At 40.6% G+C, this 60948-nt stretch overlaps 1 protein-coding gene across 1 annotated transcript; it reads left to right on the plus strand.

The window, feature by feature from the left end:
- Positions 1–24076: 24076 nt before the first annotated feature.
- Positions 24077–60663, plus strand: SUSD5 (sushi domain containing 5; the record flags this gene model as incomplete). The annotated part of the gene is made up of 5 exons (XM_080611466.1): positions 24077–24170; positions 32307–32484; positions 43348–43466; positions 50092–50280; positions 59381–60663. The coding sequence occupies 5 exons, from the start codon at positions 24077–24079 to the stop codon at positions 60661–60663; spliced, it is 1863 nt and encodes a 620-aa protein (XP_080467592.1).
- Positions 60664–60948: the final 285 nt, after the last annotated feature.

The following is a 60948-nucleotide window of genomic DNA, read 5'->3' on the forward strand; positions in this document are numbered from 1 at the left end:
CTCAATTCCATATTGGTGAATCTTTGAAGCAGAGAATTACTTTATATAAACAAAGAGTGAAGATTCAACCACATAAAGTCTTTGAACTTCAGCAGAGTCACTGAAAGAATGGGTTGGCAGTGCTTGACAATTATTATCTATGTGTGAGGGTTTGATAAGCCATGGCACCAGTCCTGTAAGTGCATATATGGTTGGTTATCCTCACCCACTGGCGTAGCTCAGTAAGAACAAAATCAGAGAGCTGCTATAGAAATTCCTCCATAACCAGCTCCAAAATTCTCTATGTGTACTTCTTCTAACATGGTACATTTGAAGTGTTTTCTCAGAGCATGCTTTCATTTGCCATGCAGAAGGATCTCTGCTCAGGTGCTTTTAATTTAATTCCAATTTAAGTAAGCATTGAAAATTCTAGTTTAAGTAAGAAGTGTTGAAATTTCTGTTAGATTTACCCTTGTTTGGGAAAACTAGTTTGGTAACAGTTTGGAGAGTTGACATGTTCCTGACAAGGACATAGTACATATGTTCAACTGCTGTTGCATATATCTATCAACAGTACACAGATATAGACTAGTTTTCCATGCAGCACAGACTTGCAGGAGTTTGACCATGTATGGCTTCCCCAGTAGCTTAGTATATATTTGGCTTAGAGCTGTGCTCAAAAAAGTGAAGTCAAAATTAGAGGAATAAAAAGTCATTGTAGTAAGATTTGTGTGGTTGCAAATAAAACTTAGGTTCACAAATGGAGTGGCTTTTATTGCATGTCCTAATCTGTGTCAAAATAGATGTCAATAGAACTTACTGTTTAATACTTTCTTGAATTTGTTCCCATTTGTTGCATTCATGTGAAAACAGATTAGCATGACACAAGCAGTGATGGAATAGGATACCCTTTACAAAGTGCAATAAAATCCTTTGCTCGTACACTGTGCTGCTGTGCTTTTTGCTTTTTTCCTTTTCATTTACAGACATTTGTATGCCACTCACTAAAAGATACAAATGTGAACTCTTACAGATATTTTGCGAAGATTTTTGTCTGAGCTTTGTGTTTTGGGGTAAAATATAGATATTTATTTGCATAAAAGTACCAGAGAGATGTTTCTTTATTGTTACACTCATATTCCTGGTAAAGTTTAGTAGACCTACTTTGAGTTTCAATTAAGTGTGTGGTAGCATCCAACAATTCTGCAGTTTGAAAATGAAGTTTGTTAAACCTGTTCTATACTGTACATTGTGCCTGGGAATTTTCTTATAATATTACTTTGCAACTGTGAAATACAAACATTTTAATGTAGTTAAGTTTTGGTCACTTAAGCTGAGAATTATTGCATCTGTGCTGTCTTAGCAGGTAGAAACCTGAGTGGAGTTTTATTGGCTAAAAGCAGAAGAGAAGATAAATACTAGAATTTTACATGGAGAATAAAAATGGTTGTGGTCAAATGTCTTGGTAGCATTTCTGCTTTCTCTAAACTTAGAATACTTGCTGTTGCTGTAACTGAGCAGATATTTCATGCCTCTGCCACTTCCATTATCATATATTTTCTTATCATGTATTTCTTAAATGTAAAAAATGTGTTTGATCCTTTGAAAAAGTAAACATTGTGAAACATTGGACTTTGATTTGACTTAAACGCAAAGAGATTCTTCTCATCTGGCTCACCAACAAAAGGCTGGAGCACAGTAGGGAACCTGGACAGAAATATTATAGATATCTATTTTATACAGCCTTCTGGTTCCTTTAGACTCATTGCTCCTTTCAGTGATGGCTCCTTCCCAAATTATCACTTTGAACCGGCCACCTGACGCTTTTGATTTATTTGTATTCAGTTGCTTGAGAGCATAATATTGGACACAGCTGAATTTAAGGCATCTAAATTAGCAGCTTAAATTAGAAGCACAGGTTCCCTTAATAATGACCTGTGAGAAGTTAAGAATCTACCTGTTCCATATTGACTGCATATGGAACCTGAAATTAGATACCTCAAGATGTAAACACAGTTATATGTACCAAGTGAGGCATAAATATTAATGTTATAAGGATGTTCTTTGGTGCTTAGTGTAAGATCTTAGGGAAAATTTTGATTTTCATGGACTCTTCAGAAGATACATTTCCACTGAAGATGGCCCATGTTCAAACAATATACAGCTGGTCAGAGGCAGTGTTAGAACTAGAAAGCAGGAGTTACAGAGCATGGTATACACTTGGAATGCAAATCATGGGTTGCCTGAATGTCCTTCCAAAATTAAATGAATGTTTGCAACCTAAACTCAAATCCTAATCCTACAGACTCCCATTCCTAGGTAAAGTACTTGCTACTTTGATTTCACTATTAATGGTAGCAAGCACTGCTTTGGATAGCAAGTGTTTGCAGATGAATCGCTAGGTTGCCTTCTATGGAATAAAAATGAGGACAATAATTTTGATGCAGGTTGAAACAACTGCTAAACCTATTACTAATGGTTGATTGGAAATGCTGTAACATATCCAAAAAAATGTGCAGTAACATAGAAAAGCATGCAAAGACAAGGCCAAGACCATATTTCTAAAGAATTTCCATAATCTCTGCATTTTTATGTAGGAAATATATTTAAAATATGGAATACGTGAGATCTAAAAACAACTATCAGTTTGGTCTGGTGACAAAATCATGATGGCAACCCTTCAACTCCCTGTTGTAATAAGCACTTTAGTGAAGAGAATAATAGATTTTGAGTGAATCATACTTATTTCAGATTGGATATGTTATAAAGACAATACATGGATCCATGCAGAACATATTTTTGTGTCTTTTCATCATCAAGAAAATAAAGGCACATCAGAAAAAAATCCGTAACTTTAACAGCTTCTTTCCTTGACAGTCACAGAACTAAATTAATCTCCACTGTAATTCTACTGACATCAATGAAATTAGTGCAAGAATTCATACTGTGAATTTCACTTAGGTTTTTTCTTTTAATTATACCTTATATGGAAAATAGAAACAGCCAAGAAATTCCAAGGGATTTCTAGAAGTTGTCAGTGAAATGCTGTCTGCTTTCATAGAGGTTATCCATTGCAATACCTACTACTTTGGTACATGTATTATGATGCTGTTTTAATTTTCTGGAGGACAAGCTCTTTGCAGGAAGAAAGATTGGCCAGAATGAAAAGTATACACGCAGTGTACCTCAAATAGAGCAACTCTTTCAAAGATACAGAATGAGACAATTACTTTCAATAGCTTAGGGGCAAGGTCCCTATTTCATTAAGTCCATTGGAAAGATGACACTGACATCAGTGCGTCAAGCTTTGGCATGGTTTAAGATTTCCTCAGAAGTCCATGAACACTCAGTACTAAGCAGTAGAAAAGCTTGTACCTTGTGAATGGAGAGGCTCTGATGTCTAAAATAGCTGCTCTGGGTCCCATCACTTGGACCATATGATCTCCCATGACAATAAGGCTGCCTTCTCCCATGTCAGAAGGCAGACAGAAGTCCTCCAGGTTATTCTTTAAAGAGCCTGAACATCACCTGCCACTAGAGGAAGCGATTTACAAGTTGCATCCATGGACAACATACATGTTGGGTGTCAGGTCTCACATTCTCACAGCTAGTCAATTCAAGTGTAACATCTCCTTTCTTATGTTAATGTATTATTGAAGGTCACTTGTTGGAGGTGCCTTACCTCCTATATTGTTCCTCTACAGGAATATTACCAGCTCTTGTGTATTTTCCTGCCCATGGCAGGAGGATTGGTATTAGATGATCTTCAAGGTCCCTTCCAACCCAAACCATTCTATGATTCAATGACTTTTTGCATCCATTCTGTATGTTTTCTGCAGCAGGATGGCCTTACATGTTTTCTCTCCCTGTCAGTCACAGTCTGGCTAAGACTGTAGGCAGAAAAGAGTCAGGAAATGAGCAGGCTTAGGATCTCTGAAACTATTGGGAGAAAAGTCAGAGTTTGGAGGAGAGTGAGGATGGATGAAAAACAAATGTTACACAGAGGAGTGGTGACAGCTGGATGAAGCAAGTTTCAAGCAGAAAGAGTTATTGTTTAAAATGTGACACTGATGCTAAGCTATTACTACTACTACATACTGTGACTTTATGTAGAGGTTATCTACGCTTCTATTCTGTTCTGAGAAAAAGATCCAATCCTGAAGTGATGGCAAACAAGGTAATCTTACGCAAGGAAGGTAGAGAAAGCTTTTTACATGCCAATTAAATTACTTTGCTTGCAGATTCTCCTTTTGTAACATTCTGCAGCATTACCCCTTGCTGACGTTTTCTCTCCGATTTTACATGGTTGCACTGAGGTTATCCATGGTCATCCCCTTGGTGTATTCCTGGCATTCACTGACTACTGCAGCACTATGGGGTTGATGTATGGATTTGGGAGATAGGATGCTGGAAATGAAAACATCAAATGGAAATAGCAGAAGCCTCTACATTTCTCAAGAGTCAGCCCTGTAGAGCTCAACAGTAGGAAGGTAGCCATGATTTTAGATGAGCCTTAAAATCTTCCAGACTGCAACCCAGAATTCATCTGAGTGCAGAATGTCAGAAAGGGTTAAACCCAACACAAAAGAGGTAACTAAAGTTGTCTTTTCCAGCAGATGTTTTTCTGAACAGTACACATAATGATTTAGAATTACAGAACCACAGAATAATTCAGCTTGGAGGGGATCTCGGGCAGTCATCCTGTCTGACTTGCTGCTCAGAGTAAAATTGGCTCTGAGATTAGAGCAGGTGGCTCAGGGCTTTAGCCAGTTTGATCTTGAAAACCTCCAAGGACGGAGATGGCACAGTCTGTCTGGGCAACATATTCCACTGCCTGATTATCCTAATAGAGGATAAAGAGAAAAAAGTTTTCCTAATATCCAGTAAAAACATCTCGTGCCTGTTGTTTCTTGTCCTTCCATCATGCACCACTGTCTGATAAGCCTGGCTCCATCTTCTCAGCAGCCTCCCAAGAGGCACTGGCAGGCTTCTGTTAGGTTCACCCAAAGTCTTCTCTTCTTCAGGCTGAACAAGCTGTGGTCCCTCAGCCTCTCTCCACAGGCCTCCCTAACCATCTTGGTGGCCCTTCACCAAGCTCACTCCAGTTCAGCTTGTACTGGGATCCAAAACCATGCAGTATTCCAGATCTGGTCTAATGACTACTGAGCAGAGGGAGAGAATAACTTCTCTGGAACTACTGGCTGTGTTACTGTTAATACAACCCAGGATGCAGTTAGCTACCCTTGCTGTCAGGGCAGATGTTTTTTGCTGCTGGCTAATGCTTTGGCTTCCTGACCCCCAGGACCATCAGAGTCCCTTCCAGAGAGCTGTGCCCCAGAGAAGGGAAATGCCACTTTGTTCTGGCTTAACCTCTTCTACTGACATGGTCCTGAAGCCTGAAGGTTCCAGTGGTCCTGCAGATGAAGGAAACAAAGAGGGTTTCTTCCCACAAAGCGTAGGGTAGTCTAGGGCTGCACTTATTACCAGATGAGCTGCAGCCTTTGTAATGGATGCAGCAGAAGTACACACTTTGGATGTGTTTGGTCTACAAACAAGGTGTCTGTGTTCCCTTTGTAATGAATGGAGGCAGGCTCCTTGTTCAGTGAGGCCAGATGGAGGCAGTGACTTAATTTCCCTCAGCAATCACTTTGCTCCCATCATTTGCTCTTGCTCAGCTGAGGAAAAGCCTGAGAATCTTAATTTCACACCCTCATGGAACATGAAATTGCTACCAAACAAACATTATCAGCTCCAGTTGCTTTATCAATCTATACTTTTGTAGATATATTTTTGTCTTTGCTTGTTTTTTTACCCTTTCTAGATGAAAACGACACTTGACAGCAAGATGACCATTGCACACTACAGAAATGAACCAGGAAATTATGTTAAGAAGCAAGGCATTTGAGTGAGCCTATTTGTAGAGAATAAGGCTTCACGTGGGTGGAATGTGCCTGTTGCAAAGGTTCTGCGGTAAAATTTACTGGAGCATAACACTGGGGGTTTGAAAGACACAGATAAGCCAAACCAACATACATGTTTGCACTGTTTAGAGATGCATTTTCAACACGGGGTGGTAAACCAACCTCATTTCAAAGCAGTCCAATTCTCCAGGCGCTGTGTATATCAGCAGGAAATTGAAGCCCATACTCAGAGCAAGGCCAGAAGAGAAACTAGTGCAGTTTGACAGACAACACAGCACAGGACTAGGGTCATGACAGGAGGTGACGAAGGAGGAAAAGCTGGAAGAAAGTCAATGTAATTAAAGATCACAGAAAGAAAAGCAGTGCAATTTTGCCTTTAGATCCCGTATTAAAATTTTTCACCTCCTAAAACCATATTTTTCAGTAATATTGCATTGAAAACAGTAAGTTACTGGGGTGATAAAATATTATTTCCTTTATTCAAGCTATTTCCTGACAAAAATAAGGTGTTTTCTGTCAATTTTGTAGTAACCAAAGAGTAAGTCAGCTCTGGACTGGCACTTGACCTTGTCTGATGTCAGGTTGTGTCACACTTCAGCTCAAAAACAAGCGTGGTCAGAATCCAATGTAACTGTAATCTATTTAATTGAATTTCACCAATTTAGGTGGACACAATTTGGAATAGTGTATTGGCATCACAGCAGCTGTTTAACTGCAGTGTTATTAAATTCTGTAGTCATTCAGTATGCCACAGCTTTATACCACACATTCATATTCTCAGAGATACCATGAAATTTAACAGTTAATTTCACTGTAGCCTGAAATAGTGCAGACAGTCCAAACTTCTGCTACAAATTACACATGGAATTACCTAAACTTGTCATTCAAAAACCTCTTTAAACATCTACAAACCCAACAGTTGTATCCAGTCTGTGCCCAGTCCGGAGGCACGTGTATTTGCCCACAAGATTGCGTGGTAGCACCTGTACATGAACATTTGCACTGGAAGTTTTAAAACAGGAGAAACTGCAAAGATGTTGAGACCTCTGAAGTCTGGAAACAAGGCTGGTAGGTAGCTGAGTAAGTACTGACTTGTGTGTCAACCCTCTGACTTCTCCAGCGTGTTTGGTTTTATGGTTTATCATTGGTGTTTCAGTAGCAGTGATTTGTAGTTAATTCCAAACTGCAACCGAACATCCATGCACACAAAGAGAGTTTATTTTGCAGTGGTAAATAAAAGGTGAACAGTTACTTCACGCTGGTAATTATGTGGCACAGTAAGCCTAGGAAGAGAAAATGTTGACTTCCTAGCACCAGTATTTTCTTTCTCTCTTTCACTCTTTCTAATCTCCCAAATGTTTTTTTTAATGACACATCTTACGTGCATGTAGTGCTTTTCATCCAGAACAATGCCAAAGTGCCATACAGGCTCTGTATTGTACTACTGAAGCTTCACAACAAATGCATTTTTCTGTATTAGCGCTCTGTAAGAAAAAAAAGGACCCAGTGTACATGACAAAATACATCAAGAAGATGAAAGCATGCATATTCACATATAACTTGTTAGATCGAGATGGAAGACTGATGCAGAACCTCCAATATTGTCTGTATCAGTTTTCCTTTTAATAGTTCAAGTATTTTAATGGCATATTAGTTAAGGCTTCATGATCTATAGAATAATCAGTAGATATTCCAGGCTTCTTTATGTTATGGGAGAGAACAAAGCAGGAAACATAAAACGTACTATAAAAAAACCCTGAAAAATGTATTTCTGAATTTAATCTTACTGCATAAATTGAGTTTTCGTTTCCATTTCACTTGTTTGGTTTTTGATAAATAGATGTCTACAACTATCCTCCTTGTTCTTTAACAGGGGGAAAAAATAAGAGATTTTTCTCAATTGTTTTGCAAGTGTAACTATTAACTGAATCCTATTTGGTTTGCATTTAACATCCAAAACATTGTAGTAACAGGTACTTTGCAGTATTTTAAAAGCATATGGTTTTACATATAAGTAAGGCTTGTATTTTAAATGTTACCTATATTTTCTCATGATTAGTTATGAACTTTGCCCTCGATAAGTCCTCTGGGATATAACCCAGCTGAACTTTGCAGCTATTTATTGTCTCTAGGGCAGTTTAAATAACAATTCTGCGTAACAGTCTCTCAGTTTGAGGGAGTTTCAGTTCTAACTTTGACCTTAGCATTTCAGCAAGGTCTAAGCCAGGTTGATTATCCATCTCCATAATTACACTATTAAAAATGCAACTCTATATTCTTGTAATTATGAAACTCTTCCTCCTTTGCCTGAATCTTAAATAGCAGAGCTTTTCGTAGGAACTTTGCTTTGGTAGGAATCACTGAATAGACTTACCTTTTCCGAAACTGTGGGGACCTTGAAGTGTAGTGTCTCTGCACCTTCTGTTTCAGCATACAACAACAAAAACAGTGCATATTTTATCTCAGTTTCCTCTTTGGAAGGATGTCTGAGCTCTGTGTCTGTGCATCACATCTAATAGTTCTTGCATACCTCGTGTCTCTCCGTGCGCCATTGAGTGCCCATGTGCATCAGTCATTGCACAAATAACACGTTTCCACACGCTCACCGAGAAACATCATAGATTTAAACAGGATCTTTACAACAGCCCTATCATGCTGGAATGAATTTTCCCAGCAATGTGCATTGCTAGGCAAAACTCTGCACTCCTTACCCATAGTGGTAGCTCTACTGACATAAACACAAGGTCAGGCATTCAGCATTGTTTCCTCCTCCCCCATGAGCAGGAGCAGTCAGTGATGTACAATTGAATTCCCTGTCACAAATGTGACAGAAGTGGACCTCCTGTAACAATCTCTGCCTTGTGGTTTTGGTTATTTGCTCTAAATTCTCGTGACCTTTGCAAGGGTAAGAAGGTGCTCTACCAGGACACAATGGTAGCCATCACCGTCGTCCTGCTTTGTGGTTTGCCTGGAAATTGCCTGCAGTTTAGAAAAGCTTTCCTTTTAATTTAGTGCATATGTGAAATAAATTATACTATGGAATGGTGCTGTCAAATATTTATTTAGTATCTCAGTACTTGGACTCACTTGCCAATCAGATAAAATTAGGTTTGAATTCTTTGATACTGACATCATTTTCCTAACTTACAAATTCACTCTCAGACACAGAAGTAACGAATGTTTGCATTGGCCTGTTGTGAATAGCAGCGATGTTTAGGAATTTTAATGTACACTTTAGTGTTTTCATACTGTCACTGTGAATCAGTGCTTAATTTTAGCTAGAGACAGCTTTGTCCTTAAACTACTCCTTGTGTTTTCCTATTTTCTAATTCAACCTGAGTGTTAACATTGGCTCCTTTTAGATGATTTGCATAAAGTTTCAAAGGCATAGGATTTCCCAGGACATTACTAAGCAGCAACAGTGGCTGCAAAGCCAAGTTGTATATTGCTGGGTCAACAAGATTGGCTTTTAACAATCAAATAGAAAACATAATTGAGAATAATGAGTAGTATTTTGAGAAATGTTTTACTGTATGCATTACTGTGCCAACATCTGTCTACACAATACTGATTATTATCTCTCATAAAAATAGCATATGAACTTGTGAAGTTTATGAAAACAAGGGCTGCTCTAAAACGGGCTGAAGTCAGTGGGACTAGTTTAAAAATAGCTTTTCTTCTCTGATACTTGCTTCATACAGTATGATAAGAAGTTTTGTTGTGCTTTAAGCACTTAGCTGAAAATTTTGCACACAGTTAAGTTAACCATGTAGTATACAGAAGTAGCATCTTAACTGGGTTCATTTGGCATTGGTAGAGGTTGATCAAAATCCAAAAACTAAGCACAGACAAAAATATGGTTGTGCTGAATTTGCTTGCTGAAGTGTAGTAAATCCAAACAGCATATAGAATCATAGAATCATAGAATAGTTAGGGTTGGAAAGGACCTTGAGATCATCCAGTTCCTGCCCCCCTGCCATGGGCAGGGACACCTCACACTAAACCATGTCAGCCAAGGCTCTGTCCAACTTGGACTTAAACACAGCCAGGGATGGAGCATTCACAGCTTCCCTGGGCAACCCATTCCAGTGCCTCACCACCCTTGCAGTAAAGAATTTCTTCCTTAGATCCAATCTAAACTTCCCCTGTTTAAGTTTTAACCCATTACCCCTTGTCCTATCACTACAGTCCCTAATGAACAGTCCATCCCCAGCATCCTTATAGGCCCCCTTCAGATACTGGAAGGCTGCTACGAGGTCTCCACACAGCCTTCTCTTCTCCAGGCTGAACAGCCCCAACTTTCTCAGCCTGTCTTCATACGGGAGGTGCTCCAGCCCCTGATCATCCTCGTGGCCCTCCTCTGGACTTGTTCCAACAGTTCCATGTCCTTTCTATGTTGAGGACACCAGAACTGCACACAATGCTCCAAGTGAGGTCTCATGAGAGCAGAGTAGAGGGGCAGGATCACCTCCTTCGACCTGCTGGTCACGCTCCTTTTGATGCAGCCCAGGATACGGTTGGCTTTCTGGGCTGCGAGTGCACACTGAAGCCGGCTCATGTTCAGTCTCTCATCAACCAACACTCCCAAGTCCTCCACAGGGCTGCTCTGAATCTCTTCTCTGCCCAACCTGTAGCTGTGCCTATAGCTCTAAAATAAATAGCTCTATTAACATTGCATCCCCATTGTGTATTTACCTGTTTTCTCTGTGTTGCAAGACTGAGAGTTTTATCACTGTCAATTTTCAGTCAGATAATACAGCATATTTGATAAGTTTTGCTTGGCCAACATGAAAAAAAGAAAACCGTGCATGAAATTGGTGGGGAGCAACTCATTTTGAGTCTCCAGTTTTTCAGGTCTGTGGTTGAATTTTGTTCCTTAAAGTCTTGCATGTGTGGCTGCCTTACTGATGCCTATATCACTAGTGAGGGATCACCAAAGTTCTTGAGAGCACTGGTGGGAATGTTGCTGAAGCCATTAGTGGCCAACAGTAGAAACACAGAAAGGTGAGAATGTCTCTGTGTGTCTGTCAGGAGAAAAGAAATTGACTGCCAAGGATAAAACTTGAAGAATTAGGTTAGTTGGGCAGTTAAGAGGGGAAAAAGGTCACCTTCTTAAGCATTGTAATATTATAGGAAGTGGCATTACAACAAAACTGTAACTCTAGTGGCTATTTTACTCTTCATTGATTAAAAGCCCTAACTGTGCTTTGATGAGGACTGCTTCTGTTTCACTGAGCCACACCAGCTTTTCACTAGAAGTTATAATGGAAACAGCAATTGGATATAACCATATGCAGTCTAACCTGGTAATATCAAGCCCTGCTTCTGTGAGACCATTTACATCTGCAGTCAGTGAGACTAGTCTTACTGACATCATATAGAACAGCCTGTTAGGGGACTATCCAAGAACAGAGTGAGCTCAGGCTGAAGAAATCCCAAAGGGTACTTTTGTACTCAGTATCTCTCAGTCATAACCAAGTACGCAGCTTCTCTATTTTTCACATCGTGTTATGCACAACCAGCCCATACAGAGTATCACTTCCACCATTTACAGTGAAGAAGGCCAAGAAAACAAGGCAGAGGAACTGAGGATCTGAAATTGTGGGGTGTGGATGGTCAGCAGAGCTTTTTCTTGTGGTTCATTGAATAAAACATTTTAGAACTATAATGTGGTAGATTAAGCCACTGGTACCGGAAAGGAATGGGGTCTGCAAGCAGATATTTTCCTTACAAAGTGCTGGAGCACCATCAGAGTTCAACTAATTGAGCCAGACAGCTTGTTAGACTGTCTTATAAAAGCTGGATGTCTGGCTAGATAGCTTTTGGCACTTTGAAGAATGGAAAGGCAGATTTATGAACTGGACAAATGAGCATTACAGTCAGGAATTTTTCAAACAGTTTGGCTGTATCTGAGACCCCCTAAATGCACCATTCAGCCTCAGATATTGTTGCTGATTTTAAGCACCTTATCTTCCTGTGCATTTCACCTAAAGAGGCAGGATAAGTTTACAGTCCATTTTATCCCTGCTTACCCAGTGACATGAAAGCTTCAAAATGACAAGAAGATTCAGGAGGGAGATAGGTGTGCCTGCACATAGAGGAGGAACAGGGTGATGTTAACATGCAGAAAGAGCTTGATGCACTTCTGGAAGGGTGAACTGAATCTGTGTTCTCCTAGTATCGCTGAGACTTCAGAAATATTCAGCTTCCTCACAACATACATATGTTCATAGCGGGCATGCATCGCTATGATACACCCATAAATCTCTCGTGTTAGGCTCAGTTTGGACAGGAATTGCTGAATCCTTTCCATGGCTTACTCTCAGGAATTAAGCCCTAACTCACCGTGTCCTGAACTACACTGTTGATTAGTCTCCATATCCTCGCCACCAGCAAACAGCCAACAGCAGCACTGCCAAGGTTTCTGCACTTGTTTCTGTCTCTTCTGTGTTGAACGTCATTCCAGTTCAGATCCATCAAAATATCCAGTGCAGAAACTGAAACATTGTGGGCAGAAGAATACACAAATCAGAGTTTCTTGGAAAAACCCAGTCTCTGTAATTGTAAATAGCTGGTTTTCTTCATTGTATGCTATTTCCTGTATGCATTTCACTATTTCTGATTTCTGAGCTTTAGATCAGCTTAGAGTGGAATGGATGGATTCATGCCTGAAAATGATTGAAAAATCAGGTAGAAGCTGCACAGAGAGGAGCATGTTGCGTGTTTTCCAGCATGTTAATCAGACAAAAAATACCATGACACCTACCAGGGTGCCCGACACCTGAGCTACGCAAACAGAAGGAAACAACGAAGAACAGGGAACACTTGCAATTTTTTGATGCCGCTGCTCCCTCTCCTAACAAAACAAAATAGAAGATGAGAGTTAAACACTTTTTTGTACATCACAATTTGGAGAAGTTTCTCATTTAAGCTAGGCCGTTTCCGACACATCGTTCAGGCTGTTAAAAGCAAATCAAAGCAAATTGGAGGGAACCAAATCCCCTCCAGACCCAGGAGGAAGAGGGTGTTTTGGTTTAGCATGTGCCCTTCTCACCCTCAGGAACCTGAGAACAAATCATGTTCACCGCTTGCCTGCATTATCACAGTATCGCTCATTTTTGTCATCATTTGCTGTCTGTGGCCACACAAGGATATGTGCCCTAGAAATGAGGCAGAAGAACATGTTGGTTTCGGAGCCAAAATCAGACCCCATCCTCATTTAGGAATTGAGAAGGGAGGAAGCACAGCATTCACAAAATTCCTCTATTCATTGTTTCAGTCACTGCTGCTTCTTTTCCCCGCTTTTAGGGTGCACACTGCTGGTTTGTAGGCGATAGGTTTCAACAGTCAGTCTTTAGAAATCCTGCACTAATAAATAGGTAAGAGTAGAAGAGGAAGCAAACGTATGGAGGAAGCTCAGACTGAGTTTTGGCAAATCCTACACTTGATCTGTGTTGCAGTGTTGCCAGTGCTAAGTGTTCCAAATTCATATGTGATGAGGGTGGCTTAAAAATAATCAATTTGGAGTTGCTTTTTATTTGCCTTCTGGCTTAAAAAGAATCAATCTGAGGTTCCTTTTATTTGCCTTTGGTTTCTGAGCCTTCAGGGTATGCTCAGATAATGTTTTCTCAGAAACCATGTGTGCTAGAAAGCTGCTTTCTCTTTTCCAACTAAAAATTGCTATTTCTAAAGTCAAGCCCCAGCCCTATGCTAAGGCTTCACGTACCAAACAGCATCAGATCTGCAATAAGCTTACTAGAGTCGCAATCCTTCATCTTGTTCCCTTCATCTTTGGTTTTATTTTTCATAGGTAAGGGTGAAACGACAGAAGTAAGAAAGTGAACAAATTGATACGACTAAAAACATGAGAAGTTTTTAGTTAGGAGTTAGGGTAGGAGGGGTAGCGACTTAATAGATGAAATAGAAAACCAAGGAAAACAAGGGTGGAAAGAGAGATGAAGTGGGAGGCTGGCAGTGTTCACAGACACAGCAAAAGAAAGAGAGAAAGCAAAGCAAACAAAGAGGAAACATCATTCTGTGTATACCTACCCTTTTAGTGCAGCAGCTGCTCTGGGGCTCTGGAAGCTATCAGCACTATAAATAGCTCTGTATCTGTAATTAATGATTTGAAGCTGTGCCAGTATTTAACCAAGGATTAGCCCTGCCTAAGCAAATGGTCAGCAGCACGTGGACCCTTGGAGACTAGGTGTTCTCAAGCTTTGAAATGCTGCACGCTCATGTTGTTCTGCATATACGTGTCTTCCGGAGAGCCAAGTTAACTTGAAATTCAGAGATCTTTGAGTGTTGGGTTGGAGGAACACTCTTTTAAGTTCTTAGGTCTGAAGTGAAACCTGCAAAATTTGTTTCCTTTAGCAGGTATATATCTCTGCTGAGGGCTGTCACTGTCTACTCTTCTATAGCCTGACTATATGTGATGTCTGGCTTTCAGAAGGCTTGAAGGAGTAGTTCAGCAAAACACACTAAATTCTGGCTTTCTTCAAAGTAGAAAGTTCTCATTTTTAGAATTTCTTCTGTATATTTTTTTGCTTGTGTGTCTCTTGTGGCATTCCTATCCCTATCATTTGATGTGGAATTGTCTTTTCATTCGTCTCTCTTTTATTAGACTTTTAGATGTTTTTCTCTCTGCCCCCAAAATCCAAGTTGTCCTACTCAATGTACATTGAACTGCCTCCCATCTCCTTTCAAATCTGTCAGTGAATTTGCAAGATTTCTGGCTATAACATTCATCTACTCTTTCTTACAGCTTGTGAAATAGATGCATCATGTTTAGTTCCCTGTTTAGCCACTCTGTGCATCCTGTGTCCCTATGGAACAAAGAGCCGCCAGTAAGTTATGTACATAGGTCAGGAGACTGGATTTACCTCTGCTATACTTAGTTGGTGAGTCATATTTAATCTAGGGTAAACATCAAGAATTTTTATCCCCCCGATTTCAAATGCAAAGCCCAAAATAAGAGGTTTCTTATACACTCTACCTGGATGGAAGGATTCTCACTGAGGGCTGAACAAGAAACCAGAGAAGTCTAAGGAGAACCATAGAAGCAGCGATATTGTGACTTGGATGGAAAGCCAAGAATGTTCTTGTGGTACAACCCTGACTAATAAAGAATGTTGAAACACTAAAACAATAAACCTCTCTCTATTGCATTCAGAGGCACAGAATATTTGGACTTGCATTCATCTGCAAAGCTCTCATGCATTCACCTCTCCTTCCTGAAGACTGTTTGTCTTATTAGTAAGTATATGTTCCACAAGAGCAACACACAAACTGAAAGACACCACAAACAACCAGCCAGATAAAGAGAAAAGATGGACTGGTAAATACTCTATAATCATAGACCAAACCAGAATGAGCAGGTCTTATTTTAGGCACTATCCATTGGTCAGTAAATACATTGCTGATTTCAAATCAGCTTTTAATAAAGTAGCTTGGTCAGCAATGCCTCAGCTACTGAAATCAGATAATATTTATTGTACTATTAAATACTGGGTTATTTATTCAAATATTGTATCAGTTACCTTCAAAAATGACCTTCCTAATCCATAACTTTTTTCTCTGCAAATACTGAGCTCTAACTCTAGCCTCATTTCATGTTTTAGAGCATCTTTATCAGACATTTACTGAAACATATCACATGCTCATAAGATGCACAGAAAAAAGTTCTCCAAGTAGGACGCTTTAGCTACAAATCTAATTGTGGAGGTATCAGCATATGATGAGGTCTGCAACGTTAGATCCGTGCCTGGAAATCACCTATTGCCAGGTCCTGAGCTGCAGAAATAAAGGAGCAAGGAAAATGCTTCTCTTTCTTTCTCTCCCTGCCTCTGTCTCATAGACCCACACGAGCACACCCATGTGTGCGTGTGCATGCACGCATGCACGTACACACAAAAAGCTTCTGTTTTGATTCAGTTCTACCAGCCTCTTTGTGCAGTTACAAACTGCAGATGTTCCGAACTCCAGGGCACGGTTCGGTTTCATTTGCAAATGAAATATATGATTTATATATTCAAAATAAAATGAGTCATCTCCTCAATAGCAATATTCAACCCCTGGACTGGCCCAGGCATCCAGAGTTACTACAGATTTACTTATAGAGCTAAAATGATCAATTCTTTGAGGACACACAGTGTTGGTTTTTCTTTTCCCAAAGGAGGGAGAATACTTCTTTTCTTTTTGGAATAAATATTTTAATATAAAAATATCCTGGCTACTTCCACTGCTAAGAGTGTGTGTTTTCATGTCAGTTTAAAATTAACGTAACAACATACATGTATTTTTTAGCCACTAATAGCCCACTACTATTTTTGTCGTGAGCAATAAAACATGATGGTTGCAATGTCAGTAGCCTTACATTTGTGGATACACCAATTACAATACTTCACATTGTTCAACTCAAACCTGTTTGCACGAGCTGACCAGTTCAAGGGGCTGACTCCTAGACTGTTAAAACCAGTTACTGAGTTTGGTACACAAATTATGTTGTTGCCCAAACCCACTTGTCGCTATGGCTTGTAGGGCACACTTTAACAGCTGTTTAAGTGTTAATCAGCTCCTGACAACTGGACTTACTGTAAGGATGGAACTTTAGATGTTGTGGATGGTATCTGGCCAGTGATTATGGTTTGAATGTTGTGTATCCACTTTCCCTGACACAAACTGGAGCGTTGCATTGAGAGGGAGAAGATGCAAGATGGTGTTCCCAAAGTGTAACCTAGCCACTGTAAAACTGGTGGCAGGTAGGTCTGCTGTTGTAAGTTGCTTAGGTATTTGATCTTCTTTGAAACAAGTTCTCAGTATCATCATACAGCCCAACACAACTGCCCCCTGCTCACACCATCACCTTGCAGAGGACCCTGACATTGGCTTTGAGTCAACCGCACTTTTCTTGGCCCTGTGTCTGTCCAGCAAATCTGGCTCTACTTCTTCAACCTTCTTCCTGCTGGAAGAGCTGAGTGTCCGCATAAGTCTCACAAGCTGAAGAGTTTGAGAGAAGATGCAGAAGAGATTGAGAAAAAACTGATAAACGTCTTTCCTGAAAAGATGGGAAGCCACAGTGGGCAGGGATGTGGGGGGGGATTGAAAAACAGGAATTAGGTTGCCCCAGGCAAAGACCTGAAGAGCTTGATCTTTTTCTTGTATTCTCCTCTCCAGGCATCAGTGCCCCAGACTCCCACAGTGGTTTGGTACCATCTGCATCCACATCAGCTTTTCCGATCTACTCTCTGTCATGCTAATTCCTTAAGGATCTTTGAATAAAGCCCTAGCATATCACTCAGCAGCTTTCACAGTTGGGCCTCTTTCACACCTCTCTCCAAGATACGCAGATACTTGAGGAGAGTGGAACTGAGCATCTTGGAGCTAAGATGCCAAGCATGCCATTACTAAGGTCACTCTAACTTCTTAGTAAGACAATAGAGCATATGAGAAAGGCAAACACTGAAGCAGCTTTGAGGCTTTCTGGTCACAGATGCTCATTCATACTTGGGAAGGAAATACCTTTCCACTCTCCCCGTTTTCCCTTCCTCCAGTTAGCACACTTAGCTTTCACAGCTGGACCTCTTCCATACCTCTCTGCAAGATATGCAGGTATTTGAGGAGAGTGGAACTGAGCATCTTAGCTCCCAGATGCTGATTTTGCTATATCATCATGTCTGTTTACTGTGACAGCCTGCCATAAAAACCTTTACTTTAGCAGTGCCCTGTGCTCTGTCTGGCTCAGCCTTTGTTCCACCTTGACCTTGAACTACAGGCACTGAGATAAAGGACTTCCTCAGTTGTGATTTGCTCTTGGTCACATTCCCAGCAGCCGAGAACCTGTGGAGTGGATCAGAGCCACATATGCATGCAATAAACTTCAGTTGACCCAGTTGGTATTGTGAAATGCTGGGGTTTAGGTGAGCTGTATTTCAGAGGCTGTGCACGAAAATGTCAAGCAAATAGAGTCAATATGTAGATTTTTGGCCGTTTAGCATCTGACCACTCAGCTTTTAAACATCAGCTGGGCTGTATCCAAAGCCATGGGTCTGTAACACAGCACTAGAGGGCAGAGCTAACAGCTAATGAGAAATTAAGGGTGCCTTAGGGACCAGGGAACATACATTATAATGGAGTTAAACAAACTTTTAGGAGGCTGAGACACAAAAGTCAAAATATGAGGTGACTGGTAAAATAAATGGCACATTAATAGCAATGCTGGAAGCATGACAAACACTACAGACGTGGCCTTGCGTACTTCCCACAGCCCTGCTTGGGAGCATTTGCAGCTCTGAGAGATGCCACTTCTAGCCTTCTGCACACCTCCTTCTCCCGTATTTGCAAGGGAGAACTAGACCTGTGCCTTTGGAAAGCAAAGCTGAGCTGCTGGAGCACAATTCTGCCACAGGAAGACAGCTCCATGCCAAGTGCCACAGACGTGGCAGCTTATGAATTTGCTGGAGCCAAACTCTTCCTGCCATGGGTGCTCTGGCCCTGTAGTATTCCTGGGTTTCGGTGCAATGGGACTCACGAGTGTCTGGAGGGACTGAAGATGGAAGTGGATAGAGAAGGTCTTGGGATCTGTGATAAATGCTGGAGTTCAGCTGTTGCTTGTTGGCCCATGTTGACCCTGTGTGTCCAGTGAAGTATATCTCAGAGCAATGCCTGCAGTGTGGCACGGCACTGATGCAGGTATGGGTGTTTGTGTAGACACTGCTTCAGAGGAGATTCCAAGCATCAGTGAGATCTGTAGAAAGGGACTGTCTTTCCTCTGGTTGATGCCCAGGGAGAAGATGAGTCACAGCCCCAGCCTGAGGCAGACAGCAGGTACCAACTAAGGAGATGCAGGTAACCTTGAACTTAATTTAACTGCTCTCTCGCATCTAACTGAAGATGGTGGCTGGTGAAGGTTAGAGGGTGTGAGAAAAGGAGGGCAAAACTGGAACAGGAGTGGCTTGTCTGAAGGCTGAAGGTGGGAATCGAGGCAAGGTATTAGATTCTGTCTGTACCCAGACTTTTACAGATGCCCACAGGGACCAAAGAGAAACCCTATCGCAAAACTGGAGCACTTTTTTACACTGCTACATAATTTTCACCCATTAAACTGCTGCAAGCTTGCAGGAAAAGAAGAAAGAAAAAGTTATTGCTTTCCCCCTGGTCAGATAGATAACACCGACCAAAGCCAGGCAGACATTTGGTTTACCTCTGTTGGTCAGGAGAAAGAAGGGAGTTAATTTTGTGCATCACTCATACTGTGGCTGCTGTTGCATGCCCAGCAACCTTCATGCTTTTCTTGAGACTGCTCCGTCATCAAGAAATGAAGTGTGATTTTCACACTGATTTATATGATTTTACAATGATTTATAGGAGTTGTGGCCTGTCCTATGACAACACCTGACCCACCTAACGTGATGCCAGTGTAAGAATCGCCCTTTCTCAGGGTCAGCAGTGCTGGGACACAGGTCCCTGTGTTAGACACACCACCCACAATGTGGCCAATATGCCTTTTCCTTTATTTCCCCTGTCAGCTCCCTGAATTACTTCCAGGTAGTGCTGCACGTTTCTCCCTTTTCCTTTAATGAGGTGCAAACACTCTGTATAAATAAAAGAGAACGTTCCCTGCAGCGAGTCGGCTGTTGCAGGCTGCCAGACACTGAAAAATGTTTGTCTCTCTTCCTGTTGCTTAATAATTCCCTCTTTACAAACAAAGAAATCTTTCTCTCCCTCTTTTTTGCTTTCCCTTCTCCAGTTGGCTTTTGGGGGTTAGAAGCTTGGATACAGCTGCAGAATAAGTTTGGATCCCAGTGTACAGTAGGTGTACTATCCCTGAACACAATAGGTGTACAGTACTACCCAGGGTTCCTGCCTGCCTTTCAGTCACACAGTCTCCATACTCTTTAGGAGATGTCAGTCATTGCTGTGCTTGTATGTAAATGCTGTATTGTCTATTAGGTATTTCAGATTCCTTTACGTGGTGCTTCGCCAGCCAAACCATAATTCTTTGTGTCCTCTTTGTAGCAGCAGCTCAAGTCATAGACTTCAGGAAAGCTGTCATCCCCCATAATAATGACATGGCACTACAAAGGTATCTATAAAGCAACTTAGGTTCATTTACTAAGAGTATATCAGAATGGCATGTAAAGTTGGTTACAGTTATCTCCATCTATATATGACGGGAGTCTGAAGAGGTTGTGCAGAAGCATTAGCAAGCTGTAGAACCTAAATTCTCTTGGTTTTCCACAGTTCTCAACACTTTATCTAGGGAGAGCCATCATCAGCATGTCTGGCCTGTAGGAAATCAACTATTTCATGACATTTACATGTATCAACAGCTATCTAAAAGCTTGGATATGATAACTCATACCTGAGTATGGATCACCACAAAGGGTTTTGGAGGTATCCAGTAGAGCCATCATTTTGTGCAGCCTCTGCAGCAGAGCGTATGGCACATAGCTGTATGCCTCAGTTATTTCTGTGTTTATCTCTTTTCTACTTCTTTTGGAGACAGTGCTTCAGAAGTTCCAGACTATATGATAAATTCTAATAATCACGCTGGTTACAGCAATTTAATCGCCACCTTCATCACATATTAATGTAGGTCTCTTTAAAAAACAACTAAGATTTAGGACAAGAATTAAACCTAAAGCCTGTATTTCATTTAAATTTAATTTCTTTAAGCTAAATTATGCAGACTGTCATCATATGAAGCTATTGCATTATGCAGAGAAACAAACAACATTTCATGCTTTAGTGACAGAGAGGTACCTTTTACTGAACAGATTTATTTCTATTGTGCTTTATTCTGATATGAAAAGTGACCTTTCCTATCACTTTCCAGCATTCCCCAAAGATCAGATTCTTTGCCAGCTGCAGTACTTTAACAAATCTGCCATCGTCTTCCCTGCTTTGCTTGAGATTGCAAATGTTTCTGAGCGTGTCTGTTTGCTCAAGGCCTTAGGCTCCTAGGCCCCTATCTTGCAAAGGCTTAAGATCATGTGTTAGAATTTGCACAATTGGAGCCCTTGCATCTATAATGTTTATAGTATGTGAATTTTTAATGGCAGAAAGTTAATATGCCTCATAGTAGATATGAAGAGACCAAATACAATAATCTCTATTGTAAATACACATTGCTGTTTTCAAATGTGTCTTTGTTTGCTTGTGTTTCCTTTACGTGTTTTATTTAGTACTGAAAAATTCACTCTAACATGAATGACATATTCCAGATGTAAACGTATATAGATGGTCTTCAGGTACTAGATGCCTCATTACTGTGCGCTTCACAGCACTTGAGTGCTTTGTGTGTGTGCATTCATATGTGTATGTACATACTTTATGGCCTGCTGCCTTCACGTGTTTTACTCCCTATGTAAAAGTTTGCACATAGTGAAGCACTGTTCTATAAAATATCACTGCTGGCACATTCACTACTCCCAGGGAAGGCACAATCTAGGAGCTGTGTAAAGATGCACGTACAATCCATCTTTTGTAATGTGTCATAATACATTGGACATCGTACACTGAATAGTTTGACCAGTGTGCTACTGTTGTGCTGTGAATGCCAGAGGTTCTGAGCGAAAGGTTATGTCTGTTTCTAACCATCTTAATTTCCAAATCTCATTTTGAGCTTTTGGTTCCAAGAAGCACAAAACCTAAAGGCAGGATTTTTGCCTGATTAATCTTGATTTCAAGAAAAAACAATGTGTACATCATTTCCATACAAAACATAACCAGCTTTAGGTAAACCTTCCAAAATGCATTAGGAGCAGGGATTTTTGCTGATAGAAATATTAGATTGGAAGGACAACTGTTTGGCAGTGAGGTACTTACCTTCCAGGGGTTAATAACTGTTAAGTGTCCTTACCTTACAGACTTATTCTATGGTTGAGATGGGATAACAAGAAGAAGCCAGATTATTCTATGACCTGTTCATGCCTTCAACAAGGAAAAGATCCCGTGGCCTCCTGGAATTCTGTAAAATCAGTAAGATGTTCTACTCAAGAATACAAGCCGAGATTTTCCAAGACAGAAGCCAGAGTGGCAACATGCCTTTTACATATATCAACACAAGGAAATGATCCAATTATAGCAAAACTAATCCAACAGACCTTTGGAATTTTAGGTGGAAGTCAGGAAGATGCTGTCCTTTCCTCCAGCTGCTTTGTCCAAGCTCATGAGGACAGCGAGGGGCCAACAAAGTCGTCAGCCCTGTGACAAGTGTCAAGGAAACCTGGAGCTATTGCTGTGGTCACATCAAGTCTCTGTTAATGTCTGTGTGTCTTGTGGTAATTACTCAGTTTCACAGCATCTCTTCGCTGTCTAAGTGTGTAGATTCATCGTCTTCTCTCATCTTTTTGTGTCCACAGCTTGTTAAGGTAGGGGTAGAACTACTGGTATATTGGGGGTTAAAACTGTGTTTTACACCGTTAGATATGCCACCAGTGAAAGAAACACAGATTAAAAGAATGCCACCATTTTCCCTTGCCTTTTCTGTCATGTTGCATGTTAATTTCTGTTGTACAGAGCATGCAGTTTCCCTTGGAATGAAATGTGCTTACATGGTTACATCAACTGTCTCATGTTAAGGATGGAGTCAGCAAGAAACTGCCCATCCTTCTAATCTGGGAGGTGTTCCTTATCAGTCAGGCTGGCAAGGCAACGTAAAGAAACCTGCTCCATCCCTGTTCTCTGGCAAAACAGAAAATTCAAAGCTACCACTCTGAAAGCTCTCAGCATGTACAGTGGGGATAAACACAGGGGAGAAGGCTGTGATCCTTTGAAAGCCAACAGGATCAGAGCATTATCTGCCCAAATTAGTCAAACAGGTATTTTTAAAGCTGCTGGTATTAAGGTGTTACTTGCTTCCTTCAGCATCAGAAACAGAAGTTCCTGAGCTTCAGTCATTTCAGTCAGATTGAAACCAACACTGGGCAGGTCCATTCTTATCAGAAGATGCCTGCAGCTGCCTACCAGCACCTTGTCGTGCACAGTGAGGTGGGTCAGGTCCTCACTCCTGTTCTGGTGGCTCAGGGTTTCGAGCAGATTTAGCATTTTTATTCCTTTTTTTTTTTATCCCCAGCTTCAAATTTCGAAGGGAAAAAATGTTAAGAAGCTGAAATAAAAGCAGAAATGGATGGGAACATGCAAACAGCATTTCTGGGTCCTGCTCCGTTCCAACAGCAACACAAAACTATTCCGTTTATTTATTCAGCGAAATAAACCCTGGCATCACTACCAATATGTTTCCTCTTATTGTGGGGGTTTGTTTTGAGCTGCGTTGGGACAAATATAGGATGAATGAGAACAAGGGACAGATGTCAGTGCTGTTAAGTGCTAGTGGGAGCTGGAAACTCCCTTCATCAGCTGCTTTCAGAGTTCAGACTTGACCAGCACCATTCAGCTTGTCCAGGAGTGTTGACAGAGACCAACTGACAGACTCCCACTTCAACCTTCAGTTCCTTATGCCCATCCCGAACCTGGGATCTGAAACAGCAGGATTAACCCATCCCAATCCTGATCCTCAGGGAGGCTCAGCCACCACGGTCCTGTGCCGTTTGTCCCCTTTACCTGAAGACTTGCTGCAGCAGCCCTGACCTACAGCCCTCAGCAGCACCACTGCCTGATTTCATATTGCAGAAGAGAAAACACTCCCCACATCGGAACATCCCTCCAGAGAGGCACAGCTAAACCCACAAACTCACCACGTACCAGCATCAGCTACCTAGCTGCCCTTCTCCTCTCAGCCAGGGGTTTCTTCTACTCCTTGTCCTTCCCCCCCTGCCCCTCTTCACTCCCTCTTGGCTTTTACATTGCTTACACCGTGCTCCATTAGGTATTCACTAACAGGGCAATGTGACTTTTCACACCAGCTCTTTGCATGCACTGCCCTGCAGACTAGGCTGGATAAAGCCTCTCCCCAAACCCGGCTGGCTGGACATCATCCCCCCCCCCCCCCTTCCCCTCCCCTTCACATCAGCCAAGCCAAGGATTCCTCTCTCCCTCCCTCTTTCTTTTTCCACCCCTCCCGCCTTCAGTGCAAACCCAAGATGCAGGCTCCTGCCGAGGGAAAGTGCTCCTTGGAATCATCACCGCGGACCCCGCTGCGAAAGTGCAGAGGAAGAGAGAGGAAAAGCTTTGGCAGCCAACCTCCTGCAGCTGAGGGCTTCGCAAGCAGGGCAATGGCTTCAGGCTCTCAGAGGTTCTCTCTCACCTTTCTCCAGGGCGTGGGATCTGCCTTCTTCATCCTTCAGATCATCTCTGTTCAGGCTGATGGTGAGTTCCCTGTTCAGTGTGGGCTGGGATTGCTGTGGCTAGAATGAGAGCTATCTGTTGAAATGTGTTATTGCATAAAAAAACCCCAAACCAACAAACCCAAACTTCTTTTTTTTTTCATAAGAAACTTAAATACACGCCCAAGTTTGGGTTAGGAAATGTCTGATTCAGAGTGTTTCGAGACTCTGCAAATACCCTGGGGTTAAGCAGAGAAAGGAAATAAGATCCCAGAAGGATAAGATTATTTTATTACAACAAAACGACAGGAGAGTGAACTTTTCCAGAGGAAATAATAATGGGGCAAAGCCAGAACACAAATTAGAAGACTCAGCTATGTTTTAGGAGAGCTCTATAATGAAAAGTATTTTTTCCCCAAAGCACTTCCCCATCTGCCCGCTTCAGATGCCCCCCAACATCGATTTATACAGGCAGGTACTTGAGGAGGGAAAACAAGAAGTCAAGGGCTTTTGTAACCTATTCTGCTTAGTACCACACACACTGAAGGTGACTGCTCACCTTTCTGCACAAGTTTCATCTGCACTTCACTGCTGAGGGATGTGATCAGGACATGGATTTGGTTGAAGCACCAGCTACCGGTTACTCTGAAACCGGACCTTATCCTTGACAATAATCCCAAATAGCTGCAAGTTTCCAGTAGCCTTTTAATGATTGAGGCTGTAGTAATGATGACCAATTTGCCTCCGCAAAAACACAGCTTCTTTTTGAGACAACTCTGTCTTTCCCTGGTAGAGCAATGCTGAATGGCCACTTCTTCACTCTCACAGCTGCGATAGATTTATGCTTGGTCTCATGGTGTTTTTACTTCAACGCACTAATCCTTTACCATCCATGTCTGCTGTATTATTGCAGAGATCTTAAACATGACAGGACAATAAGAAACCTCTTCTTTTTGTTCTCAGAATATTTTTCTTCTTTAACCTAAATTTGTGTCAGCTGATGAGAAAGTATGGCAAAGGGGGAAAGTGAATCTCGCCTGTATGTTGCTACCACCTTGCTTAAAATACCCTTTATAGAACAGAACCCTGTCTTGTAAATGTGAAGAAAAGAACTTTTCATTAAGAATAAAGGGAAATGAATGGGTCCGGCAACTGTGCTGTGTTGCAGGAGGCAAAACTGCAACTCTGCTCTTAGGAAATCCTCCTTCCCTAGTAAAATGCCTCTGAAATGAACTAAAAAGCAATGCATACCCATGAAAGAGGGCTCTCCACTGAGCATAGGTAGGGACAGGACAGGAATAAGTAATTTCTCTTGCTAATAATGTTACATCTGAAGAATTCCCTTACCTTTTCAAGAGCACAGACTGATCTGTATTGCTTCTATAGGATTAATGGCATATTCTCGGCTCCTAAACAGCCATCCTCTAAAAAAGAAAGGGAAAAGTATGTTGTAGATTGCCTTATGTCAGAGTTCATGGCAGTTTTTAGTTGGCATTCAAGAGTTTGTTCATATTGAATTCACACATGGTACAGCGATTATAAGTAAGGGTTAGAATCTCTGAAGTATATTACAGTTGTAGATCAGCACTATAATAGTGTGCTTCCCATTTTCATGTAACTTTTAAGTATCATTGTGAAAAACGTGCAAGTCCTCATTAACGTGCTCTTCAGCGTGTTTTCCTGGTATTAATATTCCAGCAGACAGCTGTAACACTGTCCTGTAAACTACCTGGCGTATTATACATTGATACTGAAGAAAACATGATGTGAACTTTAAAATTTACTCCTACATTTACTTTACATGTTTGAGAAGATCTGACAGTATGAAACAGGGCTAATACGTTCTTTATAAGAGATTCTGGCCTGATTCAGATAGGAAACCACCCTCTCATTTGTTCAACTTGTAGGTGAAAAGACAATTGTGCTACTCTAATACATGCAAATCTGTCTTAAGTGCCAAAGGACCATCCTGGGTGACACATGTATGTGTGTATTTGCTAGTTTTAACTGAAACTAAGTGGCTGATTTGCAATCTGCTGAAGGGATTTTGAATTCACCTTGTAAAAACCCTGTGAAATTCAGACTGGCCCCTGTTAGAGGCAAACCTCTGAAGCTGATTGCAATGTATTTCCCTGAGGAAGACTTAACTTTATTATCATCTCGCACACAAATAATGACAGAGAGCAGGCAATGAAACTGGAGACCATCAAGGTCTGGTGAAGATGTAAAGCCTCAAAGCTTAATTGATCTCTTTTGGCTAGTATTTGCCACAGCACATATTGCTGTAGTGCAGACAGACTCCAGACAGATCAAGGTAAATGGTGAAATAAAAGATGGCTTTGTTTCGTTTTGCAGGTTTTTTACCATTGAAATGTGCTTGCTTATAGCTATTTAGGTTGAGGTCAGCCGGACATAAGGCTTCTCAAGGGCTTGTTCCTGCTCTGACGTACCATAGTGTGCCATTAGTGTTAGTGCAGTTACTGGAGGATAATACAGGTTATCGTGATGGGTCTCAATTATATCCATGCAAATGCAGGGTTAAGTCCTTTGCATTTGCACTGGAATAGGAGAACAAGGATGCAGCTTCTTGTATCCTGCACAGGAATCACCTCTGCTTCCTTCTTGTAGTTTTTGACTCACTCTTTTGTCTTTTCACAGCTGCTAAAATACCCATAAGTGTGAACCATATGTTTCTGCAGAGTACTTGCTCTGAGACTTAGCATGTCAGGAGAGAATGATGGCCATTTATCTGCCTTATTAAGACACTCTTGATTTGAATAAATGTGCTAATTGCAAACTTCACTCGTTGTTCCAAAGTGGAGTTGGTCACTTGCCTGAATTTGGGTTCTATGGTAGATGTATAGGTCAAGCCAGTCAACTGGTAGTGACTATGTAGAGTGACTGCAGAGGTTGCAAATGGAAGGATCCTGAATGCAGAAAGCTAGGCACAATTAGGTGAGGATCCGAAGTACATACTTCTGACCTAGAACCAGACATGTCTGATGTCAAAGGTAGGAAAAAATCCTACTATATTCTTTCCTTTAGCTTGCTTTGCACCTTTTCTTGTAAGAAAGAAGAAAATGTACTTCTTCTGTCTGGACACTTGCATTTGAGCAGCAGGTGTGTAAGGACTGGAGGCTCCCACCTGCAAATAGCATGTATTCTTTTATGATGCAAAACCAAACACGCAAACCATCCCAACTACTTGATCCTAAAGCATGAAGCAAAAATAAAGTTTAAGGTCAACCTGCATTTAGCTGAGGAGCAGTTAAAAGGTGACCTCCCAGTTTTGCTGTTTTCCTGATGATGTAATATTTTAAGTGCTTTGAATCGAATATGACATCATTACTTTAGTCTCTCACAGAAATAAACTCTACATTCATGAATGAGCAGCAGAACTGGTAATTACCCGAATCTCTGCTTGTAATTTTGCAGATTTACTGGAAATTACTATTACAATCAAGGCTTTTGTTACACACAACCATTGAAATGAAGATTGTATTGCTCTTGAAGTACAGAAGTGAGCTGCCCTTCCTCTGCTCTCTTTTACCTCAATTGGAAGATTTTGCCATTTAAGTAAAAAGAAATTAGACTCCTCATTTGCCCATCTTTCACCACATTTATTATCTATTAGTTCAGATAGAACTGATTAGGTTCTGTCCTTTGACCTAGTATCTTGTCATGAGACCAGCACAATGGCCGTGCCTTTCAAAGTGCTTTCATTTTATATTACTTGTGGAGACATTTGTACTTCAAAGTGTATTTGGTTATGCAGTTCTAGGTTTCTTCAAGCATGATGCAAATCCTGCTGAAGACATGAAGAACTCTGAACTCATTTCAGTGAGCTCTGAACCGTGCCTGTATGCTGCAGGAGAATTTCTTCTTGTATCTGTTACTGTAGTAGAATAAATTAGCCAAATTATGTTGTCTTGGTAACAGAGAAAATTCTGCTAATTCCACTAAGATTCCTAAAAGTATGAAGAAACAGGGCTTGCACTGCTTTTATTCTTGAAGAGTCCCTTTTTCGCGCTTCCATGTATCTGATTGTAGAAAGCTCTTCAGTCTCAAAAGCATCAAAAGGTCCAGTTGTTAGAAGCTGAGTTTTGCAGGATTTGATACTGGAAATAAGGCGGAGTGAAAGTAATGAACCATTGGAACAGTTTGCTACAAAGCGTGCTGTAAATTCTCTGTTACTTGGAGTCACTGAATCATGACTGGATGCCTTTTGAAAAGACACACACTAGTTCAACCGTGAGGTTTTGGACTCGATGGTGGAATTACTGGGGGAAATCTACAGCCTGGTTATGCAGGAATTAAGCAAGGTGATAAAAATTAATCCTAGAAGCCCTGAGATCTGTGCTTCTATGGGTATGTTTTCAATCGGAATATATCGGGGTTAAGTAAAAGCTATGTTCCCCTAGTGCTTGATTACAAAGTTTTAGTGCTAAACAATAATAAAAATATTTAAAACATATAAAATATATATTTATAAAAATATATAAAAATAGAATAAATATTTTGTAGTAGTAGTGATCAGGTGGTGGTAGAGGCCAGCGATATAATACAGGCTACTTACTACAGAAAGACTCTTCTTTGTTTCAAGTGTGCATTTCTCTTCAGAGCTGTGAATCCAGCTGTTAATTAACAGTTGGAAAAACTATGTTTTACCATTTATGTCTTACCATGGAAGTTAAAACTTTTTCACTGTTTTCAAAGGGAAACCTGAAGAAACTTACTGTAAAAAGGACATTTTTCATTCTGAACCTGCTGAACTCAAGATGTGCATTAAGTCTCCTGAGAGACTACTTTGCATGGATTTTTAGCTTGATCTTGAAACCAAAGGGACTGGCTTTATTTAAGAAGGCTTCAGAAAAGTGCATAGAATTTTGGGAACAAATTTCCACAACACCTGCCTCATCCTCACATTATGGGAAACATGATACGGGATAGAAAGGAAGGGAGAGAGTTGGGAGGGAGCTCAAATATGGTGGCTCTTCAAAGGTACCACAACCAAAGGCATAATACATTCTTCACGCAAATAAGCACAAAGACATGATCCTTCCTCCTGTGCCTTGCAGAAATATGGAACAGTCTCCTATTTAAAACTGCATATTTAAAGAGAATGACAATACATTTCTTGATGCTATCTCACAGAGAAAACTGATTTCAACTACTCCACGCTGCCATGTGCTAGAGAGAAAGAGCATAATGTGCTAGAAAGAACTTTTCACAACCCCAGTACTCAAAATGACTGTGATATCAAGTATGTGATATATTTTTTAAACCCTTTAATTAGAACTAGCAGTAATAAAAATTACAAAAATATTTAACAAGCATCCTTAGATCTCCAGCTTGAAAATGACAGCACTTTTGGGATAGAAAGTGAAAAAATTCAGTACGTTAATATCTCAAGCATGTTAGCCATGCCACTGTAAGATGCAGGTTCAGTTCCAGTGTTATAGTCTTATTTAAAGGGATTTCCTGGTTTGATGTACTTCTGTGTTTTTCCTTTTACTGTGTTAGCATGTCTCCTTTATTTTCTCCCTGTAAATGCCGCTCTGTAATGTGACACAGCTCAGGATACAGGGATCCAGCTATTCCATTGGTCAAGCGTCCAATAAGTGAACTGATATTTTCTAAGTAAGAAATTAGGCAATACCGGATGACACATTTAAAACCGGGCAGATAGCCACTGAGCATCTAAAGCTTTGGAGAAGATTCTCAGGTTGCTCTGGTAAGCAGGTCAGCCTTCATCATCCGCTTCTGGCTAACCAGAATTTCCTATGAAGCAGTCCACTGTAATTTTCTCAGCCATTAAGTCCTTCCTAGCTTACCCTAAAACCCGTTTGTCTACATAATTTGGACATCCCAGATATCTTTTTGAAGGATGAAACTCTGTTTTGAATCAGTATCTTTGTAGTTTCTAGTAGAAAGGTAATTTATCTTAAGTGCTGGCAAACACGGAACAGTAGTTAAGGAATCTCAATCCTTAGTCTTGGCTAGCTAAAATCTCCTAAAAATGTAATTGTTATTTACTGGTTCAAACACTAAATGATTACCTTAATTTCTTCTAATTATATCTAGATGGAACTCAATCATTAATGATTTTCCTTTTTTAGAGTCTTCTATCTGAAATACTGATAGCTGGAAAATCAGGGTTACTGCCATGTCAAGGTAACATTTATGATTTAAGTCAGATGCTACACAAACTTGCCCTGTATCTCTTTGATGATGCATGTCAATCCTGACAGTCAAATGGTGAAATGTGGAATGTGTGGACGAGTTTTTATATGGGGCAAAGCCTCAGTAAAGGATTACCCTTCATCCCTGCTTACCTTTACAAACAGAAGCTGTTCCACAACTTAAGAATGGTTGTTTAAAACCATCAGATTTCTGCTTGTATTATCTTTCTGCCTACAACATGCGTACTTCACTTCCTCTGTTCATGGATTTGGAAACAGCAGCCTTTGTTAGTCGCATGTGCGTTATTTAAGACATTTTGCAAAGAATCCTGTATTTTGGTACTTAGGACTTTAGAGGCTTGCTTTTTTACACTGCTCTATGTAAACTCTCCTGTCCTACTTACAGTTCATGGTTTTATTTATCATTGAGAATCAAGAGACAATGTAGTCCTGTGGTTAGGACACCCATCTGTGCTTCTGGGTTGCAATTCCTTGTTAGCTACTGTTAACTCCCTGAGAAAATCACTCTGGATTTCTGTCCCTTCTCATCACTGCTTGAATGCTTATTTAAGTTGCTATCTGCCCAAGCCAGGACAACTTCCTACTGTACGATGCAGAATTCCCACTGAAGTAGGAATCTTCTGGACCCATCTGTGCTAACTAGATAATGTAAACGTAAATGACATGTTAACTTGACAGAAACTTCACATTTTTGGCTGTAAGGACTGTGATTGTTCAAGTGGGTTAAACCGTGCACAGGTGGGAGCAGAAAGCTGTCACAGACAGAGCTGTGTGAGTTCCCTGTATTTAGGATTCGATTCAGATTTATTGATTTATTGTAATAATATGTAATAGGGGTGGCATTTAGTACAGAATCAGGCTGAATCAGGCTGAAGGATTCATGATACTGGTCAATATATCCTATGAGTGTGAAGTTAGCTACATCATGAACACTTGGTATGTGCTGGAAGCTATGCGTTCATATACCCACTACCACTAATCTACTTTTGAAGTAAGACATAAGTGTTTCCAGGCATGTATTGACTGAACAGTGTTTAAAAGTTGTCTTCCTGCACCTGCAAGCAACCCCAATCTGTACCTTTGAAATTTGGCAAGTATTCTGAGGGATGCTACCTTCAGAAAGAAGATACAGCCATTGAAGTGTCAGCACTGTAAACTTTATGTATTTCCTTTCCCGGAGACATCCAGCTAATGTGTTTATTCCATAACCCAGTAATTTCTCAAGCTTCATTGCCAAAACCCCAACTGCCCTGTTCCCATTTGCCAAAACCTCCATCTTTCACCCTTACAGCTTTCAGTGTTAAAGTAAAATAAACTGAACTAAAAATATAAGTAACACAAGAGTTTTGCTGAATATGTTCTCCTGCTCATTCAAAAGAGTCTTCCATTAAGAGAAAAAAAAAGAGAATCTGTCTTTCCAGAAGGATGTGAAAACAAAGTGTCTTTGCGGTGTCATTTAGGCACAAGTTGCCACAGAATTACATCATTTAGATTTTAGAGAGTAGGTATCAATCTGTTTCTGACATGAAAGCCTGCGTTGCAATACTGCCTTTTAGATTTGTACTTATAGATGTAGTTGTTAGAAATGTAACTGTAAAATGCTTAGTGATGAATTCCAGGGTTATAGCCTACAGGAGATATTTTGGCTTTGACTATATGCGTGCATATGAGGTAGTGTCATGCTTTCTCTCTCCAGATCTTGGGCACAGACCTATACAGGCAAGACTAATTTCTCGTATGAGATAGGAATGAATAGGGGCTTAGCGATATTTGCTCTTCTGTTGAACAATACTAAAAGAAAAGTTAAGACAAAAGTACTTACAGTCTTGATAAAATTATTCATTCCAAGAAGTAGGATGCTCATTAAAATGAACTCGGTAAAAAGCCAAAAAGCTTCATTTGGTAATAATCTGCAATACTTCTGTTGGATATGAGATGGGTACAATGCCATGACATGTCCTTTCTTGGTGCTGCAGGGAAAGTGTTTGCACTTCAGTCCAAGAACAACTCTCAGGGTCTGGATTTAGCTGAAGCTAAGAAAGCTTGCGTTGACCTGAATGCTCGCTTAGCAACTGCAGAAGAATTGAAAAGGGCTGTTCTGGACTGTTCTTTTGCTGGCTGCTCCACGGGATGGCTCGACGGTGGCTCTGCTGGGTAAGGACAACAGCCTAACCCCTCCTGAGTCCTCCTTCACTAAGAACATTGAACACTGGCTGTTCAAGCACCATGCCATAGAGCTAAATATGCCTCTCTCCCCACAGAACCAATTTTGTATAGCTAATATTGCAGGGACACAAATATGTATCAGTCTCTCAGATATTTCACACATCTGAAGCAATTTTCTCTTCCTCTTTCTTTCTAAATGATGTTGTGGTTCCTTTTCACCTGGCCTGCAGCGGGGTGCCAAGCCCTAAAGGAGCTTGCAGGCTGAGGGCACAGTGCTGGGGTTAGTGTCAGTGCCCACAATGACTCAGTTACTTCCTTCTCCATTAGAAGCTCAGCAAACTGAGCTTCTAATGTGTTCCTGAGGCGTGCTATGAAGACTTCAACTCCAGAAGAGATGAGCACCTCAACTAACACAATTCAGCACATCGAGTGACAATATCGAGCAAACTGAGCTTCTCATGGAAACCACATATCTGTCGCAGGCATTTACACATCTGAACAGACAATAGGCATGTTCAGATAGGTATGACTTTAGATGTACTTGGCTATGATAACACACGTGGTAGAGAGGTTGTTGAGGAAGCTCACCAGTGAACTGATATTGTCACTCGATGTGCTAAATTGTGTTAGTTGAGGTGCTCATCTCTTGTGGAGTTGAAGTCTTCATAGCACGCCTCAGGAACACATTGACAGGCTTCAGATTTGACAAAGAAAGAGACCAAGTCACAGAAAATTAAATGAAAAATGAAACAAACAGCAAATGGAGGAGCTGAGGGTTGGCAGGAATGTCTTGTGTCACTGAAGCTGGGACCATACAGGAATTGTCCAGAAGAAGCATGAGTAGATCTGACGCCCCTTCTCTCTTGGATTTTTCCTTCAGAAGGCTTACCAGCCACAGCCTTTCTTCCCCTTGAGATGCTGTACAAAGTTCCTATGAGTTAGAAGGCAATATCTAATCTCTGTCCACATTCAATGGTGATAAGGTTTTGTTTTACCAAGACACTGTTTCCAAGTTCCCGAACTTTACTGTATGACTGGATTTTGTGGCAGTTGTCAGTTATTTAAGCAAGCATTGCTGTTTGCGTATTTTTAGTGATAAAGTTTCCAAAGGACAGAAAATTGCTGCTCTTAATGAAAGGTGGTATTTAAACAACACCAAGCAAAACCAACAGGTTTCAGTGATCCTTTTTTTTGTTATCCCAGGTGAAAAACTATTTGAACATTTATTTGTATGTACCTTTGGTCATTAAACCAAAACAGGAATCCCTCAGGATGTAAGATGGTGATCTAAACCCTAAGGTTGTTTTTCTCTAAGCCAGTTGCAGAGAAGTCAAGCTCAGAAAGATGCAGAAGTAGTGAAAATTATTCCCAAACCAAAGGACTCTTCCCTGGGCACACCTGTGTTATTCATGTTGATGGATCTCCACATCTTTGAATGAGAAGTGACCTCCCCACGTCTGCCAGGTCCAAAACTATTTAGGACTGTCCAGGTTGAATCTAAACCCTTGGATTCCTCCCAGCAGCTGACTGGCATCCAGTGCAGATCACAGAGCTTTAGTCTAGCATTCCCCCATATCCTCTTGGACCATGTACATCAGAAAGGAGATGAATAGGAGGGAACATGATAAAAGAAGTTCCTAATTTCAGGAAGAATGCACTTTGGTTTATTTGTTTGATGCCTGGAAAGTATCCTAATCTTTCCCCTGAGGAAAAATGGATTAGACATTGGCAGTAGAAGTAAACACAAACAAGCTACGTGAGCGAATTCATTATAGTGTTGCAGATTTGCTGACATAAGACTGAAAACTGAACAAGAGCTCTAGCAGAGATGTAAGGGCTTTTTTACCCCTAGATCAATTTTCCAGCACAAGTCAGTGATTTGTTCACTTCTGATGGCTATTTTATGGTCCTAGTGAATAAATACAATCCCACTCCTAGTAAATATGTCCATTTTATGGTCCTAGTGAATAAATACAATCCCACTCCTAGTAAATATGTCCATCACTGTTGGCTGTTGTGTCATTATTATTATTTTTGCAGCCAAATCAGGGCCTGGAAACCCGTGGGAGTTTCTCCTGCCACATCACTGTGCCTCAGTTGGACTGAGTCAGTGTGATCATATTTATACTGCCTGCTCTCTGGGCTATACCTTTTATATGAGCAAAGAAGAGAATCTGTTCTGAAGAACTAGCCCAGTTTGGGTGACTGTCAAATTTCTCATGACTTGTATGTAAATATGGATCCATTTGTAAGTATGCAAAGATTTTGAGATTATAATGGGACATCCTCTGTTGGATCCAACAAGGCTGTGCCGCCCAGCTCACTTCAACCTACTTCTTAATGACCCATTGCGGTGACTGTTGCCTCCTTAGCTGGTACAGGTGCTCATCTCTTCTCTGTTTTAAGTGAGAATTGAACAGGGTGAGCAAACAGCTAATAGTTAGGGTGTTAAAAAGCATCATTCGGCAGAGAGTGCTGCTGGTGGAAGCAGACAGCAATCTGCTGCTGGAGATGCTCATGTTGAGATTTCTAGCCCATTTCAGTCCCCCCAAGCATCAGGTCTCAACAAATATGATTCAGTTCAACTAATGTAGGATGGAAATTGCTTAAACAAATAGAACCCTGCCAGCCAATCCAAAGAGACAATAAACTGGGTGGTTTTGTGGTTTGAGCAGCCTGGGACAGAACCTCTTTCACAGGCGTAAGGGGATGGCTTTGTCTTCCACTTCCAGTTGTTCAGACCAACCCAATGGAAGGTTCAGGGCTGTTCTTACAGGAGGTTGCTGACAGGTCCAAGGGCTTGGGAACTTTTAAAGAAGAGCCACTGACAAGTAAATAGAGGTAAGAGGATAAGAGATAACTTCTTCCAGCAGCCCAGAAGAACACCATTTACCAGTCAGTCCTGACGTGTAACTTATAAAGCATAACACATTGTTACATTCCAGGAAATGAAATGTCATTAGGCAGGTCTCGCTTGTCAGATGAGCCCTAATAGCTATTTATACTAAAAATCACATTCTTAGGACTTATTTGCATGTCAGACAAGTGAGTCAGTCAAACCAGCAAGCGATGTGCCAGAATCTAAATGAAAAAAGGTGGCAGAGTTCTCTGCTATCTTTTGAATTCAGATGTTGTACTGGAAAACCTTGTGTCAAGTCCTCCAGCACTGGGCATCAGATCTCATAGGGTCTTCTGTTCATTTCTGGGGGTTTTTTGATTTGGAAAGTGAACATGACCCAATTTTTCATATGATTTAATATTTTGTGCTCAGAATGTTAGAAAGCAGCTATTTGTTTTAGAAATTTTAATCCACAATTGTAATCAACAGCTTGTATTGAGATATTCATAGCAAATTTACAAATTTCCATCACTTTCCTAGGACTGAAAAGCTTTCTCCCACTGCTTATTTGTCTACAAAAGAATGAAGTCATGTATCCCTTCTGTAAGAGATCTGAAGCTCTGCATAGACTTTCTGGTCTATGATAGACCTCCTGCAGGGCTGTCAACCCATTCCTTTGTATGAAATTGCCCTGGGCTGGTTCCTACCCAGTCCCTGGAGGATTTATTTCGGAGGGGATAACTCTGGAGTAAGCAAGCAGTCAGCTAGAATAAGCCTTGCTGTGGGAGTCAGAAGACTTGAGTTCTTTTCTTGGCTGACCACAGACCAGATGTTTGCTGCTAGGAAAATTACTTCATCTTTATTTTTCCTTCCTTTTGTTAGTTCTTTAGGTTTTGCACTGAATCCTACTGAACGCTCCTACAGTGTCAAACTCAACAGGGCCCTCATTGCAGATGACACCAGTGGGAAATGTAATAATAAGACTCAGAAATGAAATCTCACAAGACTACCTATTTCTTTTTCTGCCTACTGCGTGGGACTTGCCCAGCACCTGGCAATAGGGTAATAACAGCACATTTCTTGGGAAAGAAAACAGAAATATCCAAGGAATGAATCCAAGGAATATCCAAGGAAACAGCAATCCAAGTCACTAACCCTTGCCAGTCCTCTCATCTGTGTGTGCAAACCCTTGGATTTGCATGAAGTCTGTCCAGGTGTACATGCTATAACAGGCCCACTTGCTTATTTGCAGAGAAGCAGTCCTAACGATATGTCAGTTTGGTGAGTTCTCTGTTTTGTATCAAGGCTGTGGTCTGCTGCCTGATGATAATGCATATGAATTTGCTCCCAGACATGTGTATGAGGTAAGTCAATTAATTCCCTTCAAGAGAAAAATCCAGACAGAGCTAACAGGACACGGTCCAATTCAAGATGCTAAAATGGCTTATGAAAATGTCTGAGGAGGTCTTGCACTCTGAAATGCCTTCATGTCACAAACTCCAGTCCCACAGCCCACACACAGTGTCATGCTCTGCTAGAAGATGACTTTGCCTTCTCCCTGGTTCTTGTCAATCGTTGCAGAAAGTCTCGTACAGAAAAAAACCCAAAGTGTTTCAGGAATATGGGTTTCTACATGAAGGTCAGTCAAGAGACTTGAATTTACTGTATAGAGATGGCCAGTTTGCTCCAAGGAATGGAGCATGAGCCACTTTGCATCAGATCTGCAGGGGATGTGAATCTTTCTTGGCACAACCTGGGAGGACAGCATGGGCAAAGGATGACAGCCATGGCCCTTGTGAAACACACAACCCAAGAACTGAAAATACGTTTCTGATGTATTTTCTAGGACAAGGACCCAAAACACCATCTGTAAACTGTAGAGTAGCCATTTACTTAGCTGGGACTCACACTTTCAAATTGTATTTTTACTGGGAGAGAGTTTTTTAACAAACTTTGAGGGCTTCAGCAAAACTTTGGCACAAAAGGTAGGGGTATGATAGTGAAATTAGTTAATGCTAGAACTCATTCTTAAGACCAAGGAAAATCACAGTATTGAACAGGAAGGTAAGCCTGACTTCAGAGATGGAATAACAGAAATGGGGTTCAATGTAACAGTACTATATAAAGTATTATGTATACTAACAGGAATAATAATATAGAAAGTATTATATATACTAATAAGAATTTCTTCCCTGAACTAGCAGTTCACTTGGAAAAGGCAGACATCCAGCACTTCTTCCAGGAGAGAGGGGCAGTACTGAAGGACTTGAACAAGGCACTGATGAGACACCTCCTGTACCAGTACAATGTAATTCTGGGCATCCAAGCTCAGGAGGTATGAGTTCAGGCTAGGATCAGTCTAAGAAAGCTCCTCTCTCATCAGAAATGATTGAAGGTGATCACTTTGTTTAGCCTCACAACATGAAGACAGAAGCAGGTTAAGAAAGACTTACCCTTAGCATGTGCACAGGAGTGACTAATGCCAGGATTTTAACTTGCCAGTTAGTTCTAATGAGGTTTATTTTCTAATTTTCAAAAGAACTCCACATATTTTGTCCTTTTTAAAGAATCTCTGTCATGTTTTGTCCTCTCTGAAAGCCTTTTGTCTAAGAATTGAGTTTCTTTGTAAAAGCAAATATTTTGGAGGTTTTATTAAGCCCTTGGTAACTAATCAGTAACATCTCTGATGAAAGCCATAAATTAAACTAGAGCCCATAAAATTAAATCAGGTAAAACCAGCTTTCTAGTGACACTTGACATGTCTTTGAGCACCCAACTAGTCCAGGCCAGGAAGCAACAAGACTCTACTCTACATGAACTAAGAATGCTCAAATTATATTTATATACCAATATTATAGTAAGATGACTATATAAAATCTTCCATACTAGGCTACAGTATGAAAATCTGCATGAATGGGACATATTTATTTAATGAACAGAGGCCTTACTATTTCAGTAGTCATATGTAAAATTTTAAGCACAAAAGGCTGCATTTTGGTGTATATTTTTAAGACTAAAGGATATTGGCTCTGCCTTGGTAAGACCTCCTTTTGACATTTCCAGTGGCAGTATTGCTGTTGGAATGTCTTCATGTCACACTTAGCAGCTGCTTTCTTTGGGTCACATCCAGCCAAAATTAGCCTCTATAGTTCCCTGTCAATGGACTTTCCAAAGCTCACCTGTGCTCCCGTTCATGACTTTTCGGGGAAATTTTCTTCCCTTTGGTGATTGTGAACATGTCATTTATATGTTTTTCCTCATCAGAGCCAGCTTTATAATTTGCAGTTTCCCAAACTATGGAAGGGAAAGACTAAGAATAAAAATCCTCTCGTTTGGCTTCCAGACTCCTGATTTCTTTTTCTCTTACCTCGTTACTGAAACACAAGTGGTAAAGCTGACCCAGGAAAAAAATCAGCATAGGATGCTAAGGGTTTATCGTGACTAAGAGAAGTGATGAAGCTTTTACCTTTCTAACTAGGGGAAGGTTTGTTATATTATGTTGTGAACCAGACTTTTACAGTCCCTCAGATAACACATTGTTGATGATGTTCTGAGTAGAATATATTCATATGCAAGTTCATACTGCTATGAATAAATGTCATAAGACCACTCTGACTCAGTGTATTTATCGACTCAGACTACAAAACTTACAATCAACTGGCAGATAAAGTAGTGACAACTAAACATCCCAGTCCCACATACTGGTTTCTGTGCTGATGGATCACACCATGTCACATAAACTCAGCTGCTAACTCCATATGTTTTAACTTCAGTTTACAGAAAAGTTTTCAAGTATTATAAAATTGCTATATAATTATCTTAGAAAGTAGAAGTACCAGTGGATACTACTAAAAACAAAATTATAATTTATATATATATATTATGTGTTTGGTATATATATCTTTATTATCCATGCATATATGCAATATATAAAATTAGGTAGCATTACCATGGCTTGATATATCATTATGATATATTTAATAAAATATATTACATAATGGCATATTATGGCATATTGCGAAATGAATGCTATTCCTGCCAGCTTTTCTGCTATTTCCTCCTTTGAACGGAAGAATTAGAAGTGCAAAATATACCAATTACTCATTGGTTCATAATATATTAGAAAAAATTTAACCCGTGTTACCCAAGTTGAAGGCTTCTGGGGAGTCTGGTTCGTACCTTATTGCGCTATATATTACATCTGCTCATCATGTGTGAACATGATCAGTGCAATATGTGAGCCATGGCACAGGGAAAACAATGATCAGTATAGCCAACCTTTGCTCGCTCTTTTGGGGTAGGTACAGAAGGAGGACTGTTAATTGTTCTTTGTTGGATGAGTCATATCATACAGCAGGAATTAAGCCGAGGTTCAACACAGTGCTCTGTGTTTACTCACGTGAGAGGAGAAGAGGCATCATGAAGCACGTTGTTCTCCTAGGCTGGGTGGCAGTGGACTGAGAAGATTCTCAGTACTTTTTGGCTTGGCTTTTCAAGGAACCAAAGGAGACACCATCAAGACACCCTCTCCCTTTCCATCAGAGAGCAGTGGGTGTTGTCAACACCACTAAAACCCCTCCTTTCCCCACTATATTTTTTCCTTAATGATAGTATACGGGACTTACAGAGTCTGTAGCGGTAGTATGTCTGATTTCTATGCTGAGATTGTGAGTTCATAGCTGTGGAAGAGTCATTTTCAGGGATGCATGGACGTTTCATCTTTCATGCAGATGCATATTAAATACAGAGGATTATTATGCATGACCAGCAGTTTGAACTCAGTACGTTTCTTCTGAGCATGTCTACTTTCATAAGAGACCTCCTTAGAAGAAAAAATGAAATTGCATCCGTTTCTTACATACAGGGTACAAAATCATGCATTATGCTGCTCTAAGCATCAGATCACAGTGTATGCTGAGTAATGAACAAGTCTAAGTTCAATTATTACATGAAAGCAACAATAACAGGAATAAAATTCCCCGCATGACTACATTTTTCTAAATGACTGAGTAGGTGGGTGTATCCTTAAGAAAAATACAGAGTTTGTGTCATTCTCTCAACTATGATGCATGCCCCAGTGCAACTATTCAAGATAGGAAAGAAACAAACCAGGCAATGTATTTCCCCAACCGCTCTGGAGGGTGCTAGAAAGAGCAGGAAAAATACATGATGTTTTGTTTCTTATTTCAGCATGGCAACATTGCTGCTGAAGAAATGTTCAAATATGTTGAATTCTGAACTGATAGCCTTTTTCCAGTCTTCAAATGAAAAATGTAAGAAAGTTAAAAGCATCAGAATCTACGTTTTAGAACTGAGACAAAGCTCTACGTATGTATTTAATCTGTAATTACAGATGAAAACCTAACATTTTAGGATTTTGGGAAACCTATACCCCCCCCCCAAGAACTCAAAGAAAAGAGACTCTTATTGTATATTTTCAGTCATACCTGGAGTGCTGGAGTGACTGCAAAGAGATTATTCCTATGCCAATGCCATTGCAGGTCTGATCCTTACACCCACTATTCAGAAATGCTGAGCACTCTGGAAGCTCCTTTCAGCAGCAGTAATAACAGCTTCCTGAAGATGTTTAAAGCTTGTAAGACTGAGCTTGTAGTAGGAAACCACTGACAAAAAGGAGGAATGAGAGACATTAAATAGACTATATTTTTTCTATTATTTATAGGTGTACAAGACATGATTTCTCTCATCACAGGAGACTTAGTTTAGTGAGAAATACATTTTAAAACTCTTAATGTCATTTACAGCCTTTATTTATGTGTAATGACAAAATTACATGCAAGATAAACCTATGTAAGTTTGATCTCATTGGATAGCAGCTAAGAAATGCTCTTAAAATTAACACACTAATCAATATATCCCATCAATTACAAACTTGTAATACTTGGGATAAAAAAGTAAGAAAAACTTGCTTTTCAAATACACACTCATACATGTGAGGTACGTATCCTGTTTTGGAGATGAGCTGACGACGCTAAAGATGCATCACCCACAGATAACTTTTTAGCCTACTGAAGAAATGATAAAGAAATGACAGTGCTTTGGAGAGAAGCAAAATATCTTGTGTAGAAATTAGAATTAGAAATCAGAAAATTCATGATACGGTTTTCAGAAGTGGTTCCCTTGATTGAGCACAGGAGGGAATGTGGGCTGATTTTCAGAGACCAGAATTACATGATGGCAACAATCTCTGTTAGTGTTTGTTTCTTAAAAGAGACTGAAGTCTTCAGTACACAATTACAGACAAAAGGTACGGAGTTCTAAAGACCTGTCAGTATGTGTCTGCTCAGCGCTGCAAGGCATAACTGATCCAAGTGCCTAAGTGAGTAACTGGCAAGATTAAAGTTGGTTAGTAACTTTTTGAAAGGAGACAAAGCTGTTTCATTCACCTAGGCCCTGTAAGACCTAGTGCAATAATATGAGAATACATACAAAAACATTCTACTTGATGGCTGATTCTCTCAGTCATCTGAACTGATCAGGTCACTTTTGTCCAGGTGCCTGATTACTACTGACTTAGAGGACTCGGGCTTTAAATGCATTAAATTCTGAAAGGACTTAATTTTAAACCTGTATGGACAATATTGTTCTTCAATCAATCAACCCCCCAAAAAAAATCAAGGGGTGTTTTTCTTACAAAAGAAACATATGATTTGAAATCATAAAGGAGCTTTCAGTAGGGGATGTCACCATGTTGTTTTCCAGGGCAGAAGTGGGGTAGGAACCATTCTGGTACACATGCGCGACCACCATCATATGGCTTGTTTCATGTTGCTTTTGTTTGTTTACACTAAAAGAACACGAAAGTAGTGTATTTAACTGCTCAAAAGCTAACACACGCCAGAATGAAAATGGTCTGCACAGACATAATTCAGCCCACTCGTGTAAATCAGTTGTGACACAGTATTTAAGTACATGATCAAATACTGGGCTTCCACTAGATATTTTCCACGGGCAACATTGATTTTATTCCCCAAACTGAGTGTGGAACTGATGGCAAAATTAGCTCAGCCATTGCACAATACACAATGATAAATTTCTTCCACTGGAAGGATTCCTCTGTAGAAAGCATTTTTGTCTTGCTTTCACCAGAATAGCTGACCCTGCAATGCTTCTACAAACCTGGCTGTCCATAAAAAATAAACCCCACACCATTAATATCCAGCTGCAAAAATTTGGGCTGAATTTGCTTTCCCAGCCTTTGTAACCTTTAGTGTAACAGTAAAACCAGTGTTTTCTACAACAATCTGTCTTCTATTTGTTAGGTTTAAGCAGCCAGCACAGCTCAGAGAAGACATAATTACTAATAGCTTCCTTCACGTTTAGCATCTATGGAGTTGTAAAATGAAATACAGATCTATTACCTTTGTTCAAGCCTACAAAGGGCAGCAGGATGGATTAGGTATTGCTGAGTACCAAACCAGAAGTAATGGGGTTTACACAAAGGTTGGAAATTACTGTCAAAAAAAATTAGCAGTTTTTCTTCCAAGAACTCAAGATGAATTTTCTGAGCTTGCCTGTGTTAGCTTTTGAGCAGTTCCATATGCAAACTTAATGGTCTTTTGATGCAAAATGCTAATGATTTATTTTTGGATCAAATCTTGAGGTTTTTGTTCATTTTTATCCAGGTGCCATTGGTGGCAATTTGTATTGCTGGAATGTGAGAGCAGAATGTGACCTAAAATACTCTGGGACTTCATCTGATGCTTAGAAGTATCAGAGAATATAGAACCATAGAATATGATAAGATAAACACACTTTATTGCTTCCTATGCCTTGAACTGATCTCCAGCAGACATTTTTTGAATTACTTCTTATTCTCCTTTAGCGTTTTTCACAGCTCTTCCCACACTCATGCCTTTTGTGACAACTCTTAAACAGTTCAGCTGAGGCTGAAGCCTGGCTACTGTGATAAAAGATCTCCAAATGTCACCTGCATGTACAGCTCCGGAAGATTTCTGATTACTTTTTTTTCTTCTTCTTCTTTATTTTAGGACAATTATATGCAGAAAGACGGGCAGCAAACAGCAGAGCGTGAAAGCCATTGATGTAAAAATTGAAACCGATCCCTTTGTGAATGACCATTATGATGCTTTTTGTGTAAAGGATGAAGGTCAGCACTGATATACTATTAAAATAATTCACAGTCATCGCTGGTTGCAACAGATTTTGCCTTAGATTTTTCTACTGCTGAGAAGCAAAGAGAGAATGTTAAGGAATAAATCTTTATAGTCACCCACTAAGTGAGCCAACTGCTGCAAAGACATTGGTTGCAGAAAACAAATTGCATTATCCGTCGTCTTTGCTGCAGTTTAGCAAGTTCAAACAGCACTACTGATCTGGAAGAACCCATTTTGGTGTTCACAGAACTTTATGGAAAGGAATATATCTGGCACCGATGCAACAGAGATGCCTGAAGCATCTCCCATACTGAGCATGTAAATGAACGTAACTCAGAAAGCTGACTCCAAACTGCAAAACACCGCACTGTTGCGTATGTATCAGTATACAACATTTACATACAAATAACTTCATTGCCTTCATTTCAGTTTTGGTTTGGGTTTTTTTCTGTTAACAAGTGTAGACCAGCCCACAAGGGACTCTGGTATGTCATGGATGAGTCTGAAAACCAAGTTATTTCCAATTTACGTAGATGCTTAGACATTTCAATATTCAAATGCCAGAACCCGCAAGCAAAGATGGATTCTCAAGGCCAAAAGTAAATTGTTACTGGTAGGCAGGATCGTGTAAAAAAGTTTGGGAGCACCTGGAACTGATTGTTGTTGTTGGCAGGAAGTTTTGTATCTCATTTCCAAGGAAAGCAGGGGCAAGCAGATGGCATTTACTGAGAAACAGTAAGTTCACCACACAGGATGGCATTTCAATAGTCAGTGGCAGCAGTGGGAATGAAAATATGATTTAAGTGAAATGTGGCAGAGGTGATGCATTATTTGATGTGCACCCAGTCATTCAAAAATGTCAGGGTTTGACCATCCTCTAAAGTGAACCTCGTGGTATCAACTCCAGGCTCCGTGCTGCTATGAGCGGCGCCAGCTCCATCACCCAGTTGCTACTGCTGTCACACAAGCGCTGTTGTGTTTTCTTCCATGCAGCTCCTCACATGTAGGAGCAGCTCCCTGTAAACATCTGCAGAACTCTCTCATTGTCTTCCTTTAAGTCTCTCTTTTGTCATCATCTCCCCCCCTCGAGAAAAACCTTGCAGGGGGTGGGACAGCTGTGGGATGCTGAAATCATTGCTCCAGCCACTATTGTCCCGTTGTGCCCTTGTGCTCCCCTGTCTATCTCCACCTGCTGCATCTGAGCTTACATGTAGATGCTGAATCTTGGGAAAGGAATTGTCTTTGCCCTTTGCATTTGGTTACTGCTTGCGGCAGGGGAAAATTCGGATCATTTGCGAAGGAGAGACCGTTATGAACAACTTATTTTGTACAAGGCAGGGAGTTTCCTGATGACAGAATGGGATGCTCACGCCAATGTGCTCCCCAAATAGTCCTTACACACTGAAACAGTTCTGATGACAATAAGGTCCCCTCTGATTTGAATATATAAAAAACTGTGGATGCATCATCGATGTTTGAATAGAAAGGCTAAGGCAAAGTTGTGTGGCAGAGCCTAGACTGTAGCGGGTATGAAAAGAGCAAAATCCAGGAAGGAAATAGCTTTAACATGCAAATGTAACAGATGAACGCAAGCTAGCACAAAGCAGTTGACCGAAAGAACACCCTCCACCTCAGGGATGCCGCTTTTAGTTTTGGGAAGTAAACATCCAGTAAGAAGCAGCAGCAGCAGCAAACCCTACATCACAGCCTCAAACAGCACATTTGCTTTCCTGTTTTATACATGTGGCTAATGGCTACACGTCTAAGTTACAATCAGTGAGTTGTTTCTTACTTGAAACCTCTCCAGTATGCTTTTTTCTTTTAGAAAAGTGGACATTGCTTTTAATTGATACAAATTCAATTATAACACAGTAATATATTAGTGGTAAGACCTGTGTATTGAAATCAAGTACAAATAGCAAGTTGGTTTGCCCTGCCGAACGTGATAAATCCTAGGTTCCTTATACTGAGACCTATGTCCCCATTCACAGTAACAACAAGCCTTTTCATTTCTTCCATATTCATCCAACCAATAATCTGCAGTCCTATATGAAATTAATCTGCTTCATTCTCCAGTATTTCTTACCCTCCACCCATTATCTCCCCACCTTCAGGGCACTCTCAGCTTCTTGCTGGGTCTGGGCATGGCTGGCTGGACTGAGGGCTGCATGTGCTGTGGCTGCCTTAAACCTACGAATATGCTGCTTTGTCCACCCATGTGCAATGCTGCCTGCCTGGCCAGCTCTGCTTGTGGGGACAGGTAAGGGCTGAGTCCTACTTATGCCCATCCCAATAGAAAAGATGCCTAGCTTTGGCTCTTACCTCTTTTAAACTCATCAAAATGAGCAGGCACTCGGCAGCTTTGCCTTGGTCAGACTTGGCTGAGATCAGCCAAAGGCTCAGACAAACAGGCACGTTGAGGACAGAGAGGGAACAGTCACATCAGTCTTCTTCAGAAACTGACTTGATGATAGCAGCTCTTCTCAATTCCGTCTTAGAACAGTTAGTTCTTAGTGTTGTGTGAAAGGCATCTTGAACTGCCATGAAATTTCTAGTACAAACCAACATAAAACTCCCTTCTTAGGCCTTGATTTCTAATTAATCTTTAATCAATTAACATTTAGTGCATTAATGTGTTCAGTCGAATTGCTTAAGCAAACACCTTGGTGTGCCTCAACAGCCAGCACAGTGGTGAGATGCTAGCAAGAGCTCTGGGTGTGCTTACAGAATCAGGCTTTTACAAATAAGAATCTCAAAGAGAGAGAGATACCTTTTTTTCAGCTTCTGAAATGGATTTTGTTCTGTACCCACAGAAGAATCACAGCAGTCTTTGATGCTAAGAGTTATGTTTGACAGGGAGTTGGTAGTGAGAGTTATGTTTGACAGGGAAAGACGTAGCTGCAATGTTCCATGAATGCTGTGAGTATAGCCATGGGTTTCGCAGTCTCTGTTTCTTGTAAACAACTGCTTTATGCAGACATCAGGATCAGGAAGACAATTCCATAGCAGCCCAGGATCTGCTGAGATCAGAAAGTTTCTCTCTTAGCCCTGAGTGCAAAAATTACCTAAAAATACATTAGATTCTGCCTATTCTGAAAACTGAGTATCACCAAGTAAGTCAGATCTGGCACACAGACCGTGTATTTGTTTTCTATCAAAGCTCATAAGAAAACGCCTTGAGGTATAAAAGAGATAAAGCAAGAAAAACAGAAAGTTGGAATTTTCCCTATGAATCTTTTTTTGTAGGACCACATGCCATTTAACTTCATATGTGTGTAATCCTCTTGGTTCCCTTTCTTCTACGGCTTTTTAAATGCAACAAAGGAAAGATCTCTTTGTTAACAGGTCCCACATTCTCCTGGTTCTTTCTTTCAGTGACCCACTGATATTTACAGGCAACAAGTAAGATCTCTATTCCATAAGGCTTTAATTTGCTGCCACTATAGAAAAACTAAATAGGCAGTGACTTGTAGTGTGTAGAGTGTAAATGCAAATCAGACTTTGTTAAATGACTGCTGGCTCTAGCCACCCATCAAAGTTTGATGGCTTATGTATGTATTTCAGTTTGCCTTTTTTCAGCAGTAAGAAAGCACTGAGCACAGGCTGTTGTTCCACACAAGCCATGCTTTGCCAGCTCCTGGTACAAAAGCTGCAGACAAAAACCTTGAAGCCTGTCCACAGGAGTGGCTCAGTTTGATGAGCTGCTGTCCCTGTGGTACTGCTGTACCTGTACCAGAAAGCACAGGTCTGGCAAAAGGCTGAGCAGGAATTGTCATAGCAACTGAGACTGCAGTAGGACAAGGAGCCATAAGATGCTGCAGCCCAGAAAATTCCTCTACATTTTACACAGATAAGCACAGCAGAAAAATGGATGTAGGAACTTCAGTATGTCTTTGCAGGGTACCAACTTTCACTTCTGTTTGTCCAAGCTGTCACTCAATATGCTCTACAGCAATGATGAGACCTAACAAAGTCTCATATGAGTCAAAAGTTCCCCATAGTGTCCATCCATTAATACCTTTGAAATCTCTGCTTTTCTTTCTATCCACACACCAGTCAGATCTCTCTTTCAGTATCTCATAATTCTCTGTCACCACGTCTGTTGCTAGCTTTTACAGTAAAGCTCCTTTCAGGTTTCTTCTTTCCTGGTAGGTTACAATGTTCTTTCTGAAAGTGCTTGCCATATTTAACTAATTTAATTGTTACTGTTCTGCTTCCTCTGGCCACACAATTAAGAAGCAAGGCTTTACAGATAAGAATACCCTCTGATGTATAATTATCATATGCAGCTTTGGGATCAAGACTTCTCTCAGAGTATGGCTTCCATTTGTACTGATGGAAGCAGCTACATAAATGAAGTATGCTCTACTATGAAGCAATATTTTTTTTACTCCTTTCATCCACATCAATCTGTATTCATCCCACTAGTTCACAGGAAAGGCATTAGCTGCTAACTGCTCCTCACTTCCTTGGATGCCAAGCCTCCATAAGACTGTACATAAACTGAGCTTTGTGTAGCCTCAAGAGCTTGTTTTTTCTGTCAGTGCGTGTGTGTGTGTGCATAACTCCCACTAACTTCTGAAGGTGTTAGACAGTATATATATGTATGTGTACATTATGGAGAACAGACTTCAAGGCTTTGACTTCGGTAGCATATCCTTTCAATTAGTGGCAGATGTTTTTCAGCATACCTGGCTGAGAAGTGGTCAGCAAGATCTAGCAGACGATTTCTAAAAGCCTGATCCAAAAGGACTTTCACAGAGCGGGGATGTTTATCGTAGGATTTTCATTTCACTACAAGGCAAACAACCGGCAACATAAATACATCGTCTTTCCAAATAAACATGGATTTACCTATGCCTGGGTCTGAAGTGAGTAGATGATGGGAAAAGCTGCAGCTGGGACTCACAAGAATCTTGCAGAGTGTCCCTGGGGCAAAAGCAGGAAAGCCTGAGCTTTTGCAGAGAGTAGACTGGAAAAAAACTTTACTGTCAGAACTACTGCCCATGGAAAACCCTGGATGTGAACTGGTGTCAATGGAAATGTTGTTTCTAACATCTTGTGCTGATGCTGTCTTAAAAGCAGACTTTAGCAAAGTAGCACGGGTGCTCTCTGAAGATGCTTCTCCTTCTGCATGTTTAGGAGCATAGTCTTGGAGATCATTTTTTCAGCTTCCAAGCAGAAGTCTTTCCAAGGATCATAGTCTTTGCTTAGCCAACTAAGTAAATAGGTTTTTGTACCAATGCCAACTGTTTCAACAGGAAAGATCCATGCTAGAACACAGGCCTGGCCCTAAGTTTCTCTATCCCGTGTAATTACGAGAACTCCTGAGCTATTACCTATTGCCTTTTCACTTTTGGTTGTTTTGTACCTGGACAAAAACAGGGTTTGAATCTTCAGTTACTTTGGCAAGTGGAGCAGTTGGTTTTTCTTCCACAGTCAATAACGGCTCTAGAACCACTGGGAAAAAAATCACAGATTTGAGAAAGAATACAGAAGTGTTTATTTGTACTAACACTGCACACTTTGTCCATTGGGTTTTTGAGTAAGATCATGTTCTTGCGTTATAGGTTTTCTTGTTTTGGTTTTTCTGTAACCAAGAAATGTCTGTCCCAAAAGCGACTGTAAAAAATCTGGAGGAAAGGGGGACATGACAAACACCTCTTGAAAAGCACCTCTACGAGAGAAAGACCTTTAAGTGACGAGAAACCCCAACGCTTAGAAGTTCTTTAGATCTTGACCCACCTTTTTAACAATAGCCAAGATTGTTCAAACCTGGAAAAAAAGGGTTAAAATCCAGTTTACACTGGGGTTAGCAGTTTTCTCTCTGCACTTCTTCCATGCAACAAAAAACTCAGATCCATTGTTATTGTTTATAGCAATTTTGGCTTCCTGGCTTTTAGTGCTATCAGCAGAAATATTATCAAACACCTCATTAGAAACATTTAGCTCTTCATATTCTCACAGAGAGCAGAGCTGTGTTACCCTTGGCTGTTGTTGAAGAGCACACGTCACCATTTATTTAGGGTGTCTCTAACCTAAAACTGGGGGAATTTGAGCATCAGGGGAGAAACCTTTGATTTTGAAAAAGACTAGAAGGAATAGTCTGAAAACTGGCTGGTGACAACCTGGACTTTCCTTTCTGTGAAGGTAGACTGAGTCATTGCTCAGCCTCTGATTGCTTGCATTGAAGTGCCAGTCTTAAACAATTCCATAAGCAATTCTGCATTTAAGAAAAATGACTTGTGTCCAAACTTTTTGCTTTCCAGTCCCAGCATACCCAAGCCTTTTTTAGCCTTTGCAGAAGCAGGCAGAGAAGACAGCTGTACCTAAACATCCTGAGCTAACTTGCTGGAAACAAAGGCCCTCTAGGTGCATTGCAGTTGCACATCAGTAACATCACAGTTATCACATCACAGCTATAGCCTAATATATACCTAAACAATTACAGCTGAAAACAGTTATGAAGGGGGATGAGGGCATGAATCAGATGAGATGTATGAGTTCCGTGGAGATGTGTAAGTTTGTCCTTGGTGTAACCCTTTTAGCACCGCTGTTAGCACTGCATTTAAAGACTTTTGCAAGGTCTCTACAATCTCATTTCTTTTTACCTTCCAGACAAGCCCTGCGGGGATCCACCGTCCTTCCCCCACACCATCCTGCATGGCCACACTGGCTTTGAAATGGGGGATGAGCTGCTGTATGTTTGCGCCCAGGGGTACGTCATGGGCAACAAGGAGACAGCATTCACGCTGCTCTGCAATAGCTGCGGGGAGTGGTACGGGCAGGTTCAGGCCTGTGTCAAAGGTAAGCTCACCCAGCACATGGAGCATCCCTCCAGGAGGTCACAGCCTCCCATCGGCCCAACAGAGATGGTTTCAGGCATACAGGGGTACTTCCTCCTGGGCACATGAAGTCCCAGGGAAGCTCTTGGTGACTGCAGCATCAATGTCTTAGCTGGCTCAACAGGGCTTTTCCAGCCCTGCTGGCAGATATCTCTAGTAAACCACAGGAGAGAATAATGTAGTCATACTCACATGTGCATAAAGTTCTTTTTTCTGGTTAGCAGGAGCCACTGAAAGTAAAAAAATCAGATTTTTTTATGCCATATTTATTTTACCTGCATCTGCTACCCCCATTTCAGGGATTCACTGAGTCTTATCCCAGGGTTAGCATTCAGCTCCTGCCTTCCAGTCCACCATCTGCCTTCCTCTCCCCCCCAGTGCCCTTTTTGTTTAGTACTGACCATAATTTTTAATTACTAGAAAATATCCTTTGGGAAGATCCTTCACCTCTGTATTTAATATCAGAATCAGCCCCTTTCTGGAGATCAGTTGTTTATAACCTTGTGTGTGCTCATTCTACTACTGGGTGAGGTTTATAACTTTTCTATGTACCTACTTAGTTTACTCAAGGTAAGGGATTCCTACTGATGGTACAACAAATGCCAGAAGTATTTTCTTCAGAGCAGTTCAAAAGCTGCTCCCCGGCAGCATCAGAGAGCCAAAGACATTGCTTACCACACAGTGTGCACAATGCAGGTTTTGTCTATCTTCCGCTATGTTTATTTTCACATGAAGCCACAGAGTTGCTACAGAGCAGGCTCCTGAAATGAAAACTCGGTGTTTGCTCTCACCTTTGGTAACCTAGAGCAAGAAAAGAGAAAAGTCAGTGTCTTTTTGTAGGCATGCACATAATAAACATCTTTCCTTACCATAGACATGCTGTCCATGATTTTAGCACTCAGTCACCACCCATACATCTTTATCTGATGGTACATGCTGAGGCCCCTGAGATAGCATCCTTCTTACAGAAAAGACAAGATGCCACAGTAATCCTGTGGCCCCATGAAGACAGGGGTCAGTACTTCTCAAGGGTAAAGCAGATCCATATGAAACTCCCTCTATTTCTTTGTATTTTCTAGGTTGAGTTGAGCTGGCCATCCTTTAGGTGGTCTTGAATTTTTATTTGGGATGCAAAATGGGTAATACAATAGCTGCCCATCTTTTAAGCCCCAGACTTTTTCCACTGGCTTGTACGAAACTAGTTTGGCTGATCTGAGTTTTACTAGCCCTTTCCTACTAGTTGCTTTAGCATTTTTGAGCTTCTGGTCTTACGCATATGGTAAATACCACTTCATTTTGGTAGGTTAGGAAAATTAGCGATCTGTGTAAGTTAAGAGAGCTGCCTGTGCTGCAGAAGCCTGTGACAGTGGCAGAAACGCTTGGGTTAGAGCTAAGCAGCTAGATGGAAAAGTTAAAAATAAAGAAAAAACAAGTATTCTCCTTTAATTTGCCCCAGTAAAAAGGCAAGTTTGTATCTTGTACCATGCTTGCAGGAGTTCTGTCTACAAACACAACAGCAGCTGCCCATATATTTACTCCATTAAAAGGAATGAAAGTGGATTTTCTTACCGAATAACTTGACTGAAGGAATCAGGCTTTGACTAAAAAAACCCCAAACAAAACAAGAACATAATGTAAAAGCTATGGGAAGCTATAATAGTGACATTTCCTTGATTTAAACCTTCAAGAAAATCCACTTTTATGTTACTTAAATTGTGCAATGATCTGAACTTTCCCTTTGTTTAAACATAAGCTAAATAGTACCATGAGTTCAGACATGGATGCAATCTGAAGTCTGCTTTCTCATTCTCTTTCTCGTGTTACCCTGCTCTATGCATAAAGCTCACACTCTTTGCAATATTCAAGAACAGTCATCAGAGTATGTTATGGTGGGTTTTTTTCCAGAGAAATATCACACCTTTAAGATGATATTTCTGGCAAAGCAGCTTAATCTTCAGCAAAGGAATGGGCAGCTGTCGGGTAGCTGAGCTATCTAGATGGGCTGAAGTTAACATATCTATTTCAGAACCTATGTATTCCTTAATGCCCAGGGGCTTACGGGGAGTTATTTTTATTCATGAATATATACCAGCGCAGTACATAATCATGAGAAAAGGTAAAACTTGTTCTTAGTAGAAACGGGTCATGCCTGTGTACCAGGGAACCAGATATTCAAACCCATCAAAATGGTATAGAGATACAAAATAAAACCAAATAAATTCCAACATCTTTCTGAACTATTTCATCTTCCAGAACTGTTCTTACAAACAGCAGTTCAGATGATTAAGTGAAATACTGCAGGGAGTGAAGGAGGAGCATGGAGGGAGAGAAGGAAAAGAGTATCTCCATCTGATAACCCAGTGGGTCTGAATCTCCTATAATCTGCACCAAACTGGTACTTCTTTTTCCTTCACTGAGGTTAGTGAAAATGCTGACTTTATCACACATAGAAACAAAACTGTACGACACCAAAATAAGGAAGGGAAAGAATCAGCCTATTTAAGTTGTGTGTGTTTCACTGTTTTCCCTGGATAAATAGTCTATTTCCCCCTGTTTTGCCTGAGCCTTTCACACAGCCGCAGGGGAGAGGATAATATTTTTAAAAGAAATAGGGAAGTGTGGCTGTAAAATCACAAACATCAACACTGGAACTTGGGAGCAGAGGTAATATTGTGGATTATGAATTTTCTTTCTGGATTATTTAAATGTAGACTTCATGCTGAGGGGCTTCCTTCATTAATGTTTCTCAAACACTTTAAAGAGAAGACGTGGGACAGAACCCACAATATGTGTTCAATTAATAATTAGCTATTCGAGCCTCCTGATCATGATTCTTTAAGAAAGAAGGTTTTACAGAAGACTGACATATGTGATATGAGATTTCAGTACTTTTAAAAAAGTAAGAATTCAGTGAAAAAGAACACAAAAGGGCGTTTAATTAAAAGAAACCTGACTTACGGTTAACAGTTATTTTAGGGTCACAGGAGAAAGGAGAATAATTACTACTTAAGTACTGCAGAAGTCAACACACACGCTGCTTTTTAAGTGCTCTGAGGCAAAAGAGTAACTTCCCTATTATGATAGCAAATGACAGGACAACTTATATCCCTGTTGGCAGGGTGGGCCATTTCTGTCCTAACTGGCTGACGTCAGAAGGAAAATGGTGGTGAAGCCACTTCAATGAACATTTAAATACTACGTTTAGAGGCTGGTAAGGTGATATAGATCCTTCCTTCTGCATCTGCACCAGCTGAGCAACTGGAAATGTGAAGTGGTCCCAATGCTCTTATGCCAGCACAATTAGACCATGGGGATTAAAACCCTGCCATAGGATTAAAAGAACAAGTCTTGTTCCTACATCTTGCACTGTCTCTGAGATGGGGCAAGTCACTATATTGCTCTCTGCTGCTTATTCATCCATGAAAGAGTGATAATGTTTATGCAGCTTCATGAAGCTGCCTGAGATTTGCGGATGTTACAGATGTGTATCACTGTACTACTTGGTAACTGCCACATTATAATGCCCAGCTGTCCAAGCAGCATATCAGACTGAACAGCAATAACTGGGCTTTTCTCTTATTTGTGTAAAAGCATTAGGCCTGCACTACATTCCCAGTTGCTCACCCGGGGCAAATACAGAGTCAAAGACTATCATCATAGCAGTGTCTAAATATAGCACTTACATGTTCTTTGAAGTAGCTTTATGATCATATTTCCTCTCTGTTTTGATCCAGTTAGGAGAGATACAGTCCATTCTGGCACTCAGGATATAAGTGTACAACCATACAGTTGGTAAATCTGTAAATTAAATGAAAACATATATTATGCAGCAATACACATATAATCCAAAATACGTGGCAAAACCTGGCTGTGGGCATAACTGAACAAAATCATTTTGGGATTATATTAAGTGGATTCTGGATACAGAAAAGTATGTAAAAAATTAAGAAAACAGTAAATTACAAATGGCTTTACTGGGCATTGCATACACCAGGCAATGGAGGGTAATTTTTAATCAAGACGCTTTTTAAGGAAAAAAGTGGTTCTGTGCAGTTAGCCTTTCCTGCAGTTTCTGGTCATGAAAAGACGCTGTGTTCTAGCTGAAAACACAGGGATATTCAACCCAACAAAGCAACCTTAAGCAGAGAACAGGGAAATACACGGGTTTTGCAGTTTATTTTCTGTGGAAAGCACATATTTGTTTCACAAAACACATTCTGAAGATGAGCACTGTAGTAAGGTCTGAAAGCAGATGTAGACATGCCATGCTGCGGCTGTCCTGCAGGCACAGAGACCAACGTGAACATTGCTAAATGACATATGTGTTTTGTTTTTTTTCTTTCCCAAAATGAACCATAGCTTCAGTATCAGAAGCATTAATATGAACATTTCAGTAGCGGAGGCAGGACTGTATTGCATTAGGCTGCGTCCTTGAGAGCTTGTTTCTTCACAGAGAAGGTGGATTAGGTGGCTGGGAAATCATGTCATTGCTCTAAAACTGGTTAAGAGGAATGTCTCATATTTCTCCTTCTCCCTTGGCTGCTTTGGGTTTTTCCAGCTATAAGCTTGTGGCAGGAGGTCATATCTGCTGCACATCTAAAGAGTCTCTCCAGTGTCAACACTCAGGTAATTGTCTAGTGTTCAGAGCTGGTCTGACTTCCACACTGACCACCAAACTTCTGATTTCAGTGTGAGGAGGATTCAGCTGACTTCAACCACCTCTGAAAGCTTCATCTGCAGCTCCCAGTCTTTCTGCCTGGTCCAACTATTTTCATTACTTCAAACACTGCTTCTGAGTCCTCAGGAACAGTGTTGATTCACATTCATGTGCTCTGTAAGCATGCCCAGCCAGCACCACTTAGTTCTTTTCCTTCTATTTTTTTTAATGGGCAGAGTAAAGCAAAATGTCTCTGGCTTCCGATCTTATTTGGGGCTATGTTTTGTTTTGGTTTGTTTTCTTTTGGGAGTGCAAAAAAGAGTTGTGACAGACAAATAAAATCAGAACAAAATATGTCCGTGACTTGTCAAAACAATTGTTATGACAAACTTTGGTTCTCTTTTCAGGTCTGTCACTGAGTGGTTGTATTAGATTAATGGAAGGTATTGATCAGGCATGAACTGATTCTGCCAAATGGAATTACTTTTAAAAATGATGACGGGTTATTTATTTATATTAGCAGGCTTTCTGCTACAATAAAAAGTCATCCTTCTTGCAGCTGTTGCAAAAGACTAAAGGCAAAACAATTTCTGTCTAGCGTACCCTGGCTGGTTTGAGAGAAGTGTGATCCAAGTCAAATGGATAATTCTTCAAGATGCTCTAGTTTACAACTTTGATCTTAGGCAAATTGGTCTACATGCTCTTTTCCTTCCTACCCTTTCAGACACATGTCCTCTTGTTAATGTTCACTGTAACTACTTTGAGATTCTTAGAATAAAGCTGGGTTTATACAGTAGAAATGTTTATGATGATGGTCTACATAGAATCAAGTTTCAATTTCCTGTAGTCCAAAAATACATCCTCAAAATATGCAGTGCACTTTATGGTTGTCCAAAATAGCAACACTCAAAATACAGCTGTGATGCCAATATGCTATCTAGAAGAAAAATTAAACTGATCCTAGAGTGTGGAAAACCAGGCTCTTTCTTTGGTTTTGCCTATGTCTGTGTTTGGTCACTGTTCTCACATTAGGATCAAAAGTTGAAGGAGATGAAAGCTCTTTAAGGACTGGATGCTTCCCAGAAAAGACAAGGCTAAATGAAAAGGATTTTACCTTTTAATCGAGTTCCACATTTTCAGTAGTGTGCTGTAAAATGTTCATTTCAGCCTCAGTAATCCCTCAGACAGTGAACCAAAACTCCCTGATCCTTGAGTCTGCCAGAGAAGAGTAGGGGTAAAATGTACCGACAACCAAATATAGGAAGATTTTGGTCTTGGACTAATTCATTTCCTCTTCTTAAAAACAGACCTGCCTGGATAGGAAAGAAGATGCAATCACTTTTAAACCAGTTGCTAGCAGCTTTAAAAACTGTGTAAATATAAATATAGATTACAACTATTTGGATAAGAGGTGGAGCTGAATCTAGTTTGGTTGTGGCTCTTCAGTACTGAGACTAAAATTCAGGGAGCTGGAAAGCTCAGGTAAGTGCTGAGGAGGTGAGCAAAAAGAAGTACAGAAGTTGTGCAATCTGTTCTGGAAAATCAAGCTCATGGTTAACTTCAAAAATTGTCATGGCAACACAAAATCACTAAATACTAAGTCCACCATTTGAAGGTCTGAGGCCCAGAAGAAAGAATAGGGTATTATTATTGTGTAAGTCAATTCAGGATCATATAAATCAAAGCTTCACACTCAGGGGGTCTGTATTTCCTTTGATGGTTAGAAAGCTCAATAGTTGCTTTCATTCTGCCATCTCATACACAAACATTAGTTATGTTGATAGTCTTTGCTATAAACTATACAAATACAGGAGATTGCATATGAAAATACATTATAGCAGCTTTACAACTTGGGCCACAATCTGATTGTCAGAAGGAACAAGACTCCCTTATGCAGGGACAAGCAGTGCATAATGAGCTCCAATCTCAGGCTCTCTTTAGACTACAATGGGCTTTTTCTTTTCTCAGCTGAACATTAAGAAAGCACCAATTCATTTCTATACATGCAGGATCAGGCCCAAAGACAGCAGGTTTGATGGAGACTTGATTGACGGTTCACCAAACACTTAATATGTTCTGATAGACTGAGGACTTCTGTTTTCCTACAAGCACATTCTCTTTCCTGATGCGCCTCCATAGGACTTTCATCTGAAGGGCTGAAAGTACATGGCAGGAGAAGCACTAAAGGGAGCGAGCTTCAAATTCTATAAACCCCGTATTACTACAGTTATTAAGCATTCACCAACGATCCATACTGGTAAATAAGATGAATACTAGCTGCCCATTCACACTGCTAACAAAAGAATACGTCTGGAGGAAACAACCCAAGCATATGAATGTAATTTTTGTTCATGGACGTGTGTGCATGCACTAGAATGCCATAACATAAAAATCAGTGTTTCATTCTCAGCTGGATTGTTGTAGTCTGAAAAGTAAATGAGTAGCAAAAATAGAGGTACAGGTGAAGACAGACATGGTTGAAGATTCAACTCAGAAAAGGAAAGAATGACCACCACTGTTAGTAAATAGTGAGTTCTCCTATTACCATGTTTCAATGCACATATATATCCTATAGGCTGTCCTGGGAGACACTGGAATTTAGTGAAGTAGGCATGGCAGATACCAACTACTAGCATAAGAGGACAAAATGGCTTGAAGCACCATTTCCATGCAAACAGCATACGAGGTAGAAAAATTCTTTAGTGAAAATGAGACAAGGGACAAAGTGAGACTAGCATTTGATGGCTATTGTAAGTGCTGCATAGTGATGGCCAATGCCACACAGAGCTTCATAAATATGCTGCTAAAATGTTTTGGTATTCAGAGGGACCCTCCAGTCATTAATGAAAGCCTGAAATAATGTTGGAAAAGATTTTAGGATGAATTAGAAAAAGTGAGAGTCCTACCAGGAAAGTTTCCCTTCTGAGAGATGGATTGCCCTGTCTGTTAAGTTGATTTTGCACCAGATGAAGTTTTTTCCTGCTTTGGAAAGGATGGAGAGGATCTAGAGGATTACACAAGTAGATAAAGACAGCAGAACCAGGCAGGAGAGAAGTCTGCTGTTGGCACTGTTGTATCTTGCACAGGTTTCACCCTACACCCATGCTGTGAGCTGAGAGGACATACTGAGAACATCCCGTTCTCCAACACGATGGCTTTCACAGAGGTATTAACTCTCACATTTTGGTTTCCTCAGCGTAACTGCTTTGGTTTCTGGTAGACCCGGATGCTATTCCAAGAAAAATACCTTTTGCTAATACTCATTCTGTTCTGGCACCCGGCTTAAGCTGTTCTGGCAAAAAGTAAGCTGGTGTGAGCTGTATCACTACTGAGTGGTTTTGGTCAGACTGGTTTGACAATGTTTCTAATCTTTCTTAAGAGTAGACCAAATATGGCTCTGCCAGAAGTCTGGGAAGCAGTCTCCAAGGAGAATGTGACTCATTCGGAAATTGAGGTGGGCCCCAGATGAAAATGTGATTCAAAGTTGGTGGAGTGTAAAAAGGCAAAAAAAGATAAGGCTTTATGAATGCACTGATTTGTAATACAGCTTTGCCTATTAATCTCTTGTTTCCCATGTCATGCCAGGTCTATTGCTTCACTGTCTTCATGAAAGGCTAAACACTCTCTTAAAAAGAAAAATTCTCACCATGATTCATTTGTTTTATTTTCCACATCCTAAGGCACTATTTTCTAGGCCTTGTAATGCCAGCATAAATCTCAGCAATTACATCAACCTTCTATGGAGTAAAACTTGTGTGAGCTGAAAATCAACCACCCTGTCTGGTTTGGAAAATTCTTCATTGAGCTAAGGTCTTTTAGATGACTGAAAGAAATATAAATTACAATGCATTATTTCATTCAAACTCAAACCTTCAGTTTCATGCTCCGAGTGAAGTCTATTTTACTATGACTGGTTAAGTCTGCTGAGGCATGGGGAGTATTTCTAAATCAAACTCAAACTTTGAGATTAATCTGCCTCTCTGTTGCATTCAGGTTTTTGGGGGGTTTTACCAGTTTGGTTTTGGGGTTTTTTCCTCTTCTTTCCTTTTTGGTAACATTACGTTTCTTAAAATTGGAAGCTGAGAGTTGATTGCAGATGGTGTTATCTTGATCCCTAGGTGTTAGGCTTTAAGTGTTCGAGTTTTCTATCCTTGCAGTCATGGGTGCATCTTCTTTCCTTCAGATGAAGATAAGCAAAACTCAGTATCAGCTTTGGTGGTGGGGTCTTCCTTGGGCAGCTCTGAGGAGCTCACATGGAATGAAAATTACTGTCTAGAAGTCACTCCTCATTGCACCTTTCTTCTTGGCTTCTTGTAACAAATGAGCCCAGTGCTCTTCTGGAGAAATTAAGTGTCTTTGTGTCTTTAATTGTCTTTTGTGTTGGATTTTTTTTTAATGCTTCTAGATGAAACCGAGGCACACATTGACTATGAAGATAATTTTCCTGATGACAGATCAATACCTGTTGTTGAGAATGAACACGTCAATAGCAAAGAGGAAATGGAGCAGGAGCAAGAACGGCTTTCCTTCAGTAAAAGTTCAGAGGAAAGAAGAATTGGAAGTACCAAAGGTGTTACTCAGGACACAGACACTTCTGAAAAAGGAAGCAGGGCACCAACTGAATCCCCTGTGTCACTTCTAAGCCAAAAAAACTTGTTTTGGTTTCCATCAGAGCCTTTCACTGAGCCTGAATCAGAGAAAGAGATAGATGATTCCACTAAAGCACAGCTTTCTGATGGCGATAACCACATTGGAGTGAAGGCACCTTACGATGAACCTGGTGCCAAAATGTTTTATGACAGCGAGGATTTCCCCATTGGACCCATTCTCACAACTAAAGATACAAAGGCAGAGATAGATGCAGTTGCCATCACTGACGAATCATGGTTAGATGGCTATCCAGTAACGCAAGAAGTGGTAGAGGATGATGAAGAGGAAGGGGATAAAGTTGATGGTTCAATGGGAACTGAAGATGATGCTGTCCTCACAACTGACCAAACAAATCATGCTGAAGTAAGAAAATCAGGCAACAGTAGCCCAGCTCCAGAGGAAGGTTTAACACAGATTGTGGCAACAACAACAAAAGCAGAGGATGAAGGGACCAAAGAGACACCAGTGCTACTTACATCAGTGAGTGGTCTGGAGAACTTAGGCACGAGCAGAGGTTATGATGATAGTGCATGGGACCACCCAACTACATCTCAGGGAACTGTGACTCAGGAGCCTGGTACAACGATGCTGTTTGACATGACCAGCTTAAAAACATCCATGTCAGAAACCTCTGTGATGGTCAGCCCCTCTGATCACGCTCCATATGCAGAACCAAAAGAAGCAACCACCTACCCTGCACAAATAGCAACCACTGCACCAGCTCCAGATATCATTACTGACACATCATCCCAGGAATTAGCTGAGCAAGAAAATCTCACCCAGGGCCTTGGAGAAAAGCCTGTCCCCACTTCTGATCCCTGTGAGGAAGAAGATTGTCCCAGGTCCAGTAAAGGTGCTATCATAGCAGTAATTGTGATTCTTCTCTGTTTGTTACTGGTTGCAGCTGTACTGGCTGTGTGGTTCTTCAAAAAACGGCAGCAGAAAAATTCTGTCTATAAACTGAATGGAAGGTGTCAACCCAGGCATCATTGCTACCACCACTACCACCACCAGCACATCGAAATGCAGAAAGTCTAACTAAGGGCCTCTGGGCTAGAAACTGGAAGGAAAACATACTGATGCTAGAAGGATCACATGACTCATGGATGCTAAAATCCAGCAGTGCAGAAAGCAGAAAATAAAGAATGCTAGAAGAACATAGAAGACAGAAAAGATTTCATCCTTTTGAAATCACAGTTTAACACATTTGACCTATCAAGAGCTAAAGAATCTGTATGTTTTTATCACAGGAGTCTTTTGGAGGTATCAACAGGACACCGTGTGCTTGGTAGTACATCTACAGTTTGTTCCGCTTTTACATTT

This window comes from Psittacula echo, assembly GCF_963264785.1.
Source record: "Psittacula echo genome assembly, chromosome: 2".
NCBI classification, from domain to species: Eukaryota; Metazoa; Chordata; class Aves; order Psittaciformes; family Psittacidae; genus Psittacula; species Psittacula echo.